The sequence below is a fragment of the Ahaetulla prasina genome, chromosome 8 (assembly GCF_028640845.1).
Source record: "Ahaetulla prasina isolate Xishuangbanna chromosome 8, ASM2864084v1, whole genome shotgun sequence".
Classification (NCBI taxonomy): Eukaryota; Metazoa; Chordata; class Lepidosauria; order Squamata; family Colubridae; genus Ahaetulla; species Ahaetulla prasina.
The window spans coordinates 91,587,476-91,648,375 of NC_080546.1; the positions used below are offsets into that span (position 1 = coordinate 91,587,476).

At 46.2% G+C, this 60,900-nt stretch overlaps 1 protein-coding gene across 1 annotated transcript; it reads left to right on the plus strand.

Moving 5' to 3' along the window:
• The first annotated feature begins 12,323 nt into the window (after nucleotides 1–12,323).
• On the plus strand, nucleotides 12,324–30,949 carry LGI2 (leucine rich repeat LGI family member 2). The gene is made up of 6 exons (XM_058193824.1): nucleotides 12,324–12,526; nucleotides 14,552–14,623; nucleotides 25,457–25,528; nucleotides 26,352–26,521; nucleotides 27,736–27,900; nucleotides 29,670–30,949. The coding sequence occupies exons 1-6, from the start codon at nucleotides 12,324–12,326 to the stop codon at nucleotides 30,485–30,487; spliced, it is 1,500 nt and encodes a 499-aa protein (XP_058049807.1). The 3' UTR covers nucleotides 30,488–30,949.
• Nucleotides 30,950–60,900: the final 29,951 nt, after the last annotated feature.

Genomic DNA, 60,900 nt, shown 5'->3' on the forward strand with positions numbered 1-60,900 from the left:
CATATGCTCTCAGTGTACATAAAAGAAATAGAATAGAATAGAATAGAATAGAATAGAATAGAATAGAATAGAATAGAATAGAATAGAATAGAATAGAATAGAATATTTTATTGGCCAAGTGTGATTGGACACACAAGGAATTTGTCTTGGTGCATATGCTCTCAGTGTACATAAAAGGAATAGAATAGAATAGAATATTTTATTGGCCAAGTGTGCTTGGACACACAAGGAATTTGTCTTGGTGCATATGCTCTCAGTGTACATAAAAGGAATAGAATAGAATAGAATAGAATAGAATAGAATAGAATAGAATAGAATAGAATAGAATAGAATAGAATAGAATTTTTTCTTGGCCAAGTGTGATTGGACACACAAGGAATTTGTCTTGGTGCAGATGCTCTCAGTGTACATAAAAGAAAAGATTCGTTCATCAAGATACAACATTTACAACACAAGTGATGGTCAATATATCAATATAAATCAATCCATATAAAACAATCCAGCTCAGAAAATACCAAGGACCCCACAGTTCTCCTCATCCTCACTATCACCATCACCATCCTCTCCTCTCCTCCTCCCCTCCTTTCTGCAAACCCACCTCCTTCTAGCACTGATGATGTTACCTAGTTTGGGTCATGAAACGTCTGCAAGAAAACCACCCAGCTCAGAGAGCTCCAAGGACTCTGCCTGTCAACCCTCAGCTACCAATAGTCTCCTTTATTGCATGCATCGTTTTCAGTGGAGTGTTTTTTTCTTTCTTTCTTCCTTCCTACATTGCTGCAGCACGAGAACACCGGCAGAATATAAAACGCAGCAGTCCGATTTATATTAATGGAAGCAAAAGCCCGGTAAGTGGAAAACGGTGGCACTGCATCTTAGAGCTGGGCAAATCCAAGCATTCTCTATTGTACTTTTTTTTTTTTTGGAAAAAGAGGCTGGTGCACAGAGCCTCTCACCAAAACGAACTGCGTTGCGTTTTCTTCCTTTTGTTTCCCTCCGTTTTGCTTGGGGTTGCTGTACATTCTCCTTTGCAAACGTCTGCCCTACTTTTCAACAACATTGTCTTACTTCTGAGGAGAGGAAGGTAGCGCTCCCTGCTTCTGCCGATGCAGTCTAAGGAAGCTCTCTTCCTGAAAGTTTCCGGATGCGATTAAAGTTCAAAAATTAGCCGAACTCTCAACGTTTGGTTTCCCGATGACTCATCCTTAGATGATTTATCCCGATCCCGACTGATCAAAATATGCGCCCTTGGTCATTTAAATGCCGTGTTGCTGCAAGATTGCAAGCATCTGCAGTTGCAGCATTTTGCAGGTCTGCCATTGCTTTTCCTGTAGATCGGAGTTATCCAATCTTGGCAACTCTTTAAGACTTGTGGATTTCAATTTCCCAGAATTGAAATCCACAGCGTGGCTGGCTGGGGAATTCTGGGGGTTGAAGTCCACGGGTTTCGAAATTGCTAAGACACCCCTGGCTTAAATATCATCTAATGTCTAGGAATCTTTATGCCATCTGAGCACACTGGCACACCTTAAAAATGAAATTCGGTTGCCTGCTCAAAAAAAGAAAGCATATATCAACCCATACAAATACATAACACACACATACCTATGCTATATACATACCTGTACATAGGTCTTCGGTTATTCGGGTTTTCTCCCGCGTAAAATTGGAAGTGTCCTGGCGACGTTTCGACAAAGTCTCATTCGTCGTCATCAGGCTGGTGTTTACTTTGTTGAAATGCCACCAAGACACTTCCAATTTTACGCGGGAGAAAACCCGAATAACCAAAGACCTACATACAAACACATGCGAAAACCTCAGAAAACATACAGGTACATGTATATATACACACACAAAAAAGGTAGATAGATAGATAGATAGATAGATAGATAGATAGATAGATAGATAGATAGATAGATAGATAGATAGATAGATAGACAGACAGATAAATATAAAGATGGATGGATGAATGATAGATAGATAGATAGATAGATAGATAGATAGATAGATAGATAGATAGATAGATAGATAGATAGATAGATAGATAGATAGATAGACAGAGATAAAAATGGATGGATGGAGAGAAAGATAAATGGATGGATGAATGGATGGATGGATGGATAGATATAAATAAAAATGGATGGATGGATGGATGGATGGATGGATAGATAGATGACAGATAGACAGACAGACAGATACACACACACACAAATCACTGTCCATTTTGAATACATGGCAGAAAAAGAAAACTTGAGTGTTCACAAGGTCGATGAATTAATTAGCTTTATGGAACAATTTAATAAAAAGAGAGGCCTGATAAATTGGATATGGTCGACCACAGCACCCATTTCCCTTAGACAGGATCATTATTTTTCGTCCCGTTCTTAGACGCATTTTTAGCCAGAAAAGTCTCCTATCAAGTGCCTGTAGCTACTTTACTTAGCTATTCCTCACAACGGCCTTCCTCACTTTCCTTGTTGCTTTTCACCTTCTGAACAAAAAAATAAATAAATATGCAAACACCTTCCTATTTCCTCCGGCTTTTTGCTCCCTTTGATTGGCTGTAGGTGTCCATCTTTGTCTGCATATTTTATATCCCTTTCGTCTCGGTTTTCTTGGATATTATTGTTTCCTTGGCGTTTCCCTCGGCTGAACCCTGTCCAATCCTATGATTAATGCTTACGGTGAACAAATACATACTAAATAAGACTTCTACTTTTTCCACTTCTTAGTAAATGGCTTGTCTGGTAGGTTGCCAGTTCACGGGGCTATTCTGAGTTGGATCGAGATGCCCTTTCCTGTTGTGGTCCGTCAGCAGCCTGCGGAGCTGGCAGCGGAGTCGGACAGTGAAGAGGCTGGGGAGGACGATGGGCCAGTCCTGAACTCTGGAGAAGGCCCGGATGAAGGCTCTGCGTGGAGGGCAGAGATGGGGCCAGGACCATCTGGGAGCAATGCACGGATTCCGGACTGCAGACATCAGAAAGGCAAAGGAACAGGAGGAGCCTGTTCCTAGCGCACGCGTGCAAAGAGCTGCCAGAAGGCAAGAGCAGCTGAAGCAGCTGAAGCAAAAAGCTGAAGCAAAAAGCTGAAGCAAAAAGGACGACTCGGGAGTAAGGCCAAGAGATGATTGGCCCCTCCCATAAGGCTCAAAAGAGTCAGGTTCTTTGCAGAAAAGCAACGTTGATTCCATTGCTTCGTGTCAGCGTCTCTTGAACTTTGTGGGGGTTTTGCCAAGAAAAAACAAAGGTTGGTGATAAGGTTGATGATAAGGCCAAAGGACTGTTTATGAAGAATTTGTTTTGGACTCAGCTGAGAATGAATTCATTCTCAGCTGTTTTAATAAAATAAGTTCGTTCAGGACTTTAATTGTGTTTGGTAATCACTACTTGGGCCTCGGTGTTTTCAGAGCTGTTGTGAAACGGCCATTTGGACAGAGTGAGGTGGACCCAAGTATGACCACGTGAGGTAAATCGGGCTGTAGAAACCCCAAGGAGCTGCAAATCTTTCCTCCTCTAGTAGGCCAAATGCCACTATCCAAGATGAGCATGTATTGTACACTCTAACGTACAGAGTAACAGAATTATTCTGTTAGACTATAGAGGTCTTCTGGTACAATGTACCTTTTCAAGCAGGAGAACCTATACCACTTCAGATAAATGGCTGTCCGATCTCTTCTTAAAAGTTTTCGGTGATGGAGCATCCACAACTTCTGGAGGCAACTTCTCTTCCACTGATTAATTGTTCTCATTGTTAGGAAATTCCTCCTTAGTTCCAGGTTGCTTCTCTCCTCGAAGAAGTTTCTATCCGTTGCTTCTTGTCCTGCCTTCAGGTGCGTTGGAAAACAGGTCGACCCTCTCTTCTTTGTGACAGCCCCTCAAATATTGGAAGACTGCTATCATGTCCATCAAAATAGAGCTGCAAGGGACCTTGAGCTCTTCTCATCCAACCCCTTGCTCAAGCAGGAGACTCTGTACAATTTGAGATAAGTGGTTGCCCAGTCTCTACTTAAAAGCCTCCAGTGATGAAGCTCCCACAATTTCTGAAGAATTCATCCGTTCCATGGATAAATTGTTCTGAATGTCAGGAAATTTCTCCTTTGTTCTAGGTTGTTTCTCTCCTTGATGAGTTTCCATCCATTGTTTCTTGTCCTGCCTTCTGGTGCTTTGGAGAACAGGTCGCCCCTCTCTTCTCTGTGACAGCCCCTCAAATATTGGAAGACTGCTATCATGTCCATCAGAATAGAACTGGAAGGGACCTTGAGGTCTTCTTATCCAACCCCTTGCTCAAGCAGGAGACCCTGTACAATTTCTCACAAGGGGTTCTCCAGTCTCTTCTTAAAATCCTCCAGTGATGGAGCACCTACAACTTCTGAAGGCAACTTCTGTTCCACTGGTTAATTGTCCTCACAGTTAGGAAGTGACTCCTTCTCTTCGTTAGACCAGACATACCCAATTCCTGCAACCGTTCTTCATATCATTTAGCACGTTCACCCCTTGGTTTTTCTTTTAATGTCTAAAAATGTGAGGCTTCTTTCTTTCATTATTATTAGTAGTACCCAGAAGTTGTCAGAAGGGCAATCAGTCATCCGTCTTCAATCTGCCGCCCCTGGGAAATCTTCTTCCCCATCTGGATGCTCTCTGGCTGAATCGCGTGGCTGCAAGGAAGGCAAATGAAAAGTGCACCAGCATGGGTTTTTCTCTGAAATTGCTTTGTGTAAATGTCTGGAAAATGCTGATATTTTTGTTTCTATAAATAGCAGCCCTCCTGCATGCCGTATTTCATCTGTGCGGTTCCCTTCGCTGTATTTTTGCTCCTGATCACCAGGACTCGGAGGGTGGAATACAATTATGCTTCTCTTGCAAAGAATTTACCCAGCAACTAAACCTTGGGAGAGAGGAAGAGGGAGAGGGAGGGGCAGGGAGGGAGGGAGGGAGGGATGGAAGGAGAGAGGGAGGGATAGAGAGTGGGAGAGGGAAGAGAGAAAGAGGGGGGAGAGAGAGAGGAAGGAGAGAGGGAGAGAGAGGGATAGGAAGGAGAGGGAGGGAGGGGGAGGGAGGAAGGAGAGAAAGAGAGAGGGAGAGGGAGGGACGCAGAGAGGAAGGATAGGGGGAGGGAGGCAGAGAGAGAGGGAGGGAGAGGGAAGGAAGGAGATTGAGAGGGAAGGAGAGATGGAAGGAGAGGGGAGAGGAAGGAAGAGGGAGGGAGGGGGAGAGATGGAAAGAGGGAGAGGGAGAAGAAGGGATGGGGAGGGGGGAGGGAAGGAGATTGAGAGAGGAAGGAGAGATGGAAGAAGAGAGGGGAGAGAGGGAGGGAGAGGGAGGGAGGGAGAGAGAGAAAGATCTCACTGTGTAAAATGAACTATTGGCTGAATCAAGTTTTGCTATAAAGAGCCAAAATTAGACTCTGGTGCTTCTGTAAGTGCATAGAAAGAAACTGAGGTTAGCTCTCATCTTCATTTGATCCATAGTGTTTTCCAAGGATTTTGGTCCCCACCAATCAATCAATCAATCAATCCGTCAGTATAGAGCTGGAAGGGACCTTGGAGGTCTTCTAGTCCAGCCCCCTGCTCAAACAGGAGAACCTAGACCATCTCAGACAAGTGGCTGTCCAGTCTCTCTTCTTAAAAAAAACCTCCAGTGATGTAGCGCCCACGATTTCTGGTGGCAAGCCGTTCCACTGGTTAATCATCCTCAGAACCACGAGAGCTTCCCCGCCCTTTAATTCTTTCCCAGTTGAGTTTCTGCCTGATGCCGTCCTTTTATTTGAATCTGTATGGGACTGTTTCTCCAGAGATTGTCCTCTGACTTTCTTATTTTGCCTTTCAGCATTTCTTGGGAAAAAAGCTGAACTGGATTTGTGTTCAAAAAAGTCTACGTATGCCAAAAACGCATCTCTCTGGACTTAAAAAAAAAAAAGCGACTGTAATTGAATTATTGATAAAAGTAGACGGCTTTATCTGGATTACGGTAAATGTCGTGCGTTCTCGCATGCGGATTAAAACGACTCATAATCTTCGCAAGGTCACTTTTTAGAGGATGCAGAATATTCTTAAATATCTCCAGTGCGAAAATCCCTTCAGAAGAAAATATTAGATTGTGCAGAAATGAATAGATTGACTTTGAGAATCGAAGAAAAAGAGGAGTCGGAATATTTCAAGATATGGAGACAATTTTACCATTGGTTAGAGAAGAGATACACACACACACACACGGCAAATGTGGTAATGAAACAATGGAAGAAGAAAGGGGAGAGTGACGATAGATAAATGTATTAATAGCAAGCAAGAGGATGTTATAATAAATGAATAATGTGGGGAGAACGTTATAACGAATGACTAGAAAATATCAAGAAATAATGAAGATAGGAGGAGGCGGAGGAGGAGAAGTCATAGGAGAAGCACCTAGACCAGAGATCTTCAAATTTGGCAGCTTTAAGAATTGTGGACTTCAACTCCCAGAATTCTCCAGCCAGCATAGCTATGCTGGCTGGAGAATTCTGGGAGTTGAAGTCCACAAGTCTTAAAGCTGCCAAGTTTGAAGACCTCTGACCTAGGCAATACACTGAATGACTGATTATGTATTGTATGTTTGTTTATAAAATAAAAATTTTAAAAAAATATATATCTCCAGCACAAATGAGATGGAATTCAAAGGCTCCCTTTGATTTGAAATCATTATGTAAGTCATTAAAATCCACATGCAAAAAAAAAAGGGGGGGGCAGATCTTTTGCTTGGAATTGTTACCCCATGAATGTGTCTTTGGGGACATCCCTGTTGTGACCCAGGCGCAAGTAGGTAGTAGGAAACTCAGTCCGTGTAAAAACAAACAAACTTTATTAAAACAGCTGAGAATGACTTTCATTCCCAGCGTTGTTCAACTCAAATTAAAACAAATTCCTCCCAACACAAATTCCTCAGTCCTATCACAAACCTTGGTCCAATTAGGCAAACTGCCAAAGGCCTTTCCTGGCAAAAAGTTCAGAAGTCAGACATAAATGCAAGACATACACGAAGCAGATGACGAAGCTACCAACGTTGTTTTCCGGCAAAGCCCAAAGGCCGTTGCTGGTCTTTTAAGCCCTATGGGAGGGGCCAACCATCTCTTGGCCTTACTCCTGAGTCGTCCTCTCTGCTTGAGCTGCTCTTGCCTTCTGGCAGCTCTTCTCCTGCGTGCATTAGGAACAGGCTCCTCCTGTTCCTCTGCCTCACTATTGTCAGCCTCTGGAGGCTCTGGAGTCCGCACCTCACTCTCCGATGGCCCTGGCCTCACCTCAGCCTCATCGCTGTCCGACTCCATTGCCAGCTCCATAAGCTGCTGATGGACCACAACAATCCCTGGGAGACGAGGGTCAGAAAATTCAAGATGGCAGCTGCGACTACAGCCCCACTTGCCACCGGGTGGATTCCCAGCCACGCTGTTGAGGCCGCCATCCTGATCCTTCGATAGATTCAACTCAGACCAGAACTTTTGTTGTCGTTGGGATTAATGGACAACCAGAAGACGTCATGGAAGGTTTCTTTTCACGCGTGATGAGTGCTGCAAGACTATTCTGTGCTCCAAAATGGAGGCATTTAGAAAGACCCAGAGTAGAGGAATGGCTGGTAAAAAAAACGATGGAATTAACCAGAGATGGCGAATTGAACTGCTGCCGCTTGGGGAAAGTAAAATTCGCTTCTCGAAGAAAGCGAAGTAAAACAAAGCCACTATTCCTGAAAACTGCTTGGTCATCCTCCTGTGAGCCTTTCTCCTCCTTAATCTACATTGCATCATTAGTTATTTATTATTCATATAGCAACAAAAACAATGTAAAGGAATGCCTTTTACACTGCATCTGGGTGGGAGGCGTTGAGGTCCCCATCTTTAAATATGCGGCTTCATGGTAGCCATGTGAAATGGAAGGCCTGCGGCTGAAATCTGGAGGCATTTGAAACTCAGTTAAGGGAGGGAGGGAGGGAGGGGGCAGAGAAGGTAGGAAAGAAGGAAGGGGGAGGGAGGGAGGAGGAAGATGGATGGATGGATGAATGGCTGGATGAGGGAGGGAGGGAGGGATGGAAGGAAGGAGGGAGGAAGGAATGAAGGGAGGGAGGGAAGATGGATGGATGAATGAGGGAGGGAGGGAGGGAGGGAGGAAAGAAGGAAGGAAGGAAGGAAGGAAGGAAGGAAGGAGGGAAGGGGATGGAGGGAGGGAAGATGGATGGATGAATGGATGGATGAGGGAGGGAGGGAGGGAGAGAGGGAAGGAAGGAGGGAGGAAAGAAGGAAGGGACGGGGTGGGGGGGAGGGAGAGAAGATGGATGGATGGATGAGGGAAGGAGGGAGGGAGGAAGGAAGAGGGAGGGGAGGGAAGATGGATGGATGGATGGATGGATGGATGGATGGATGATGGAGGGAGGGAGGGAGGGAAGGGGATGGAGAGAAGGAAGGAGGGAAGAAGGAAGGGAGGAAGCAGGCAGGCAGGCAGGCAAGAAGGAAGGAAGGAAGGAAGGAAGGAAGGAAGGAAGGAAGGAAGGAAGGAAGGAAGGAGTATTTATTGTAAGGAAAAGGAAATTCAAAATCCGCCTGAAAACAAGTCTTTTGTTCATCTATTTCAGAATTGCTAATTCGTGTATTCACTTTTCTGTTTCCAAAACTTTTTAGTGGCGCTTGCTGCTGCTGCTGCTGCTGGTTCCACTTTTTCTAGAAGCATCCCCCTCTTCCCCCACCCCATACGGCCGAACTCTCCTTTTGAGAAGAGAGAGGGGCACCCTGGGCGCCCAGACCAGTGGTGGGATTCAAGTAATTTAACAACCGGTTCTCTGCCCTAATGATTTCTTCCAACAACCAGTTTGCCAAACTGCTCAGAAAGTTAACAACCGGGTCTCCCGAAGTGGTGCGAACTGGCTGAATCCCACCACTGGCCCAGACAGAAAGAGGGAGATGCTTTTTAGAGAGGAACAGAGTCCATCCTTCGGAGTAAACATTAAGCACGGTGTTTAATTTAAGTGACCTGCAAACGATGGAGGAAGGGGGGGGAGAAACGATGCAATCTCCCAACTTCCTTGCTTAGAATGGGATGCAGCTAATCCTCAATTTATAACCCTCCCATTTGGAGGCCAATTGTGGCTGTAGGTCTGGGACTATCTGATTGCATCCCATTCAGAATGTGAAACTTAAAACACGTTGCGGAAACCCGATCCAAATAGCTGACAGGAGAAATGTCTCATTTTCTAAGCCGAATGCCACTGGAGAGAGCGAAGTGGCAACTTCAAATCTCAACCAGCGAAGGCTCTGTCTTGCACGTCGGCAATAAAAATAAAAATCAGAACACAAAATACAAATTAGATGGACATGACCTTGTAGATGACCCTCACTTTGTCAAGGATCTTGGAGTACTCATTTCTAAGGATCTAAGTGCCAGAGCCCACTGTAACAACATTACCAAAAAGTCATTAAGAGTTGTTAACTTAATCTTGCGTAGCTTCTTCTCTGGTAATATTGTACTACTAACCAGAGCATACAAAACCTTTGCTAGACCAATCCTTGAATACAGCTCATCTGTCTGGACCCCGCACTGCATATCAGACATTAATACAATTGAACGTGTCCAGAAATATTTCACAAGAAGAGTCCTCCACTCCTCTGCTCTCAATAAAATACCTTATGCCACCAGACTCCAAATTTTGGGCTTAGACAACTTAGAACTACACAGACTTCAATCTGACCTAAGCATAGTAAACAAAATTATCTACCACAATGTCCTACCTGTCAATGACTACTTCAGCTTCAACCACAACTATACACGAGCAAATAATAGATACAAACAAATAATAGATACAAATAGGTAAACCGCTCCAAACTCGATTGCAGATAATATGACTTCAGTAACCGAGTGGTCAATGCCTGGAATGCACTACCAGACTCTGTGGTCTCATCCCAAAACCCCCAAAACTTTAACCTAAGACTGTCTACTGTTGACCTCACCCCATTCCTAAGAGGCCTGTAAGGGGCCTGCATAAGAGGACCAGCGTGCCTTCCGTCCCTGTCCTAATATTCCTTTTTTACTTACTCCTTTCAGGTATCCAAATTATGTTTATACTTTTATCTGTTATCTTATATATGATTGACAAAATAAAATAAAATAAATAAATAAATAAAGTGGCACAACTCTATTGGCAGACAACCTAGAGAAGGTCCCCTTGACCTATTCACTAACGAAAGATTTTTTTTTTTAAAAAAAAAAGAAAGATATTAATAGCAAAAGGACATCGAGATCATACTTTTCTGGGCAACGGTCTGAGCCAAAAAACCCAAATGCCCTCGGATCCTTTTGCTCCGATGTAGGCTCTGTTTGTCTCATCCGATCTGGTGGCTCTAAATCCAGAGGGATCCTCTTTCATTAATTCCCGTTTTTTATTATTCGCTCCCTTTTTGTGGTTTAATTTTAGCCGTCTCCTCACATCAATAGGCTCAGAGCGTTTTCAACTGTGATCTGATCTCATCTTTTGAGTCTTGTTTTAAGTTTCGTACGTTCGTACGCCAACTGCCAGGAATGGCCTAATCTCCTGCCATATAAAAACAGAATAAATATTTAACATCACTGGTGTTGCCCTATTCCTAATTCCCACCAACTAGGAATGGGCAGCAGAGGTGAGAAGAAGCCAAGCATTAAGGCTGAGCAGGAGAAAAACCATCGGTCTCCAAAATATGGAGAGATGTCCCTTTGAAGGTCTCGATTTCTCTGCTCTCTGGGGCTCAGAGATATGGTTCTGGTAGCATCCCTAAGCTTGCTGTTTCTCCTCCTGGACCAGTCATGGTGAAGTAATTGGAAGCAATAGGCTTCTCCATTATCTGCCAGAACTGCAAGTTTTGAGAACCTGCAAGTCTTAAGAACCAAGGTCAGAGGTTCCGTTAAGCAAGTTAAGATATAGAGATAGATAGATAGATAGATAGATAGATAGATAGATAGATAGATAGATGGATGGATGGATGGATGGATGGATGGATGGATGGATGGATGGATGGATGGATGGATGGATGGATGGATGGATGGATATAGAGACAGATGGATGGATGGATGGATGGATGGATGGATGGATGGATGGATGGATGGATGGATATAGAGATAGATCTATCTATCTGATAGATAGATAGATAGATAGATAGATAGATAGATAGATAGATAGATAGATAGATAGATAGATAGATAGATAGATAGATAGATAGATAGATGGATGGATGGATGGATGGATGGATGGATGGATGGATATAGAGACAGATGGATGGATGGATGGATAGATAGATAGATAGATAGATAGATAGATAGATAGATAGATAGATGGATGGATGGATGGATGGATGGATGGATGGATGGATGGATGGATGGATGGATGGATGGGTGGGTGGGTGGATGGATGCATGGATGCATGGATGCATGGATGCATGGATGCATGGATATAGAGACGGATGGATGGATATAGAGATAGATAGATAGATAGATAGATAGATAGATAGATAGATAGATAGATAGATAGATAGATAGATAGATAGATAGATAATAGGTAGGTAGGTAGGTAGGTAGAAAGGTAGATAGATAGATGATAGGTAGGTAGGTAGGTAGGTAGATAGATAGATAGATAGATAGATAGATGTCAGCCAGAGGTGGTATTTGCCGGTTCTCCGAACTCCTCAAAATTTCCGCTACCGGTTCTCCAGAACCTGTCCGAACCTGCTGGATTTCACCCCTGATGCACGGGTTTTGGGCACTCGGTCCGGGAAAAGGTTAGCCATCACTCCCTTAGGCCATGGCTGAGTCAACCGGGTCTACCTCGCCAGGTTGGCCTCGGGTTAAAAACACCCAGGCAGGCATACAGGTGGGCAGCGTCCCCATCCCTTTGCCAGGAAAGCATCTCTCCCCCACTCCCCCTCCCCCTCCCCCTCCCCCTTTTTGGGGAAAAAAACCAAGAACGGAATAATAATTCAGGGGAAAGAGGCGGAGAGGCAGAGGCGCAGCTGGAGCAGCAGCTGCAAAAAAAACCTTTGCAGGGAGAAAAAAGAGAGAGAGAGAGAAGAGCCGCGCGGCTGCCGGCTGAAAGCTGCCGCCGAGGGAAGCGCGAGCTGGGAGCGGCTCGAAGGAGCCTCCTTTTTTCATTCATTCATTCTTTCTTTCTTTCTTTCTTTCTTTCTTTCTTTCTTTCTTTCTTTTTTTTTTTTGCAGCATGCTGCCTGGCTGGCGCGCCACTCGCAGCAGCTCCCGGCGCAGCACCAGCAGCAGAAACAGCACCAGCAGCTGCTACTGCAAGCCCGAAGCAAAGAGAAGGTAAAAGAGAGGTTGCAGAAAGCGCAGCATGGCCACCGGCTTGTTGTGGCCGCGGCTGCAGCCGCTGCTGCTTCTGCAGCTGCTGCTGCTGCTGGCGGCGTGCATGGTGCAACGCGTCCAGTTGAGGAAGCTGCTCCGGTGCCCGGCTACTTGCAGCTGCACCAAAGAGACCATCATCTGCGTGGGTTCGGCCAACGTGCCGCGGAGCCTCCCTGCAGACATCAGCTCCTTGTAAGTGCCGGGCAAGGCAAGGCAAGGCTGGGGAGGGGAGGGGAAGGGAAGGGAAGGGAGGGGAGAGAGGGGCTGCAAAAGGAGGACCAGCCACTTTGCCCTCCCCTCCCCCCCACCCGCATCCCAGTTCGGGAGTCGGCTGGGAGGAGAGGAAGAGAGGACAGCAGGATTGGGGATCCCCCACCACCACCCCTCACTTTGGTTCTTCTGCTTCCCTGCTTCCGCAGCGGTGCTGAGGCTGGGCAGGTCCAGGAAGCGCACCTTAAATAGCGTTTTTAAAAGTAAAAAACTCCGGCTTGATATAAAAAAAAGTTCTAAGCTTAAAAAAAGCGAATGCCATAAAAAAAAAAAAACGGAGGCACGGAATTAAAATCCAGTAGCGCTTTATAAAGCCTTAGTTAAGGCCACACCTGGAAATGCTGCATCCAGGTTTTTGGGCACCAGGTGAGACCAAACAAGAGGTTGAGACTTTGGGGGAAATGCAGAGCAGGATGATTGGGGGCCTGGAGGCTAAAAGAGTAAAGGTAACAAGAGTTGGGAGGGGCCTTGGAGGTCATCTACTCCAACCCCCTGCTCAGGCAGGAGACACGCACTAGAGATTCGAACCGCCCGAACTGCTGACCTTTCTGATGGAGAAGCTTGGCCTCTTAGCCACTGAGCTACCTAGTCAGGCGAAATAACAGTAACAGAGTTGGAAGGGACCTTGGAGGTCATCTAGCCCAACCCCCTGCTCAGGCAGAAAGACCTATACTAGAGATTCGAACCGTCGAACTGCCAACCTTTCTGGCCGGCAAGCTCAGCATTTTTAGCCACTGAGCCGCCTAGCCAGGCTATGAAAACGTATGAATTTTCATACGAAAACGTCATATTTTTACATGAAATCATGAAGAACGGTTGCAGGAACTGGGCATGGCTAGTCTAGAGAAAAGAAAGACTGGGGGGGGGAACACATGATACCAGTGTTCCGGTATTTGAGGGGCTGCCACAAAGAGGAAGGAGGGGGGGGTCAAGCTATTTTCCAAAGCACCAGAAGGCAAGACAAGAAATAATGGATGGAAACCGAACAAGGAGAGATTCAACCTGGAAATAAGGAGGAACTTTCTGACAGTGAGGACAATGGAACAGCTTGCCACCAGAAGTTGTGGGAGCTTCATCCCTGGAAGTTTTCAAGATGAGATTGGGCTGCCATTTGTCAAAAATGGTGTAGGGTCTCCTGCTTGGGCGGGGTGGGTGGGTGGGTGGACTAGATGACCTTCAAATTAAGACCTACAAATTTTAATTTTACACAAATTAAAATATTATTATTATTTATTATTACAAGGTCCCTTCCAATTCTGTTAATCTGTTAAAGAGACTAGATAGTCATTTGTCTGAAATGGTATAGGCCAGGGTCTCCTGCTTGAGCAGGGGGTTGGACTAGAAGATCTCTAAGGTCCCTTCTAGCTCTATTCTGATTGATTGATTGATTGATTGACTGTATGAAAATAAAGGGACACGAAGGATACAGGAAGAGCTGGCAGGTTAAATAAGGACCCACACGAACCAGGTTGCTTGTGCCTCAACCCTTACCTGTTATTACATCTTTGTAGATTCGTTGTTGCATTGTAGGACATATACATTGGGGAAAGAAGGGAAGGAATAGAATAGAATAACAGAGTTGGAAGGGACCTTGTAGGTCATCTAGTCCATCCCCCTGCCCAAGCAGGACAGGATAAGAAGCAATGGAGGGAAACTAGTCAAGGAGAGAAGCAACCTGGAATTAAGGAGGAATTTCTCGACTTAGCCAGTGGAACAGCTTGCCACCAGAAGCTGTGAATGCTCCAACACTGGAAGTTTTTAAGAAGAGGCTGGACAACCATTTGCCTGAAATGGTATAGGGCTTCCTGCCTGAGCAGGGGGTTGGGCTAGATGACCCCCAGGGTCCCTTCCAGCTCTGTTATCTGAGGGCACCAGATTGGGGAAGTTATAGTAAAACGTATTGAGATGGGCTCCTCCTGATTTTTCTGCCCTGCTGCCTCTTTTTAGGAGCCTGGTCAATGGAACCTTTCCCGAAATAAAAGAGAAAATGTTCTCTCACCTGCCTTCCCTGCAGTTGCTGTAAGTATTACGAAGGTGGATATGTCTGAGTGGTTTATCTATCTGTCTATTCTACCCATCTCTATCTCTCTCTCTCTCTCTCTTTTCTCTTTCACTCACTCACTAACTATTTATGTCACTATTGGTATGTATCATCTTTCTATTTATCTATGTCTGTCTATCTATCTATCTATCTATCTGTCTATCTATCTAAATCTCTCCTTCCCTGTCTGTCTCTCTATCTATCTATCCATTCATCCATCCATCCATCCATCCATTCTCTATCTATCTATCTATCTATCTATCTATCTATCTATCTATCTATCATATCTCCTTCCTGTCTGTCTCTCTGTATCTGTCATCTATCTATTCATCCATCTATCCATCTTTATCTAGCTGCCTATTCTACCCATCTCTCTCTCTCTCTCTCTCTCTTTTTTCTCTTTCACTCACTCACTATCTATTTATGTCACTATTGGTATGTATCATTTTTCTATGTATCTATGTCTGTCTGTCTGTCTGTCTGTCTGTCTATCTATCTATCTAAATCTCTCTTTCCCTGTCTGTCTCTCTATCTATCTATCCATTCATCCATCCATCCATCCATCCATCCATTCTCTATCTATCTATCTATCTATCTATCTATCTATCTATCTATCTATCTATCTATATCTCTCCTTCCCTGTCTGTCTCTCTGTCTATCTATCTATCTATTCATCCATCTATCCATCTTTATCTAGCTCTATTTATCCATCCATCCATCCATCCATTCTCTATCTATCTATCTATCTATCTATCTATCTATCTATCTATCTATCTATCTATCTATCTATCTATCTATCTCTGTCTCTTCTGTCTATCTTCTATCCATTCATCCATCTATCCTTCTTTATCTGTCTCCATCTATCTATCTATCTATCTGTCTCTATCTATCTATCTATCTATCTATCTATCTATCTATCTATCTATCTATCTATCTATCTATCTATCCATCCATCCATCCATCTATTCTACCCCTAGCTAGTCCCCAGCTTGAGATCCCTTTATGGTTTATTTATTTATTTTAGACAATTCATATAGTGAGGGATCCTTGGTGCTCTGTGAGCTTGCTTGTTTTCTTGCAGAGGTTTCATTACCCTAACTAACTAACTAACTAACTAGCACCAGCACTGATGATGTTACCTAGCTGGGTCATGAAATGTCTGCAAGAAAACCACCAAGCTCAGAGAGCACCAAAGGCCCCTCATTTTCAACCCCGATCTACAAATATTCTCTTTTATTGGTAATTTACACAGTCGCCTCTTCACTCACGACACCTCTAGGCGGCTCACAGACAATAAAAACAGAATGCAGGGGAAAAAAATAAAAATTAAATAAAATAGATAAAATAAAAATAATAACCCCTCACCCCCACCCCTGGCTACAGCGCACACTCACACCAACCATTGAAAGGGCTCCATTCCAGAACCAGGTCTTCAGAGCCTTCCAAAAAGAGTGTCGGAGTCTAATTTCCTGAGCGATGATGTTCCAGAAGGAGGGAGCCACCACGGAGAAGGCCCTTCTTGTGGGTCCCGCCAGATGGACCTCCTCAAGGGACGGGATCCCCGACATTCCTTGCCTCCCCCCTCTAGTGGGTTGGGTATAGCGGTGGGCTGCTGGGGGTTCGGGAGAACCTCTAGCTAAGATTCTGTGCAGTTCGGAGAACCTCCCCCAAATCCCACTGTTGGCTGGCCCCGCCCACCCCGCCCCTCCCCTCCCAGGTGTGCCCACGTGACCTGTTTTGGATGCAGGGAAGCACAGGAGCGTGGTGCAGGAGGCCGACGAGGCCACGCCCATCATGGCCACGCCCCACCCAGCAGAGTGGGGCGGAGAACCCCTTGCTAAAATTTTGGAAGGCCACCTCTACCTGGTTGGGTAGATGCGAGTAGGTGGTTCCTGACGGAAAAAGGCATGGCGAATTGAATTTCTCACAATCCGGAATGGGGATGGGATGAACACTGAATTACGGGCTCCGGGAAAGCAGATGGAAGGTTGGAACAGCCTAAATTCACGCCGTGCCATCTCTAATGATTAATGAAGGGGTGAACTATGGTGGTTCCCCTTGGCGACCTGTGGACTTCAGTTCCCAGACTTCCTCAGCCAGCATGACTCAACCAGCAGACTTCGGTGCCCTCGAACGGTTTCTTCCTTTTGGGGAAAAAATAAATAAATAAGATTTTAATTTTTTTTCAAACGTTGAGATATGGAATCTGTCTATTTTTCTTACTCTTGGGGGTGTGGAGAACCAAGAAGAACGTTGCACTGTAGTTTTAATTGGTCGCTTGCTGGATTTCCACAATCAAGGCTGGATCCCAGAGCCGTAAAACTAAAGCCACGACTCTTAATGGATACCTTCCAAAGCTCTCGTAAAATTATTTATTTATTTATTTATTTATTTTGTCACAACAATATATGTAGGTATCATACAAAAAGATTATATAGTAAATAAACATATATATATATATATTAAAAAAAAAAGACAATAGGACAGGAACGGGCTAGTGCTTTTATGCACGCCCCTTATGGTCCTCTTAGGAATGGGGTGAGATCAATAGTAGAAAGTTTTTGGATAAAACTTTTAGGATTATGGGCAGAGACCACAGAGTCAGGTAAAGTATTCCAAGCACTGATGATTCTGTTACAGAAGTCATATTTTCTGCAATCTAGATTAAAGCGGTTGACATTAAGTTTAAATCTATTGGTTGCCCTTGTATTATTGCAATTAAAGCTGAAGTAGTCTTTGACAGGAAGGACATTACAATAGATGATTCTGTGAGTTAAACTTAGGTCTTGTCGAAGGCGACGGAGTTCCAAGTTTTCTAAGCCTAGGATTTCAAGTCTGGTGGGATAAGGTATTTTATTGTTTTCAGAGGAATGGAGAACTCTTCTTGTAAAATATTTCTGGACACGTTCAATTGTATTGATGTCAGAGATGTGGTGAGGGTTCCAAACAGGCGAGCTGTATTCTAGAATTGGTCTAGCAAATGTTTTATATGCTCTGGTTAGTAGTGTGGTGTTTTTGGAAAAGAAGCTACGCAAAATTAGGTTTACAATTCTTAGAGCTTTTTTTGCTATGTAGTTGCAGTGGGCTTTGGCACTTAGATCATTTGACATGAAAACTCCAAGGTTAATTATAGGAATCTTTCTCTTAATGTCTGCGTGAAATACAGGTAGTCCTGAAATTACGACCGACAATTGGGCCCAAGATTTCTGTTACTAAGTGAAACGTGACGTGGATTTTGCTTCATTTAAAAACCTTTCTTGCCACAGTCGCTAAGTGAATCACTGGGGTTCTTAAATTAGTGACACGGTTGTTCAGTGAATCTGGCTTCCCTCCGCCCCGATCGACTTTGCTTATCAGGAGATCGCAAAAGGGAACTGGCCCCGTCATAAATACGAGTCAGTTTTCAAGCATCGGGATTAAAATCACGTGACACCCTCCCACCCCCCTCCCGGGGATGCTACAACGGTCGTAAGTGTGGTCAACGGTCGTAAGTCCCTTTTTTCCCACTGCCGTTGTAACGTCGAGTGGTCAGTAAATGAATGGTCCTAAATCAAGGACTATGAATAGTTTATGCTGCATTTGGTACTTCTGAAAAGTTAAAACAAAAGAGGCGATGAATTTTTTTTAATTTATTTATTTACATTTATACCCCGCCCTTCTCCGAAGACTCAGGGCGGCTTACAGTGTATAAGGCAATAGTCTCATTCTATTTGTATATTTTTACAAAGTCAACTTATTGCCCCCCCAACAATCTGGGTCCTCATTTTACCTACATTATAAAGGGTGGAAGGCTGAGTCAACCTTGGGCCTGGTGGGACTTGAACCTGCCGTAATTGCAGGCAGCTGTGTTCTAATAACAGGCTTCTTACCAGCCTGAGCTACCACAGCCTATTAAGATAGTAAGGATGAGTCACCGTGTCCTTCGTATCCCAAAGACTTTCCCTATCTTGCTAATCCTTTTATCACATTCCACATCCCGGCCTTTGCCAACTGATGCCAACTTCAGGTCCCCAAATTCTTGGGAAGCCCAGCCGTGGGCCAAGTAGAAAGAGATTTTGGCAGTTGGCCTTGACGTCCGCAAATGTCCAAGTTGAGGAAGCTTCTCTAATCAAAGAACAAGATAACATCCAAAAAACGGAGCAAAATTGGTTAGAGACAGATACAGATTAATAGAGCTGGAAGGGACCTTGTAGGTCATCCAGTCCAACCCACCCACCCACCCCGCCCAAGCAGGAGACCCTACACCATTTCTGACCAATGGCAGTCCGGTCTCTTCTTGAAAGTCTCAAGTGAGGAAGCCTCCACAATTTCAGAAGGCAACTTCTGTTCCTTACTAACAGACAACGCTAATTGTAGTGGTTGTCCTCTACTTACAATGGTATGTTTAGTGAGCAAAGTTCAAAAAGTGAGCTTATGACCATTTTGTTAAAGTTACGACCTTGGCAGCGTTCCCCTTGATCATCCTCTTTTAACAACCCCATAATCTCTTGCGGGGGTGGAGTCTGGCCAAATGAATGGAGCTGAGTGTTTACTGGCCGGATGCCCTTCCCTGTCGCTGATGCGGAGTTTTGTTCGGCAGATATACTCTCAGTGTGGCCAGAGAGAGCGAAATATAAGCATATATATAGGAAGAAGAAAAGAAAAACAATAGGACAGGAACGGTAGGCACGTTTGTGCACTTATGCACGCCCCTTATGGTCCTCTTAGGAATGGGGTGAGGTCAATAGTAGAAAGTTTTTGGATAAAACTTTTAGGATTATGGGAAGAGACCACAGAGTCAGGTAAAGTATTCCAAGCACTGATGATTCTGTTACAGAAGTCATATTTTCTGCAATCTAGATTAAAGCGGTTGACATTAAGTTTAAATCTATTAGTTGCTCTAGTATTATTGCAATTGAAGCTGAAGTAGTCTTTGACAGGAAGGACATTACAATAGATGATTCTGTGAGTTAAACTTAGGTCTTGTCGAAGGCGACGGAGTTCCAAGTTTTCTAAGCCTAGGATTTCAAGTCTGGTGGGATAAGGAATTTTTGTTGTGACCCAGGTTCCTGGACCCAGACTCCTGGACTCGGATGATTCAGAAAATGAGGGAGAAGACCTGGCAAGCCCTGCTTCTCTTGAGCCCTCTCCCTCCCTGGCACCCACTCAGAGGGAGGGGCCGGCGGGGCCTGATTCTCCCGGGCTTTCTTCTGATTTGGCAACGCCCCAAGAACAGTTTTGGAGGGAAGGTTCTGAAGGCTTGATCGGCGTGCGCAGCAGCGGAAGAGTTGGGACAAAGCCAAGTCATAATTGTCATGCAGTGACATCTGCAGAGACTATAAATAGGAGGCGGGACTTCCTGGTTTTTTGTCTCGGACAAAACAATGAATTTGGCGCAAGCTAATTCATGGAGGGAAGAATATATTCGTGAGTAATTCTGGCCTTATCTATAATTTCCTCGTTATCTCCAGAAACTTGGCAGGCCCGTGGGTAGACGTGGCCAGGACATGTATCTATGAAAATAAAAGGAAAAAGGAAGGCCTCTGACGGACTCTTTGCTGGGAGTATTGGGGAAGGAAACAGAACATTTTGTCCGAGACCTGACTAAAACATCTTCCACCAAAGATGGATCAGCAGCAGGTACAGCAGCAGTTAGAGCAGCTACACGGCTAATCAACAGCTCCAGCAGCAAGTGGCTCACTTGGCAGGCCAACTTGCTGCCAGGAATGTGCCTGCAGCCCCCCATCCTCCCACCTCCTCCTCGCCGCAGTGCCCGATAACCGTGCCGGATAAGTTTTCTGGGCAGCCTGAGATGTTCCCGACCTTCTTGGGACAGTGCCAGCTCTACATGGCTATGAGGCCAGAGGATTTCCCAGACGACCGGGCTAAGGTGGCCTTCGTGATTAACCTTCTTTCCGGCTCGGCTGCTCGATGGGCCACGCCCCTCTTGCTCCAGGACAGCCCCCTGCTGGCGGACCAACAGCGTTTTTGGCAGCACCTACGCACCATGTATGAGGACCCGGTCCGAATGCTGACGGCAACCAGGCGCCTTAAGGAACTCCGTCAAGGGAAACGCCCCCTGCAGGAGTACATCGCCGAATTTCGTCTTTTGTGCCAGGACTCTGACTGGAATGATGCAGCGCTGGTGGACGCGTTCCAGGAGGGACTCTCAGAGGAATTGCAAGACGAGCTGGCCCGCGTGGAGGCGCCGCGGACCTCGACAACTTGGTGCCCTTTGTCTCCGCCTCGATGCCCGTCTGCAACGGCGACCGCCCCGTCGCACCCCGAGACCCTCCGTCGACATCTGCACCCCACTTCCTGCACCACCAGCACCCAGGGTCGCCCACGTTTTGTAACCGCTGCGGAAGAGCCCATGGAGTTGGGAGCGCCAGACCTCGCCTAACAGCCCAGGAGCGGAACCGAGGCGCCAAGGGGATTGTGCCTGTACTGTGGGAGCCCGCCACTTCGCTTGCTTGCCCCAGAAAGCGGGGCACGACGCCGTCCCCGAATCACAGCGTGACCAATCGAAGCGGAGCAGGCCCGACCGGGAAACCCTAGGTCGGGCACGTACTAAGCCCCCACTGGACGTTGGAAGTAGACTCTGGGCCCCTCGGCATCTGATTCTGGACACACGGATATGGTTGGGGAACCAGTCGGACGGGCTCCAGGCGCATGCGCTGGTGGACTCAGGGCCACAACAAACTTTATGGACCAGGCCTTTGTGACCCAGTTTGCGGTCCCGTGGTTCCGTGGACCCTCCGATGCGGGTAGAGACAATTGATGGACGAGAACTGGTGTCCGCCCCATTAAATTCGCCACCCAGCCTTTGCGCCTGGCTATTGGGGACCATGAGGAGGCGATCCAGTTTTATGTCACGGCGGACCTTCATTTTCCTTGGTCCTTGGTTGGCCTGGCCGGACCCACGATCCTCAGGTGGCCTGGTCGCGAACGCCATCTCTTTCCCGAGTCTGCAGTGCGTCGATCACATCCGCCACACCTGTGCCGCCAGAACGCCCCACCGCTGCCATCACCTTGCCTCCTGAGCTGACGGACTTCGCCGACGTGCTCAGCGAGAAGGAGGCGGACCGACTCCCGCATCGGCCCTACGATTGCCCCGTGGACCTTCTGCCCAACGCACCACTGCCTGTGGGACGCCTGTATTCCATGTCGGAGCCCGAGATGGCCGCCCTCAGGGACTTCCTGGACAAAAACCTGGCCCGAGGGTTCATCCGCCTTCAAAGTCCCTCTGGGCCCCGGCCCTCTTTGTGAAGAAGAAGACAGGGGACTTGCGCCTATGCTGTGATTACCGCCGGCTAAACGCCATTACGGTGCGGAATCGCTACCCCCTGCCGCTCATCCCGGAGCTACTGGAAAGGTTGCGGAGGCCACGATCTTCACCAAGCTCGATCTCCGGGGCCTACAACCTGGTGCGGATACGAGAAGGAGGCGAATGGAAGACGGCATTCGGCACCCGATACGGACACTACGAATACACTGTCATGCCATTTGGGTTGACCAATGCTCCCGCCGTTTTCAGCACTTCATGAACGACGTGTTCCGAGACATGTTGGATCGGTTCGTGGTTATCTACCTCGACATCCTGATTTACTCCCGGTCCAGGGAAAGCCACCTTCGACACGCCAGTCTGGTTCTGCAACGCTATGGAGCAACAACTCAATGCGAAACTGGAGAAATGCGTCTTCTTCCGGACTTCCATAGAATTCCTCGGCATATCATCTCGCCCGAGGGCATAGCCATGGACCCATGTAAAGTAGAAGCTTTGTGTAGCTGGGAAGCCCTCGTCGGGTGAAGGATGTTCAGCGCCTACTGGGCTTCGCCAACTACTACCGGACCTTCATCCCGGCTTCGCCACACTGACAGCTCCACTTACCCAGCTCCTCAGGAAGAAGGTTGCATTCCGTGGGGTCCCCGCAGCAAGAAGCATTCACAGCCCTCAAGAAAGCCTTCGCCACGGAACCCGTCCTGAGGCATCCCGACCCGCTCCGGCCTTTTGTGGTGGAAACGGACGCGTCAATGTGGCTCTGGGAGCGGTGCTGCTACAGGCTCCGACGAATGGCGGCACACTTTTTCCCTGCGCTTACTACTCCCGGAAACTCAACCCTTCCGAGCGCAACTACACTATCTGGGAAAAAGAGTTGCTGGCTATCAAGGCTGCATTCGAGGCTTGGCGACACCATCTGGAGGGGGCCCGACATCAGGTGGAGGTCCGAACGGACCATCGGAATCTCGAGCACCTCACCACAGCTCGGAAGTTGAACCAGCGGCAGATCCAGTGGTCGTTGTTTTTGCCCGGTTCAACTTCCGCGTGACCTACATTCCCAGCGGCCACACCCGGAGGGCGGATCCCCTGTCCCGCAAGCCAGAGTACCTCTGCGCCAAGGACCCCCTTCCTCCACGGACAGTGCTGCCGGCAGAAGCCTTGGCCGCAGCACGGGAGCCAGTGGACTTGCGGGCCCAGGTGCGAGAGGCGCAGCGCCAGGACGCCTGGTCGCAGCAAAGGAGAGCGGAGGTGGGCCCCACGTCTCCTTGGACCTTGGAGGAGGACTTACTCAAGTTTCGGGGGCGATTATATGTGCCCACAGGACCACTCCGAGCCCTCGTCATGACCCAGTGCCACGACAACCCTGCAGCAGGACATTTTGGGTTCTTCAAGACCTCCACCTGGTGACACGGACCTTTGGTGGCCCAGTGCGGCATGATATACATGCCTACGTGACATCCTGCGTACCGTGCCGGCAAGCCAAGACCGCCACGGGGCCCCTCCCGGCTCCTCCAGCCCTTGCCGACACCCGACAGACCCTGGGGCGATCTCTATGGATTTCCTGACAGACCTGCCGCCGTCCTCTGGGTTCACCACGGTGCTGGTGGTGGTGGACATGCTCACCAAGATGGCACACTTCATCCCATGCCGCTGGACTGCCCACAGCCGCAAAACGCCCGCCTCTTTCTGCAGCACATCTTCCGCCTCCATGGTCTACCGGACAGGGTGGTTTCGGACCGCTGGAGTTCAGTTCACAGCCCGCTTCTGGAAGAGCCTGATGGCCGCGTTGGAGGTGCAGGTATGTCTGTCGTCATCGCACCATCCGGAGACCGACGGGGGTACAGAGAAGGTCATCGGTATACTGGAACAGTATCTCCGTTGCTTCATCAACCAGCAACAGGACAACTGGGCCGACTACCTGTCCCTGGCGGAGTTTGCTTTAACAACTCTCAGCACACCTCTACTCAGATGACCCGTTCTTTGCCAATGTGGGGTACCATCCGCGCTCTTCCTCTGGCACCACCGGACTCTCCTGTTCCCGAACGCAGACCTTCCTGACGGAATTGCATGCGGTCCAACAGTTGGTACGCCAGCAGCTGAATCGGGCAAAGGAGGACTACAAACGGTCCGCCGACCGCTCCCGACGGGCAACGCCCCGCTGGCAGTTGGAGACCGGTGTGGCTCTCCACCAAACACCTCCCGTCCGACCGCCGGTAAAGAAGTTGGACCACCGATTCATCGGCCCGTTCCTGTCGAGGCAGTCATCAACCCGGTAGCCTACCGACTGACCCTGCCACGATCCATGCGGATCCACCCTGCTTTTCACCGGTCCCTTCTGGTTCCTGAGGCCACACCGAGTCCCCTTCGGTGCCCAACAGCACCCGGCCACTGTCGCTGAGGACGGATCGGAGGAATACGAAGTCCACAGCGACGAGACTCGCTGGCTAAAGGGTCGCTTCCAATATTTGATCGCGTGGAAGGGATACGGGACTGATTTCTCCTGGGTAGATGCCTCCGGCGTTCATGCCCCTGACCTGGTGCAGGCCTTCCATGAGCAGAACCCAGCCCGACCGCATCCCGATCGTCAGCCCGGGGAAGGGCCCTGCGGTGAGGATAGTGTTGTGACCCAGGTTCCTGGACCCAGACTCCTGGACTCGGATGATTCAGAAAATGAGGGAGAAGACCTGGCAAGCCCTGCTTCTCTTGAGCCCTCTCCTCCCTGGCACCCACTCAAAGGGAGGAGGAGGCCGCAGCCTGATTCTCCCGGGCCTTCTTCTGATTTGGCAACGCCCAAGAACAGTTTTGGAGGGACGCAAGATTACGAAGGCTTGATCGCGCGCAGCAGCGGAAGAGTTGGGACAAAGCCAAGTCATAATTGTCATGCAGTGACATCTGCAGAGACTATAAATAGGAGGCGGACTTCCTGGTTTTTGTCTTGGACAAAGCAATGAATTTGGCGAGCAAGCTATTCATGGAGGGAAGAATATATTCGTGAGTAATTCTGGCCTTATCTATAATTTCCTCGTTATCTCCAGAAACTTGGCAGGCCCGTGGGTAGACGTGGCCAGGACATGTATCTATGTAAATAAAAGGAAAAAAAAAGGAAGGCCTCTGACGGACTCTTTGCTGGGAGTATTGGGGGAAGGGAAACAGAACAATTTTATTGTTTTCAGAGGAATGGAGAACTCTTCTTGTAAAATATTTCTGGACACGTTCAATTGTATTGATGTCAGAGATGTGGTGAGGGTTCCAACAGGTGAGCTGTATTCTAGAATTGGTCTAGCAAATGTTTTATATGCTCTGGTTAGTAGTGTGGTGTTTTTGGAAAAGAAGCTACGCAAGATTAGGTTTACAACTCTTAGAGCTCTTTTTGCTATGTAGTTGCAGTGGGCTTTGGCACTTAGATCATTTGACATGAAAACTCCGAGGTCTTTAACGGGATGGGGGTCGTCTGTAAGGTAATGTCCATCTAGTATGTACTTAGTGTTTGGGTTTTCAAAATTATTTTCAGTTTTCAAAATTATTGTGACATCTAACTTTACTTTCCCAGCTCTCTCGCCAATAACCAGATTAAAGCTTTGCCAAGGGACATCTTCGGTGATTTAGACTCTTTGATCGAACTGTAAGTTTTATTTTTATTTTTATTATCAATTAAACATCAGCTCAGTCAACTGAACATATAAAAATGTATCACAAATATCCTTGACAGGCGCTGAGGGTTGATATGGGTTGCTGCCAGCATCCTAGGTATCAACCAAGTATCTTCTCAAAATAAAATTATTGTTGCTATCATCTCTTTTATTCATTAAATATGAAGCTCAGTCAACTGAACATTTAAAAATGTATCACAAATATCCTTGACTGGTGCTGATGGTTGATACATTTATCATCATTATCATCATCATTATTTATTTATTTATTATTTATTTATTTGCATTTATATCCCGTCTTTCTCCGAAGACTCAGGGCGGCTTACACAGTGTTAGCAAGTCTTCATCCATTTGTAAATTATATACAAAGTCAACTTATGGCCCCCAACAATCTGGGTCCTCATTTTATCTACCTTATAAAGGATGGAAGGCTGAGTCAACCTTGGGCCTGGTGGGACTTGAACCTACAGTAATTGCAAGCAGCTGTGTTAATAACAGACTGTCTTAGCAGTCTGAGCCACACAGAGCCCTTTATTATTGTTGTTGATAATGATTTTTATTATTGTTGTTATTTGCCTTGTGAGAAATAAATAACATCCACAACAGAAAGCGCTTTTATTAATTAAACTTCATCAGCAAACAACGCTTTGCCTTTAAAAATCCCATTCTGGTTACTTCTTATTTCTCGCCTGCGGTCCGACTGCTGTTTTTCCAAACGAAAACCTTGCAAAGGATCTGTTGATTTAGGATTCCAACCTCTTCGCAAACAAGCTTTTCTTTCCCCCGTATTTCTAGAGACTTGAGGGGAAACAAGTTTGAATGCGACTGCAAAGCCAAGTGGTTGTTTTTGTGGCTAAAGATGACCAACTCCTCCGTTTCGGAAGTGCTGTGTGTCGGTCCAGCAGAATTTCAGGACAAGAAATTAAACGAAGCCTCGAGCTTTGACGATGAATGCACCACTACAGGTATTTGGGGAAAGCAGACTGTCTTTGCAAGATAAGTCAGGATAAACTTGGCTTTTGGTATTTTTGGCCCATTAGCAATAGCAATAGCCCTTAGGCTTATATACCCGCTTTTACAGCCCTCTCTAAGCGGTTTTACAGAGTCAGCCACTGGCCCCCAACAATTTGGGTCCTCATTTTACCGACCTCGGAAGGATGGAAGGCTGAGTCAACCTTTTTTTTATTATTATTTGAATTTATATCCCGCCCTTCTCCGAAGACTCAGGGCGGCTTACATTGTGTTAAGCAATAGTCTTCATCCATTTGTATATTATATACAAAGTCAACTTTTTATTGCCCCCAACAATCTGGGTCCTCATTTTACCTACCTTATAAAGGATGGAAGGCTGAGTCAACCTTGAGCCGGTCAGGATCGAACTGCTGGCAGTGGGCAGAGTTTAGCCTGCAATGTTGCATTCTAATTACTGGGAGGGAGGGAGGGAAGGAAGGAAGGGAGGGAGGGAGGGAGGGAGGGAGGGAGGGAGGGAGGGAGGAAGGAGGCATGGAGGCTGAATCTTCCGCAAGTCAAATACTGACAACCGTCATAAATAGGAACCGAGCGTCTGAATTTTGATCCGCTGTCAGGTGGGAGATGCTGCAAATGTTGTTAAGGATGAAAAACGGTCATAAGTCATTTTTTTCCCTAGTGCCATCGTAACTTGGAAATTTCACTAAGTAAATCAAGGGCTACCGGTAATGCTGAACGGAAAGCGGTTTTTTTTTTAAATTTCTTCTCCATTTTGCAAGCAGAGATGGGATAAGGGGAAGGCATTTGGACTTTTTCCAGCCGAACAGTTGCCCACCTGGTCTGAGCATTAACGGAGAAACTGTGCTTAGAAAGGGATAAAATAAGCAAATTGATGCTCGGCTTTTGCCAACAGCAGCAGGAGAAGGGGAAGGAAAAAAACAACGCTGAGTTTCGATCGTGTGAACCCAGGGAGGCGGCAAAGATTTTAAGTGTGAGAAATGGTCCTTAGTCACTTTTTTCAGCGCCGTCGTAACTTGGAACGGTCACTAAATGAGCTGTCGTAAGTCGGGGACTGCCTGCGTGTTTTATTTTTAGTTCAGGGTTAGCTTCCCCCAAGCCGAGTTATTTCCAAATCAGCGATGAAGAAGCTTCCTTACATCCTGCCGAATTCCATTGTAACACGCTTGTTTTCGATTAAATATGATTACAGATTTTGTTGTCCATCAGATTTTGCCCTATCAGTCAGTTTCGATTGATACCTTCAACTCCAAAAACGACGTCTACGTAGCCATTGCGCAAACCAGCATGGAAAACTGCATGGTGCTGGAATGGGATCACATCGAGAAGAACTTCCGGAGTTACGACAACATCACTGGTAAATAGCAATAGCACTTAGACTTATATGCCGCTTTACAGTTCTTTATGGCTCCCCTCTAAGTGCTTTTACAGAGTCAGCCTCTTGCCCACAACAATCTGGGTCCTCGTTTTACCGACCTCGGAATGATGGAAGGTTGAGTCGACCTTGAGCAGGTCAGGATCAAACTGCTGGCAATGGTCAGAGTTAGGCCTGCAATACTGCATTATAATTACTGCGAAGGAAGGAAGGAAGGAAGGACAAGCAATAGCACTTAGACTTATATACCACTTTACAGTGCTTTACAGCCCTCTCTAAGCGGTTTTACAGAGTCAGCCTCTTTCCCCCAAAAACCTGAGTCCTCATTTGACTCACTCCGGAAGGATGGAAGACTGAGTCAACCTTGAGCCAGTCAGCATCAAACTTCTGACAGCCTGCAATCTTGCATTCTAACCACTGTGAAGGGAGGGAGGGAGGGAAGGAAGGAAGGAGGGGAGGGGAAGGGAAGGGAAGGGCAATAGCAGTACCACAACCTATTGCCTATTGCCCCCAAGAATCTGGGTCCTCGTTTTACCGACCTCGGAAGGATGGAAGGTTGAGTCGACCTTGAGCTGGTCAGGATCGAACTGCTGGCAATGGTCAGAGTTAGGCCTGCAATACTGCATTATAATTACTGGGAAGGAAGGAAGGAAGGAAGGAAGGAAGGAAGGAAGGAAGGAAGGAAGGAAGGAAGGAAGGAAGGAAGGAAAGAGGCAGGGAGGCTGAGTCTTCCACAAGGCAAATATTGACCGTGTCTACCCAGCAGTTGGAGAAGAGGTTAAAATTTACGTGGGACAAAAAAATTGAGGAGGAAGTACCATAGTCTCTATAAGCTTTATCCTGTTCGGTTTTGGGTTTCCCTAGTAGAAAACAGCAGGTTCGAGAGGAAAATAGTACAAACCAAAAAAACATTCCCCTCAAAGGTTTTCTAAACCTGTAAGATGGTGAGAGTGCTCCTGAGGATATTAAGATTCCCAAGAAGTTTCAAGAAGACAAAAAAAGTAACTCTGAAGAGAGACCTCGGAGTCCTAGTGGACGGTCACTTAAACACGAGCCAGCCGTGTGCCGCAAAAACTAACACAACCTTTGGTTGTATAAACAGAGGCACTGAATCAAAATCGCGTGAAGTCCTAGTTACCGCTTCACAAAGGCTTAGTTTTGTAGAACTTCTACAAAACCTTAGCAAGGAGTGAAGAAGCTTCTTTGGTTCTGCCTGAATGGTGGAAGACGGAAGGATTTATACTCCTTGCAGTCCTCTGGTCGTTAGTACTCTCTCTGAGAGCCGTTGAGGTCACTCGGAGGTCTATCTGGTGCCCACAGAGTCACCTGAATAGTGAAAATGGGCGTGGAGCCTTTTTGGAACTACCGAAAGGACTTTAAAGCAGGGGTCCCCAATCTGTGGGCTACAGTCCGCTACTCGGCTGTGGGATAATTGATACCAGGCCCCACGAGTGGCTGGTCGGTGCGTGGGCCTCCATGTTCGCGCACAGCCAATTCACGCGAACCTTGTCCCAGGTGTCCGCGGCCCAACTCACTCAAGCATCACTATGAAATTCACAGGTGTGCGCGTGCCCACGCCCACTCAGATGCCCTTGGCCCTCCCACAAAATCACCCCCTCTTTCCTCCCTCCCCTTGCTCTGGGCCCCCAACTGCAGAAAGGCTGGGGACCCTTGCTTTAAAGGCAGGATTTACGTAAACAGTAGGTACAGTTCGTGCTCTGCTAACCTCATCCCTTTGTTTGAGTCAACAGGCCAGTCCATAGTGGGTTGCAAAGCTATCTTGATCGACGACCAAGTCTTTGTGGTGGTAGCGCAGCTCTTTGGCGGATCCCACATTTATAAGTACGAGGAAAGCTGGACCAAATTTGTCAAGTTCCAGGATATCGAAGTCTCCCGCATCTCCAAGCCGAACGACATCGAGCTCTTCCAGATAGAGAGCGAAACCTTCTTTGTCATTGCGGATAGCTCGAAAGCTGGTTTGACCACGGTTTACAAGTGGAACACCAAGGGTTTCTACTCCTACCAGTCCCTGCACGAGTGGTTCCGGGACACGGATGCCGAATTCGTTGATATAGACGGGAAATCTCACTTGATCCTGTCGAGTCGCTCCCAGATTCCTATTATCCTTCAGTGGAACAAGAGTTCCAGGAAGTTCCTCCCACACAGCGAGATACCCAACATGGAAGATGTGCTAGCGGTGAAGAGCTTCCGGATAGAAGACAGCCTCTACATCTCTCTCACCCGATTCATCGGCGACTCAAGAGTCATGAAATGGAACAGCAAGCAGTTTGTGGAGATCCAAGCTCTTCCTTCCCGGGGTGCCATGACCCTGCAGCCTTTCTCCTTCAAGGATCATCATTACCTCGCGCTGGGAAGTGACTACACCTTCTCCCAAATTTTCCAGTGGGATGAGGAGAAAAGCCTCTTTCAGATATTTAAGGAGATCTACGTGCAGGCGCCCCGCTCCTTCACCGCAGTGTCGACGGATAGACGGGATTTCTTCTTCGCTTCCAGTTTTAAAGGCCACACGCAGATCTTCGAACACATCGTTGTTGACTTGAGTTTATGAAGCGGCCCTGAGCGTGGGAACTCACGTAGGATGATACTTTTCACGTGAAAACAAGGGGGGGGGGAAAGGAATAAAAGACAGAACAGATTGTTCGCTTTTGATAGCTAGAGAGAACCCTTGGCATTACTCAGCAAGGTTGGGTTTGTTTATTTGTTTTTTGGAACTTTTTAGAAGTTTGCCTATTTAATCAGGGAATGCATTAACTCGGTTAAGCGCATGCCATGCCAGTTTTACCCTTGACAAGAGGTATTTTTCAAAGCCTATTGTTGCTCATAATAGACGGTGTGCAAGGCGTCAGTTCTAAAACAGATGCCAAATGGAAAGGAGGAAGTGGAACGGCTGAGAAAGTGGGATGAAACGAAGAGAGAGAGAGGAAGAACGGCGGCAATGACTCTGCGAGGAAAAACGATGTGGGTTTTTTTTTCTCTTCTTCAGGACTTTGAGGTTGAAAGCAATTCCTTCTAGTGATTTGCAACCGTTAGCATCCTGATGAGAAAGCCTGCTCACAGGATGCGTCTCTTGTGAGGACAAAGTAGTTCTGGGAAATTAAGTGGGGTTTACCAAATTGAGTTACCAATCAAAAGAGATTGATGAAAAGAAGAGGAGGAGGAGGAGGGGGAGGAGGAGGGAGAGGAAGAGAAGGAGGAGGGAGGACCGTAGAGTCCTTGGTGCTCTCTGAGCTTGGTGGTTTTCTTGCAGACGTTTCATGACCCAACTAGGTAACTTCATCAGTGCTAGAAGGAGTTGGGATTTGAAGAAAGCAGGAGGAGGAGGAGGAAGAGGTGGAAGAGAGTGGGGTCCTTTGATACACTCTGAGCTTGGTTGTTTTCTTGCAAACGTTTCCTAACCCAACTAGGTAATATCATCAGTATTAGAAGGGGGTGGGGTTTGCAGAGAGGAGGGGGAGGAGGAGGAGGAGGAGACGACTATCCCATTAATTAATATTCTTCCCTAGTTGGCTAGTGGGTAGACTTGAATTCAATAGTCCATCGGAATGGATACGGTAAGATTGATTGCTAAATTGGATTTTTATCAGAAGTTTGCAGCTGCTGAAGAGGAAATCTTTTCAATACTGACAGCAAAAAAACCAGGCATTTTTCTTTGCAGCTCTGCGCTCAGCCTTTATCTCCCCCTCCCTCTGTTATTTTGTACCCTGCACTCTTACCTGAGCCATAGGCACAAGTCAAGCTTAAATTCTTATTTTAAACTTTTGATCACAGTGATAAAAAGATGTATACATTCCTTTGAAAAGATCTGGGAAATAATACTCCCTTGGATGAAACTCATCCCCCTCTCTCTCTCTCCAAAACTCTGCGTTGAAAGGATAAATAAATAAATATGTGAGACAGAGAATGGATTTGGAGCTGATTTGATCGAGTTGAATTTCCGGATCAAACGGATTGATCCAAACAAACAAAAAAAAGTTGATTTGAATTATTGGAGCGACTTGGTTACATCCTCATCTATTTCAAACCATTTTTCAGTACTTGAATTGGATGCAGAAATCCAGCTTCGCCCAGCTAAGCAATTGAATTGAATTCATTTTCCAAATCTCTTTTAATATTTTAAACTGATTCATGCATAATGTACAAAGTTTGTAATTTGTTAATTGGGGTTTTTTGCCCCTAGGTTGCTTACCTGTTTTATTCACTGCAACCTTGAAAAACTGACTCGCACAAATCTGGCAGACCTGATTGGATAATTGGGCAAAAACGTGTCAATTTTGTACGCAGGTATCAGTTCAGCTTCCAATGATTAAAAATCCCAATACTGTGTTGCAAAAAAACCATCTTTGGGGTTGCTTTTATTGCACTAGATTTAGAACAATAAAATTCAGAGCTTTGTGGCATTTGAGGATTTGGGAGAAGAGGAGAGTTGGGTCCCAAGGGTCTATTATAATTTTTGAAATGTCCTGATGGATTATTATTTTTCCCCCCAACTAATGTATTCCCAAACAAAAAATGAATTGTTATGATCATTATCAATGATAATGACAGCATATTAACTTGTCCAGACCGATCTCTAAAAAGGCTTTACAGTAATAAATATATAATCTAAAATGCATTACCAAAATAAATATAATATCTATGTGCTTTGTTCTGTCCGAGGTTAAAACAATTCTTGGTTACATACATCTGAATACATTCTTTTTTTAAAAAAAAAAAATAGTCTCTGTTTTTAAGGCCTAAAAACTAGTGATGCTTATCCAGACAAAATTCAGTTTTTTGTGGTCTTGGCGACACAATCTTGTCTATTTTCCCGAAAAAAAACTCTCTTGATTTAGCTCTTCTGAATTAATTGCATTCACACACCGAAAAGTCCAGACAAGAGTCCTTCAAAGAATTAACTGCAGTAACAGACCTTATCAGTTCTTTGCGATAATTGCAAGGCTGAAAGGCTGCAAATTAAGTTCTGGCAAACAGTCTTTGTGGCACAAAGCACGATGAGCCAAATCTTCAGAAATACGAACGGTTGTCTTCTACAACCACCACTCCCTTCTCCTTCTATTTATTCCGTAGCCAGGGAGGGGCTATTCAGTGTCCATGTGTGCTTTGCTTCCCGAATCGACTCCTTGTCCTCTGTTGTTCACCTCTCCTAATTGCTCTGCGCATAAGTGCATCTGGGACAGGCCCCAGCCGTTCTTCCTCCTCACTCATCTCAGCCTCCAAAGGCAGCTGCCTCTCTGGTGGCTAGGAAACTTCAGACAGCTGTGGCTCTATCTCTGCATCCGATGCAGAACATCCATCAGAGCCTTCCCCAGATTCCAGAACTGGCCCAAGTTCCTTCCCAACCTCCTCATCGTCCAAGTCTGCCGCCAGCAGCTGGCAGACCACAACAAAATCTTAGCAGCGATTCTGTTTTCTCCTTGCTAACGGGTGATTCAAGCAATGCTACATTCCTGCCCACAACGCCAGCAAAATAATCTTGTGCTTCTGAGCCGCAAAACATTTTTCATCCTTAGCACTGAAAAGCCTTTTCAGAGGTCTTTTGCTTCTTTATTCCCAAGAATAGAATCATCATCATCTTCATTTAACGACCTCATAATCCCTTGCGGGGGTGGAGTCTGGGTAACTGAATGGAGCCAGCAGAGTGTTTACTGGCCGGATGCCCTTCCCTGTTGCCAGTGCGGAGTTTTGTTCTGCTGATATATTCTCATTGTGCCCAGAGAGAGAAATACCTGCCTCTACTTAAGATTGAACTCGCAGCCTCCTGATTGTGAGGCGAGAGCTCCACCTCTAGGCCACCACACCACTCAATTCCCAAGGACAGAATAACGGTAAGCATAAAAGAAGCATCTCTCACCATGGTCTCCTGTCCTTCTCAACACTCTGTTATATAATATGCCTGCTGCTTGGGAGCCCACTTCTTGCTTACATCTGTCCATCCGAGACCTACTGTTGAAAAGATTGCAACTTACACAGGAGTTTAAATGAAGCACTAAAATGTTAACAGCAGGTCACCGTTGGGTTAGTGCCAAAAATGGCGCCGTTCCATGATTCAGGAGGCAGATGTTGCCGACAGCAGAATGCAGGCGGTAACTGTCATTGGGCCGGCTTTGCAGTACAAGAAGACTTTGTTGTGGCTTCTTGGACAAGAAGCGAAATGTCTTCAAAGAAAAATCAGAAAGTCCAGCTGCTCTCTTGAAAAATCACCTTTTGGACAACCGTGACCGGGATGGCTGAGAATCCCCATGGACATTAAATCTGGAGAGTGAACTCTTTAATGCCTGAATTCCTGCAATAGAAGAAAATATCCAAGTATCTAAACTGGGATTATTTTGAGTCGTAATTTCCACCGTACATTTTGTGGCAACTTCAGCATTGCTCCACAGGATAACTGTAGAATAGAATAGAATAGAATAGAATAGAATAGAATAGAATAGAATAGAATAGAATAGAATAGAATAGAATAGAATAGAATAGAATAGAATTCAATTCTTTATTGGCCAAGTGTGATTGGACACACAAGAAATTTGTCTGTGGTGCATAAGCTCTCAGTGTACATAAAAGAAAAGATACGTTCCTCAAGAATCATAAGGTACAACACTTAATGATAGTCATAGGGTACAAATAAGCAATCAGGAAACAATATCAATATAAATCGTAAGGATATCAACAACTAGGTTACAGTCATACCGTCATAAGTGGAAGGAGATGGGTGATGGGGACGATGAGAAGATTAATAGTAGTGCAGATTTAGTGAATAGTTTGACATTGTTGAGGGAATTATTTGTTTAGCAGAGTGATGGCATTCGGGAAGAAACTGTCCTTGTGTCTAGTTGTTCTGGTGTGCAGTGCTCTATAGCGTCGTTTTGATGGTAGGAGTTGAAACAGTTTATGTCCAGGATGCGAGGAGTCTGTAAATATTTTTACAGCCCTCTTTTTGGCTCGTGCAGTATACAGCTATATAGCTTGAACAGAAGCCAGTGTTGTTGTCAAGATGAAAGTGTTGACGTGACAATACTTTCAGCCACACCATTGGTCTGAAATGGTCTAGGGGTCTCCTGCTGGAGCAGGGGGGCTGGACTAGAAGACCTCCAAGGTCCCTTCCAGCTCCGTTCTGGTTAAATTAAACCTCCCGCTGCATGAGCGCCATTTTGTGAACAGCTAAGGACTTCACGGTAGCCATTTTCTGAGAATATTTCCAGCACAGTTTATCTGGCTGGTTTAAAACCGGCTGGGATTCCTGTCCTAGAAAAGTATAAAAGATTCTGGAGACCTCAAAACAAGATTTTATTTTTTTTTACCAGTAATACTCTTAGTTCACAGAGATGGACCAAAACTTAACGTTTTACAACTTCTTTGTCAAACATCTCTTCGCTTACTATAGGTGGCCTTTGACAATTCATTTAGTGACTGTTCAGGCATCGAAAAAAGTGACTTGGGGCAGTTTTTCACAGTTATGACTATTGTAGCATCCCCAGGGTGATGCGATCCAAATTCAGACAATTGACTGCTGTCTCGTATTTATGACGGTTGCAGGCCTTCCGACAATGGGGAAGCCGGATTCACGGAGCCAACTCTTGTCACTAACTTAACGATGGCAGTGATCCACTTAACAACAACATGGCAAAAAAGGACGTTAACAAGGGGCGAAACTCACTTAAGAAATGTTTCACTTAGCAACACGAATGTTGGGCTCCATTGTGGCCGTAAGTCGAGGACTACCTGTATTCAAATTTGGCGAAATTAAAGGTACGGAAAGAGGCGTGAGTTTCGCACCATGAATGGCTTGGCTTTTGAAGTCAGGAATTGGTCTCGTGAGTTGTGTATTGTTCCAAACCTCTTGAAAAAAAATCCTTCTTTTGTGACACAAGGTCCATCCATTTCAGTCAAGTTGGCTTCAAGTAGGCAGACAAGCTTCCAGAAAATAAAAATCAATTCTCCTGATCTTGCTGCAGGGATACGCAGTTAAAAAGTTTCAGATATATACTCGGCTCTAAAGCATCGATTCTAAATCACCTTCGCTAGCAAACAAATATTTCAGTTTGCTCAGCTGCTCGGTTGCGAACAGTTATAGAGTGTGCGCAAATCGTTTTGTACTCTCAGAAGCGTTGCCCAACTGCAAATTATCCATATCAAGATCCCTATCATTTTGGGCACGAGATCTTGCTGGAAAGGGATGGATCCAACAAATACCCACCACATTGGAATAAGACTTAGCTATGTGCAGAGGTGGGCTGCCAGGGGTTCGGGAGAACCTCTAGCTAAGATTCTGTGCAGTTCAGAGAACCTCCAAATCCCACTCCTGGCTGGCCCTGCCCACCCCATCCCTCACCTCCCAGGAATCCCCACACGGCCCGTTTTGAATGCAGGTAAATGCAGGGTGCGTGCAGAGGCTCTGGGAGGGCAAAAATTGAGTGTTGCGCCTTGTCCTCCCTCCTCTCCTCAGCCGGGCCCCTCCCATCTCCTGCTATCCGATTCAGAGTCTGATAATGAAGAGGAATGGCCTGGCTTGCCTCCAACCCCCAGCCCTGGCACCATGCCTGGACAGAATGTCAGGAATGAACAAACAAACCTTACTCCTACAGCGTGTGAGCACGAAGCCAGCCACGTGCTAGAATTGCCAGCAGCAGATCAGGAGGAAGGGAATTCACAGTGGACGGATCCCCGCTTCCGGAGAATTGAGAGGCGACGTCAGCAAAATGAAGGGAGGGGCAGGCCTGGATAAGTGCTGAGTCATGGAGCCACACCCCATGGCCTATATAAAGGATCTGCTTTTTGGCATTCCTTGAGTCAAGCAAAGTCTCATCTGGTTTGCTGAAGTCACACCTTGGATTCCTGCCTGCCCTGAGAAATCTGAAAGGAATTTGGCAAAGCTGCAGAGGCTTCGTGGCCACGCTTGATACAGACTTCCCAGACCCGTCCGTCGGAGGGGGAGGGGGACACGGCAACGGGCCTACCGGAAGTTTGGGAAGGCTGGAACGTTTCCAGCCTCCGGGGCCTGGGGAGGCCGTTTTTGCCCTCCCGGAGGCTCAAGGAAAGCCTCCAGAGCCCGGGGAGGACAAAAAACATCTCCCCCGCCATGTTGCAGGAGGCTGACTAGGTCACGCCCACCATGACCACGCCCACCATGGCCATGCCCACCCAGCAACCGGGCAGTTGCTACATTTTTTGAAGCTCACCCCTGGCTATGTTACTAACAAGCATATCCTGGCTTGTCATAAAAGTCTTCTCTGTGAATAAGGGTTCCCCCCTTTCTTTCATCATTGTGAGAAGAAATTCTTTTGGGGTGGTCTGAAAAAATACCCCCTCCCCATCAAACCATAATGAGGAAAAGGAAGAAAAGAACCAGCAAATTCCGTGTCTCCTATAGTCTATCGCAATGATGGCGAACCTTTTCGGCAGCGAGTGCCGAAAAGGGAGCGTGCGCGTCTGGGCCGCCAACCAGGAAGTGGAGCTGCCCAGGGTACATGAGAGCGCCCAAAAAAACAAACTTCCGGTTTCAGCTACCGAACTTCCGGTTTCAGCCAGGTACTCTTCCGGGTTTCTGGCACGCATGCGCGCACGACGATCGGCTGGCCGGCGCGCATGCTCACGCAGGAAAAAGGAAGGCCAGTTTCCGGTAGCGGCACATGCAGAAAGGCTAGCGGATCATCGCGTGCGCATGCGCGCCAGAAACCCGGAAGAGGAACGGGCGATGCCAGGCGACATGTCTCCGCGTGCCATAGGTTCACGGGTTTATCGTCTCTTTTAAAAATCAGATCCCCCCCGCATCAGAATATGTGTGTGTGTGTGTGAGGGGGACGACGACAACACTTCAGTTGAAATAGTTGAATACTTTTTTACCCAACTTTTGGATCAAAGCCTTGGAGCTCTTTCAACTCAAGAGATAAAGCCAGCCAGCCTTCCTTCCAAGAAATCCGATCTTGGGACGGTTACAAAACCAGGGAGAAAAGTCATTGGCCGTTAAAACACCCCAAATCAGGTCATTTCCATGCCAATTTCAACTCCACTTGGCCAGTTCCGGGCCAGTTCCGTTCCCACCTTGTAAATCTGACCTACTATTATCTTCACAGTTGTAAAGTTGTAAACACAGTTGAGCGTGTCCAAAGGTATTTTACGAGAAGAGTTCTCCACTCCTCCGAAACCAATAAAATACCTTATTCCACCAGACTTGATATCCTGGGTCTAGAAAACTTGGAACTTCGTCGCCTTCGACAGGATCTGGGTTTAGCATATAAGATTATCCGTTGTAATGTCCTTCCTGTCAATGACTTTTTTAGTTTCAATAACAATATCACAAGAGCTACCAACAGATTTAAACTCAATGTCAACCGCTCCAGTTTAGATTGCAGAAAACACGATTTCTGTAACAGAATTGTATATGCTTGGAATGCATTACCTGACTCTGTGGTTTCTTCTCATAACCCCAAAGGCTTTATTCAAAAACTGTCCACGGTTGACCTCACCACTTTCCTAAGAGGACTCTAAGGGGCGTGCATAAGAGCACAAATGTGCCTACCGTTCCTGTCCTATTGTTTCTTCCCCTATGTATGTTTATAGTACCTCGTTTCTCCACATATATACGTTCATATATTATATAACCCTTTATGCAATGCTTGTATGTATTGTTACGACAAATAAATAAATAAATAAAAAATAAATAAAGGAAAGCCTTCCCTTCTGACTTGAAGACGTCAAGCTGTGTTATCCTCACCGGTATTAAACAGAATTAACCACGTGGGTGATTAATCATTTCTCAATACATTTTATCAAGCTGTCTGGCTTCCCTTTAAAAAAAAAATCTATAAGAGGCATAAAAGAGAATTGGTTTGGTGTAGTGGATGAGAAGTCAGGCTGGAAACTGGGCGACTGTGAGTTCTAGTCCCACCTTAGGCGTGAAGCAGAAGGATGATCCTTGGGCCAGTCGTTGTCTCTCAACCCTAGGAAAGAGGCAATGGCAAACCACTTCCGGGAAAAAAAAACTTGCTAAGGAAACTTCAGGAACTTATCCAGGCAATCATCAGGAGTCAAGTTTGACCCAAAGGTAGGTAAATGTAAGTAGACAGACAGATACATACAGAAAGAAAAAAGGAGGGAGGGAGACGGAGTAGATAGATAGATAGATAGATAGATAGATAGATAGATAGATAGATAGATAGATAGATAGAGAGGCAGGCAGGCAGGCAGGCAGGCAGATAGAGACAGGGAAAGAGAAAAAGATATAGATAAATAGATAGATAGATAGATAGATAGATAGATAGATAGATAGATAGATAGATAGATAGATAGGCAGGCAGGCAGGCAGGCAGAGACAGGGAAGGAGAGAAAGATATAGATAGATAAATAGATAGACAGAAGATAGATAGATAGATAGATAGAAGATAGATAGATAGATAGATAGATAGATAGATAGATAGATAGATAGATAGATAGATAGATAGATAGGCAGGCAGGCAGGCAGGCAGATAGAGACAGGGAAAGAGAGAAAGATATAGATAGATAAATAGATAGATAGATAGATAGATAGATAGATAGATAGATAGATAGATAGATAGATAGATAGATAGGCAGGCAGGCAGGCAGGCAGGCAGGCAGAGACAGGGAAGGAGATAAAGATATAGATAGATAAATAGATAGATAGATAGATAGATAGATAGATAGATAGATAGATAGATAGATAGATAGATAGATAGGCAGGCAGGCAGGCAGAGACAGGGAAGGAGAGAAAGATATAGATAGATAAATAGATAGATAGATAGATAGATAGATAGATAGATAGATAGATAGATAGATAGATAGATAGATAGATAGATAGATAGATAGATAGATAGATAGATAGATAGGCAGGCAGGCAGGCAGGCAGGCAGGCAGATAGAGACAGGGAAAGAGAGAAAGATATAGATAGCTAAATAGATAGATAGATAGATAGGCAGGCAGGCAGGCAGAGACAGGGAAGGAGAGAAAGATATAGATAGATAAATAGATAGATAGATAGATAGATAGATAGATAGATAGATGATAGATAGATAGATAGATAGATAGATAGATAGATAGATAGATAGATAGATAGATAGATAGGCAGGCAGGCAGGCAGGCAGGCAGGCAGGCAGATAGAGACAGGTAAAGAGAGAAAGATATAGATAGATAGATAGATAGATAGATAGATAGATAGATAGATAGATAGATAGATAGATAGATAGATAGATAGATAGATACATACATACATACATACCAGTGGTGGGTTTCAAATTTTTTTACTACTGATTCTGTGGGTGTGGCTTGGTGGGCGTGGCAGACTGCTACCCTGTTTTCCTGAAAATAAGACCTCCCCTGATAACAAATCCAATCGGGCTTTTGAGCACATGTGCGCTAAAATAAACCTGCCCCCCAAAATAAGCATAGAGCTGGAAATCAGGTAAGACGGCAGGAGGAGCCCCGTCTTGCTTCACGCGCCCCAAAATAATAAGACCTCCCCGAAAATAAGGCCAAGCGCTTATTTCGGGGTTCTAAAAAATAATATAAGACAAGGTCTTATTTTCGGGGAAACACGGTGACACAGCGTGTTTCAAACGCTGCACACTCCAGCGGGCCTGGGCAAGGAAAAGAGGGAGAGCCATTTTGTAAACAAGTACAACTTTTTGTCTAAGTTGGCATTCTTTCTTCCCCGCACCCCCTCACTCCCCCACTCGAGCCGAAGATAATTTGATTTATTGACCTTATATAAGCTCGTGTTTTCTGTTTAGATGTCGGACTTTTTTGGGGGGGGTGTTTGCTTTCCACAATGTCCTATGTGCGAACAACAGCTTCGCTAATTTATTTGGGAACATTTGAAAATCTAAATTCTGGGCGAAGATTCTGGAGAAGTCTATAAAGCAGACGACAATCGTTTTCAGGAGGAGTCGGGTGGGAGGGGAAGAACTTCCAGGGGGCTTTGGCAATGATCTCTCCATGCTTTGGCAGATCTCCATGTACCTGCTCACAATAATTTAGAGTCTAGGAGAGAGGGGAGAAAACTCAGAAAAACAATGGAAAGAGGTCAGCGGAGATCTACGGCTTTCAAACTTTGGAGTGCCTTCGGGTTTCAGACAACTGCATTTTTAAGACTTCCTTCCTTTCCGTAGCAGTCAGTTCTCATTAGTATAGAATGGAATAGAGCTGGAAGGGACCTTGGGGGCTGTTATGTCTGTGCCCCCAAAGCCGGCCCCCCTGCCAGAAAGTGACTTGGAAAATGAGAGGGAAGGGCCATATCTCGGGAGCACCGGCTTCCCTGGCTCAGCTCCAGGAGCCAGAAGCAGGCCAGGTGGAAGAGATAACGAGGCCTCCATTCCCTGACTCTTCCCCCGCCCCCCCAGCCACGCCTCCAGACCTGGCTGATGGCAATCAGGCCTGGCTGGACCCTAGGTTTCGTAGGCAGGAGAGGCGGGAACAACAGAAGCAGGGGTGGGGCACACCTAGGAAGTGCTGAGTCATGGAGCCACACCCCATAGGATATAAAAGCAGCAAGGGCTGCTATACCTTTTCGTAGCAAGCAAATCAACTGCTTAACTAGAGCTGAAGTACTCTTTGTTCCTGGTTGACTCATCGGCATCAAGAGAGATAACAGAGTCACTTGGCAGACGCTCACTAGTTTGCTGCCAGAGCTGATAGTGCCGGCTAATTAAGCCATCACTCGGACTGAGGCGAGGGGGACAGAACAGAAGCATTCTAGTCCAGCCCCCTGCTCAAGCAGGAGAACCTACACCAGTGATGGCTAACCTTTTTGCCGTCGCATGCCAAAAGAGGGGGGGAGCGTGGGCGGTTGCGCACGTGTGTGCCAACACCTGTAATTCAGTGTGCCCTGCCCCCCATGCATGCCTGTAACCCCCCTGTTTTTCACCCTCCCCAGCCTCCAGAGGCTTTCTAGGAGCCTGGGGAGGGCGAAAATGGCCTTCCCCGCAAACCGTTTCTGTACTGTTGTTAAGAAAGCTACATTGAAATATCCATGAAATTTCCAGGAGCCGAGTCTAACTTGATCACAAATCATTTTCTAGATTTTAAGCTCCTCGTCAAGTGCCATTGGATTGGAGTGGGGCAGTAGCCTAGAGGTGGAGCCCCTGCCTCACAATCAGGAGGCTGCAAGTTCGATCCTAGGTAGAGGCAGATATTTCTCTCTCTGGGCACAGTGAGAATATATCTGCTGGATATAACTCCGCACTGGCGACAGGGAAAGGCAGCCGGCCATTCAGTTGCCCAGATTCCACCTTGCAAGGGATTATGGGGTCGTTAAAAGGATATGATCAGGTACCATTTGATTTCAGGTAGGTGCTCCAGAAAATACAATCCGAAGCGTTGTTTTTTTGTTTTTTTTCCCGCACCGTTCCAGTTCAGTCTGTACTTTTCTGCAAATTCCCTTTTTTCCTTCTATTACCGTCAGCATGAATCTTTGAAGGTCACTCTGGAAAGGCTTTGATGATAGCTGGCATTATTTGTTGATTTGCGTCCGTCAACAGATTCCTATTTACTGTTTGGAGATTATTACCGGATTGTGTGAAAAACCAGCATCTTTATTTCTTTTCCCCGGCTGTTTCAGTTTTGTTTTGTTTTTTGTGGATGCAGCTCTGCTGACTGAATCATTTTTGGCGGCAGGTTCCCTATTGCAATTTCTGGACTTTGTTGCGGAGAATGCGAGGTCAGTGATTAATTTAAAAAAAAAAAACTCGCCATCTGCTATTATCAATACACTCCTGATTTTAAATGTCCACGGGAAAAACGAGCTAGCGGATATGACGGGGTATAAAGTCCTCCATATGCTAATTGCGATAATAGCCCATTTCATAATCTCAAGTGTTCAAATTAAGCCCTGGCAAACTCACACAAACCCAAAGAATTTGCTGGCTACAGAAATTTTGATTTTTAGCAAGCATATGCTTTCTAAACCATAGAATCACAGAACACCAGGGCTGGAAGGCACATTGGAGATCTTCTAGTCCAACCCTCTGCTCAAGCATATTCAACCCTCCTTCTTTGTGACAGGCAGTGGGACCAGTTCATCTTATAACCTGTATGAATTTCAACTAAGAATAGAGGAATAAGTAGAATAGAATAGAATAGAATAGAATAGAATAGAATAGAATAGAATAGAATAGAACGGAATGGAATGGAACGGAACAGAAATAAAAATAGAATAGAAGAATAAGAATAGAATAGAATTAGAACAGAAGAATAAGAATAAGAATAAAATAGAGAATAAAATAGAACAGAACAGAACAGAACAGAACAGAATAGAATAGAAATGGAACGGAACAGAAATAGAAATAGAATAAAAGAATAAGAACAGAATAGAATTAGAATAGAAGAATAAAATAGAGAATAGAATAGAATTAGAATAGAAGAATAAAATAGAGAATAGAATAGAGTAGAATAGAATAGAATTGAATTGAAATGGAACAGAACAGAACAGAACAGAATAGAATTAGAATAGAAGAATAAAATAGAGAATAGAATAGAATAGAATTGAAATGAAATGGAACGGAAGAGAACAGAACAGAACAGAATAGAATCAGAACAGAAGAATAAAATAGAGAATAGAATAGAATTAGAATAGAAGAATAAAATAGAGAATAGAATAGAATAGAGTAGAATAGAATAGAATAGAATAGAATAGAATAGAATAGAATAGAATAGAATTGAAATGGAACAGAACAGAACAGAACAGAATAGAATTAGAATAGAAGAATAAAATAGAGAATAGAATAGAATAGAATAGAATAGAATAGAATAGAATAGAATAGAATAGAAACCAATAGGAATAGCAGAGTTGCAAGGGACCTTGGAGGTCTTCTAGTCCAACCCCCTGCTCAAGCAGGAAACTTGTCCCTTAAAGCGACCAATATGGCCACGCAGATGGGACCAGATATCCAAAGAAAGGAACCAGAGGAGGAGATATGGAGAAAGGAAGCCCTGCATGGAAGAGAGCCAGCAAGGGAGCCATGCTGCATCATCACAGCTGATCTCCAGGCAGCTGTAGAAATTATTTTGCTTCCCTAATTACAGACTATGCAGGATGTTCATTAAGCCAAAGTCCCCCCCCCGCCCCCCAGTTCCTTAGTCACAGGAACACAGGCAAATGGCTTAACATGCTTTAAAAAGTAGCACGCATTTCTACGCAGAAATACTTCAGGGACACTGGCTTAAACAAATCTGACAGACGCTGCAGGTCGGTCGAAGAGACCAGTTTTTAAATAGGTAATAAAATTAGCATTTCCACGGTTTTATTTTATTTTTTTTATTTTTTAAGAGATACAGATAATCCTAAAGTTAACCATTTGCAGAAGATGGTCTTATAATTAAGTTTTGGTGGAAATGACAGACTGGTTAATTGAGACATAACTTTTAAAAAAAAAAAGATTTTGCTTAATGTGAAGAAGTAGAGACTAAGGCAGGGGTGAAATCCAGCAGGTTCCGACAGGTTCTGGCGAACTGGTAGCAGAAATTTTGAGTAGTTCAGAGAACCGGCAAATACCACCTCTGGCTGGCTCCAGAGTTGGGAGGGAATGGAGATTTTGCAATATCCTTCCCCCAGGGGTGGGGAGGGAATGGAGATTTTGCAGTATCCTTCCCCTGCCACCGCACCAAGCCATGCCCACTAAGCTACACCACGCCCAAGCTATGTCCACCACTGGATTAAAGCAACATAATTTCTAATAAATCTGTAAAACCTGGCTCCTAAGAGGTAGACATCTTCAGCGGGGGGTTTTGGGTGAAGTGTCTTGCCCATTTATTTCGGTCCTGGGTGGTTGGTTGTTTCTTGAGGCTGGTTGGATCCAGTGGTGGGATTCAAGTAATTTTAACAACCGGTTCTCTGCCCTAATGATTTCTTCCAACAACCAGTTTGGCAAACTGCTCAGAAAGTTAACAACCGGTTCTCCCGAAGTAGTGCGAACTGGCTGAATCCCACCACTGGTTGGATCACAAGACTGATTTTGGTCTGACTAGTTGGTGCGAGGTGTGAAGTTTCCTCTGGTGACGGCTCTCTGGTCGGTTGATGGTTTAGATCAGTGATGGCAAACCTTCTTTGGGGCCGAGTGCACAAAGTGTGGGCGCATGCCCGCGAATACATGCATGCACTTGCGAAACCCTAAAATGCAATGCGAGCACCTCCGCACATAAGCCCCACCCAACACACATGTGCCCTGTCCCCCCCTCCGCACATGTACACACATCCCCCCGTACATGCGCCCCATCCTCCCTTGGCCATTTTTGGCTTCCAGGTTGGTGCAGGCGGCTTTCCAGGCCCAAAATAGGGAACGGGGGGGCTCGCATGGTGCCCCCGTACCCCGTTTTGGCTTCCAGGTTGGCTCAGGAGGCCTTCCAGGCCCAAAATGGGGTGCAGGGGGGGTCGCATACGTGCACTAACCTCCAAAATACAATGCAAGCACCCGCTTATGCATGCATCCCGCACCTTGCACATGTGCATGCGCATCCTCCGCATGTGCCCCACCCTCCACGCATGAGCGGCAGAGACCTGAAGATTAGTTGGCCGGCAGGAGGCACATGCATATGTGCGGTGGAGCTGGGCTGGGGCTGGGCTGGAGCAACGGCTGGCATGCTCACAGAGAGGACTCATGCCATAGGTGTTCTGTCCCCCCACCTCAGTCCGGGAGGCACGTGAACTGACTCAATTAGCCAGCAATTTAGTCCACGGCAGCTATCAGCTCTGACAGCAGACCAGCGAACGTCTGCCAAGGTTTTCCCTGATGTTACCGGAGCAACCAGGAAGTCAGGAACAAACAGCAATCCAGGCCAAATGCTCAGTCAAATAGTTCAGCTCAAGTTTTCTCCAGTCAGTTGATTTTTTCATCACAAAGTAGTATAATAGCCCCTCCTGCTTTTATACCCTGTGAGGTGTGGCTCCATGACTCAGCATTTTCTAGGCGTGCTCCACCCATTCTTCTGTTGTTCCCGCCTCTCTTGTCTACAAAACCGGGGATCTAACCAGGACTGATTGTCCACAGCTGGGTCTGGAAGCATTGCCTGGGTGGGGGAGATACAGGAGACAGAGGCCTCGTCACCTCCTCCACCTGGCCTGCCTCTGGCTCCTGGAGCTGAGCCAGAGAGGCCGGCCCTGCAGAAGGGAGCCCTGACGGCCCTTCCACCTCACTCTCTGAGTCACTTTCTGGCGGGGAGCCAGGCTCGGGGGGTGGGGCTAAAGCCACAACAATAGGTTTGCCATCAGGGGTTTAGATGGTCTGCTTCCTTATTGGTTCGTGCGCTGGTTCTAAGTCAATGTGTTTGTTGATGGGCCCGTTGGCGATTGTGGGTACTCTCGATATCAAAATTAATGAAAGGCCAGGATCAGAAAGCTGACCTAGCCAGTCCTGTTCTGGGGTCTCTCACAACTTGTTTTGTAGTGAAATCAGGAGTAGATTGACTCCGCTCTCACTCTGTGGTCAGACGAGACGATTTTGAACTGCCACAACTGCCTCGTACAGACATGATCCAGGCGGAAAAGTCCTTCCAAATATGGCTTTGTTTATCCCAGCAGTAGCTCTGTGAAATAACACAGTATCTGACATTCCTTCCTTCGGGCGTTTCACCTTTTCTCCTGAATGGGGAGATGGAAGCAGCGGTTGGACTCAGCCGGTTCGGGTGAACCGGTAGTTAAATTGCTGGCTGGCCCCGCCCCTTCCAGGAGTCCTCACGTGCCCTATTTTGGCTCCCAGGTAAGTGCAGGGAGGCCTACTAGGGCCAAAACAGGGCGTGGGGAGGGTGGTGCACCCTCCCTGTGGTCCGCTATCAGGAGGCTGCAGGAAGGCCTTCTATGCCTCAAATGGGACACGGGGGAGGCGGTGCATCCTCCCGGCCCGTTTTTGCTCCCAGGGGGGTGCAGGAGGCCTGTTACACCCCCTGGCCACACCCGCCATGGTCACGGCCATCCAGCCGGTCATTAGGGCAGAGAACCAGTTGTTAAATTATTTGAATCCCACCACTGGATGAAGCCACCTTCCTCTTTGGATCTTGTTCTAAAGAAGATCAACCAAGGTCTCCAAGCTCAGCATCTAGGCAAAGCTTGATTGATCTGGAACTTTGCTAGTTCTCGGAGAGGAGACCTGGGCTGCCGGCTAGATTGGGAGGTCACCCACAACTGTTATGGCGAGCCATTTCTGTAGAGGAACCGCCTGTGCGCGTCCACGGAGGCCACCTGGGTTGGAAGGCACCTTCCATTTCTTTCAAAGACGGACGGAGGAATTTCACGTAAAAGATAGAAAATAACAGTGTCGTGTTGGAGCCTGAGTCGGGAGGCAAGCACCCTGCCCCTCTTTACAAGGCACCCCTGGGGACTGAGACATAAGGAGAAGCTGTGGGGAGGGCCGTTTGTTGGGAACAAGCGCTGAATTCGTGGAGTTTTGTGTGCCGTCGCCAACGTCTGGAGTTTGTTGGGCTTCTTGCATTATTCTTGCCTTGTTCCTTTGCTTCGTTGGACTCATTGTTTTGGTCCTGTTGCTTCATTGAGCTCATTGCCTTGTTCCATTGCCTCGCTGGACTTCTGACGTTGAAGCCGTCATGCTAACGGCGTTTTGCTGGACTACTCGCAGCCAGAGGTTGCTCTGTGTGTGTGTGAGTGAGTAAGTGAGTGCTGTTGTGCCTCGTCCTCCCTCCTCTCTTCAGCCGGGCCCCTCCCGCCTCCTCCCGGGCCTGCTATCAGATTCAGAGTCTGATAATGAAGAGGAACGGCCTGGCATGCCTCCAGCCCCCAGCCCTGGCACCATGCCCGGACAGAATGTCAGGAATGAACAAACAAATCTCACTCCTACAGCGTGTGAGCAGGGAGCCAGCTATGTGCTGAAATTACCAGCAGCAGATCCAGAGGAAGAGAACCCACAGTGGGAGGATCCCCGCTTCTGGAGATCTGAGAGGCGACGTCAGCAGAAGGAAGGGAGGGGCAGGCCTGGATAAGTACTGAGTCATGGAGCCACACCCCACAGCCTATATAAAGGATCAGCTTGAGTCAAGCAACTTTGAGTCAAGCAAAGTCTCATCCGGTTTGCTGAAGTCACAACTTGGATTCCTGCCTGCCCTGAGAAATCTGAAAGGAATTTGGCAAAGCTGCAGAGGCTTCGTGGCCACGCTTGATATGGACTTCCTAGACCCAGTCGTCAGAGGGGGAGGGGGACATGACAAGTGCTTTGCTCCAGCGCTTGCCATAAACATGGGACCATTTGGGGGAAAGTTGGAGCAATAAAGGGGAGTTTGAATTATCAGCTATGTTGCCTCTGTGCAGGGGTGGTATTTACATAGCTTCCCTCCCAGTTCGCAAATGTAAGTGCACATGTCCACGCAGGTGCCAGCCTTCTGTGCATGCGCTTTGCTTTCACGCGCAGTTTGCACGCATACACGCGGCTAAAAATGTGCTTAAATAGGATAGGCATAGAAATGGGGCGTGTGAGCGAGCCCACCAGCGATTTCCGCTACCGGTTCGGACAAACTGGTCCAAACCGGCTGAATACCACTTCTGCCTCCGTGCCTTGTCCCAGGACATCACAATCTGAGAGAAGCCACAAAGATCGGACAGAGAAAAAAGGGGACAACAATCTCAATCCATTTTCCTCTCACCTTTCTCAGAAGAAGAAATTAGCTTTTCTTACAAACTGGGCATGAAGCAACTCAGCTGCTTTTGCAAGCATTTAAATATCCCCACGTCTGTTTTTCCTCCTCATTTGCGAAACAGCCACAAGTCACGCCAGCAGTTGTGGATTGCGGCAGGAAATATAATTCTCTGGGACTTATAAGGTTTTTTTTTAAGCTTCCAAAGGGCTTGCTTAAGGTCTAAAACAAGCGGTGTGGATTAATTCCCAACAAGATAAGATTCCTTCCAAATCCGGGGAAGTAATTTGTTGGAAGCTTAAGGTTTAGCCTCGGTTCCCGTGCTAGCTTTATCATTACTGGCCAAAGTCCCATTAAATAAGCTGAGTAAAGCAAAACGAAACTCATAGTTGCGCTATTACCTTCGGAGGTACCGTATTTGAACTGAATTTAATAGGTTCAGAATAGAGGTAATCTTAAAGATATGGTAGATTTGATACCAGCCAATTCTACAGAACACCAGCTGAGTCGGTCCTATAATTTCAGCACGAATGAAGGCGAATATATATGTTTAGTCTTCCAGGCTTTCGGATGTGTGCTGGAGCCCATCTTGATGTAAATCAGCACTCCTATTGACTGACGAAAGGGCCCGTTTACCAGACTTCTATCACTTCCCTGGCTGGTTTTGTACCTGCTGGGCCAACAATCTTAGTAGCTGTGAAATTGAACGTACGTTCTTGCTTGTTGCAATGTGAGGCTGCCAACGAGTTTAGGTCTCCTTGTCTGACTACTCAGGTTCTGACCTAGACTTCCTTAGAAAGTATGAAGCACAATCTTAGTCCTGGAAAACCTCTTTTATTTATACGACTGTAAATTACTTTCATTTACAGTCCGCAAGGCTTGATAAGCAGTCTTTCAGAGGAAGGTTATCAACACCCACCTATTTCATGTGGAACGTTGCCAGAAAGCTGATGTCCAGACACAGGGCAAGGCCAAACTTGGCACAGAGTCACAAACAGAACTTTTCAAAGCTTGAACTGGCCAGATGAACTAATTGCTTCCTGCAAAAGCTCACGTCCTGTTCGCTCTTCTTTTATGTCTTATGGGAGGGGCCAATCATCTCCAAGCCTTACTCCCAAGTCGACCCTGTTTCCTTAATTGTTCTTGTCATCAGGCAGCTCTGCGCATGTGCACATTGGGAACAGGCTCCCGCTGTTCTTCTGCCTTGCTGATGTCAGACTCCGGAGGCTGCACATAATTACCAGAGGCCCTCTCTCTGCCTCAGATGCAGAGCCCTTGTCTGAGTTTTTCCCAGCCCCCAGGACTGGCCCAAGCTCCTCCCCAATCTCCTCACTGTCCGACTCTGCTGCCAGCTCTGCTGGTGGGCCACAACAGCTCACTTGTGTTCTTGCAATCTGGTGGTTAGCTTCCATGCCCCGTCTGTCCTACATGGTCACAGAGGCGATCCATGCAGGGGATCTGGTAGATTACATTGGAAATATCTCCCACTTCCAAGAGATCTTTACAAGGCATAATTTGTCCTCGTATGGTAGCTTCTGGTCCTGGTGGCCGACCCAGATTGGATTCTATAACTTCAGTCTCACACAAGCTCGCTTTTATTTATTAATATCATAAAGACACATTATGGGTGAGATCCGGGCAAAAATTATTTCAAACCTACCTCCTTTTGTTGTTGACAATAATAAAGGGCCTTTTTCAGCCATTTGAATGTCATGTTTACTTTCTTCTTCCATTGAAATCAATACCATGATTCAAATAATTCACATTATCGTGATTGCTCTGAATAGAATAGAATTCTTTATTAGCCAAGTGTGATTGGACATACAAGGAATTTGTCTTGGTGCATACGCTCTCAGTGTACATAAAAGAAAAATGTGTATATTTCTCTTCTGGGACAACTAGACACAAGAACAGTTTTTTCCCGAAGGCCATCACTCTGCTAAACAAATAATTCCCTCAACACTGTCAAACTATTTACTAAATCTGTACTACTATTAATCGTCTCATAGTTCCCATCACCAATCTCTTTCCACTTATGACTGTATGACTATAACTTTGTTGCTGGCAATCCTTATGATTTATATTGATATATTGATCATCAATTGTGTTGTAAATGTTGTACCTTGATGAAGGTATCTTTTCTTTTATGTACACTGAGAGCATATGCACCAAGACAAATTCCTTGTGTGTCCAATCACACTTGGCCAATAAAAAATTCTATTCTATTCTATTCTATTCTATTCTATTCTATTCTATTCTATTCTATTCTATTCTATTCTATTCTGTGTGTCTTGTTTTGCTTCTACAATAACTGCATTGATGGGGAAACATATATTTAATCTTAGTTTGGTAACGCTAACTTTTCTTACTTTTAAGGAAAAGCCTCTAGGCCACTGGCGGCAAACCTTTTACTCACCGAGTGCCAAACAGTTACGTGCTTCTCTTACGCGCAGCTCCCCTCTGTGCACTGTGCACACAACCACACCATCTGCGCATGCATGCAACTTTCACGTGGCTCCCCCGTGTGCTGCATGCGCAATTGCACCATCTTCACACGCACATGGCTTTTGCACGGACAATGCATGCATGTGAATGCCATCTGCACATGTGCACACGGCACACAAATACTCACACACATATGCACACATGCACATGAGAGCTCCGAAGACCACCTGGGTCTCCGGAATTGTGCGCATGCGCACCGGAGGACCGAACACCAGCTGGGGCACACATGCGTGTGCAGCTATAGGGTGCCACAGAGTCGCCATCAAGGCTCTAAACCTTTTCACTGAAAAAAAAAATTCAGATCGGATTAGGATGCTGCAAATAAAGTAACAAGAAAAGAAGCCGAAAGGTTATTATGGTACAAATGACTAAAAAAGAATATTTTGTTAATTTAATGCAATTTTTTTTGTTAATCTATTCACATAACGGTAGCTGGATTTAATGCATAATGGGTCCTTTTTTTTTTAATAGATCACAAGACTGCCATCTGGTGGATTTAATAGCAATTTCATGATAGTTAAATCAGGAAATTGTTATAAAAGAAACAGAATTTACTCCCCAATTCTGGTACATTCCATCAGATCGATAAACTATACTTGGTACCTTAATGAATGGAGGTTATGCAATATATTAAAGCCACAATTCGTGGCTCATTCACTGACATATTGTTTGGGTGGTGTTTCCAGCACTGCATTGGTATCACCTCTACAGCTAGTCCTCTTTGTCTTTTCTATAAATGGAGAGTTTCTTTTTACACTTCATTTATTCACATACTTTATCAAGTAAAGGCCTTTTAACGAGAAGCATTCAGCATTAACTGAAATGACTATCATTAGAAGCCTCGAGGGGAATTCTAGCGGTGACTCACTTAGAATCTTTAAGTTATCCTCAGGTCAACCTCAGATTATTCTAATTTTATTTATTTTTTTCTTCTTGGCAGTATTATGAGTTGAATTTGCTGTACCCTTCATCTAGGGCAGGGGTGTCAAACTTGATTTCATTGAGAGCCGCATCAGGGTTGCGTATGACTTCGGGGGGGGGGGTCGGGGGTGTGTGGCTGGGGTGGGTGTGGCCAACTCGACATCACTCGTGTTGGGGTGGCCCGAGTGTCAGGTGGCCCAAGCATTCTGCCAGCAAAAATGGGGTCCATTTTCGCTGGCAGAGGCCCTAAGGGCCGGTCCTTTGCTGATTCCAGGGCAGCCCCGTGGGCCAGATCTAAGCGCCCTGTGACCCAGATCCGGCCCCCGGGATTTGTGTTTGACACCCCTGGTCTAGAGTATTCCTTTCCATCCTAGCCAACTCTGCAAATTAGGGCTACTGTATCTGATTTGGGCTGGCAAATTCCAAATGGTGGTGGATGGTGGCAGCAAAGAGCTAGAGATTTCTATTCCTCTTTGCTGCCATCTAGTGGTTTTTTTAGAGTTTTGCAATCCAGACCTGCTTGCGTTTCTAGATCTAAACTTCTGAGAATAACCTTGGTCAGCTAAATCCTTCGGCCTGCTAAGGTTTGATCATCCCTAGGTATTTTTAATAGTTCATCCTCAGGTTAACTTGGTGAAGCTGGTTAAATGTTAGCTTGGTGAAGCTGGTTAAATGTTAGTGGGATTAGCTGAGAATAGATAGATAAAGCAGAATGGAATGGACTGGGATGGGATGCGATGGGATCCGTGGTGGGTTTCAATTTTTTTTACTACTGGTTCTGTGGGTGTGGCTTGGTGACTATGGCTTGGTGGGCATGGCAGGGGAAGGATACTGTAAAATCTCCATTCCCACCCCACTCCAGGGGAGGTAAGGTAAAGGTAAAGGTTCCCCTCGCACATATGTGCTAGTCGTTCCCGACTCTAGGGGGCGGTGCTCATCTCCGTTTCAAAGCCGAAGAACCAGCGCTGTCCGAAGACGTCTCCGTGGTCATGTGGCCGGCATGACTCAACGCCAAAGGCACATGGAACGCTGTTATCTTCCCACCAAAAGTGGCCCCTATTTTTTCTACTTGCATTTTTACGTGCTTTCGAAACTGCTAGGTTGGCAGAAGCTGGGACGAGTAACAGGAGCTCACCCTGTTACACGGCAGCACTAGGGATTCGAACCACTGAGCTGCCGACCTTTTGATCGACAAGCTCAACGTCCTAGCCCCTGAACCACCGCGTCCCTATAATCCAGGGGAAGGTTACTGCAAAATCCCCATTCCCACCCCACTCCAGGGGAAGGATACTATAAAATCCCCATTTCCTCCCGATCAGCTGGGATTTGGGAGGCAGAGAATAGATGAGGGAGGGGCCAGTCAAAATTTTTACTACCGGTTCTCTGAACTACTCAAAATTTCCACTACTGGTTCTCCGGAACTGGTCAAAACCTGCTGAAACCCACCTCGGGATGGGATGGGACGGGACGGGACGGGATGGGATAGAATAGAATAGAATAGAATAGAAATACAGAATGGAATAGCATTCTTTATTGGCCAAGGAATTTATCTCTGGTTGTTGTTACTATCTATCTATCTATCTATCTATCTATCTATCTATCTATCTATCTATCTATCTATCTATCTATCTATCATCTATCTTTCTTCTTCTTCTTCTTCTTCTTCTTCTTCTTCTTCTTCTTCTTCTTCTTCTTCTTCTTCTTCTTCTTCTTCCTCTTCCTCTTCCTCTTCCTCCTCCTCCATTTCAAATTGTTCTCATTTTATTATTGGGCCTGATGAAGAGAGCATTACTAATTTGTGCTCGATTTACTAGGGGTAGCATCTTAATATAGATGTCCCTTTTTTTCCCCTCATGGACAATATGAATCCTTTTCTTTTCCCATCATAATATTGCAGGACAGGAGTGATCAAAACATACTGATTGCCCCAGAAGGAGATTTCTGCTTAGAAAGCTTTCCTATCCAAGAAGATAATAACTTCTCTTCCTGCAACGTTCGGCATTTTCCAGGGCTGCAAGAATGTGAAAGATCCCGATCTTGAAGAATTAATACTCCAATTAAACTGTTCATAAAAAGTTAAAAGTCATTTTGTTCAGCAACGATGGGCAGAAATCCATCTCTGGTTGTCTTGGCAGTTGCTTTACCCTCAGTCTAGAATCCTTCTCTCCTTCCTCCTTCTCTGCCATTAACTTTTCAGAGTTACATCGATCACCTCTTTATAGTTGTCAAGAGCTCCCTTTTAACATTTTTATCGTTCTTTATAATGATCGGATTATGATTCGTGCTAGCAGCTCCTCACGTATTTCTTTCCGAGGATGGCTCTTAAGTGGCACTTCCTCTCGGCATTCAAATGTGTTGGGTTTACAGACCTAAAGAAAGCGACGCTTCTTTCCGGGGCGTGAAGTTTGCTTTCACCAATTAAAGTGATTTGATTCCTCGAGGCGTCCTATCTTTTAAATTTTCATCTAATCTGCGATGACCTGGGACAGAGGCGAGTTTCCAGCAAAGAGCCCAAAAGCCATTGCTGGTCTTTTAAGCCTTATGGGAGGGGCCAGTCATCTCTTGGCCCTACTCCCAAGTCGTCCTCTTTGCTTGAGCTTATCTTGCCTTCTGGCAGTTCTTCTCATGCGTGCATTAGGAACAGGCTCCTCCTGTTTCTCTGCCTCACTACTGTCAGGCTCTGGAGGCTACACATCACTCCCTGATGGCCCTGACCCCACCTCTGCCTCCGACGCAGAGCCCTCATCCGGGACTTCCCCAGCCTCCAGGACTGGCCCATGTTCTTCCTCAGCCTCATCACTGTTTGACTCCGTTGCCAGCTCCGCAGGCATCTGGAGGACCACAACAGAAGTCCACAAAGTTAGGAACAAGGTACCGAGTCCACGCAGTCAGGAAGAATGTACTAAGTCCACAAGTAAGGAAGAATCAAGCAGTCCTGCAAACTCCAAAGGTCTCTACCGGCACACCAAACTCTACAAATTCAGCATTTGTTCCTGACAAACGCCCCTCCCCAAAGCGTCTCCTTCAATCTCAGTCCCCAGGTGTGCCTTGTGAAGAGGAGCAGGGTGCTCTCCTCCTGAGTTCTTGGGTTGGCCTGCGCTGTTCCTGTCTTCTCTCCACTCTCCATGCTCAGGGATCAGGAGGGGGCGGTTCTTGCTCATCGCCTGAGCAATGTCACTCCTCATGTCCACTGCTAAGCCTCTCTCAGTCCTCTTGCTCCTGTTCCTAACAAGCCATCCCAATCCTGAGGGGCCCTGGGCTGCCTCAGTTTGCTCCTCCCCACATTCCTCCAAAGTCAACAAAGCCGCCTCCTCGATCTCCGTCAACTCCAGCTCCGGCTCGTCTTCCTCCACAGATTCAGGCTCTGATGGGGACTGTTCTGTCCCCTGCTTGCCTCCGTCCGAGCGATGGCTTAATTAGCCGGCACTATCAGCTCTGGCAGAAAAATAGTGAGCGTATGCCAAGTGTTTCTGTTATCTCCCTTGATGCTGATGAGTCACCCAGGAACAAACTTCAGCTCTTAGTTAATCAGTTGATTTGCCTGCTACGAAGAGGCACAGCAGCTCTTGCTGCTTTTATATCCTGTGGGGTGTGGCTCCATGACTCAGCACTTCCTAGGCCTGCCCCACCCCTGCTTCTGTTGTTCCCGCCTCTCCAGCCTACGAAACCTAGGGTCCAACCAGGCCTGATTGCCATCAGCTGGGTCTGGAGGCATGGCTGGGGGGGAAAGAGTCAGGGGACGGAGGCCTTGTTATCTCTTCCACCTGGCCTGCTTCTAGCTCCTGGAGCTGAGCCAGGGAAGCTGGTGCTCCCGAGGTAAGTCCTGACGGCCCTTCCCCCTTACTTTCCAAGTCACTTTCTGGCAGGAGGCCCGGCTCGGGGGGCACAGACACAACAGGGACATGTCATAATCAGCTTGCTAGATTTTAGCAGCAGCCCAATAAAACCATCAAGGCCTCTTGCCACCATCCATCACTGTCACAGTTCGCCAGCAGAAAAAGGACCCACCTCTTTTATCACTTTACGGTTCATACACAATTATTACATTTTGCAGGATTTCAATCTCTTTTTCTTTAAAAAGTTTGTTTGCTTACACACACACACACACATGCAAACTCTCCCCAGTTTGTACCAGTGGTGAAATCTGAACTGGTTTACTATCGGTTCGCTGGCTGCGCATGCACGCGCATGTGCAGTGCCCACCACGCACCAAATGCATTGGTTCCAGAAAACTGGCAGTAAAAAAATGCCTAAAAAGTAAAAAAAAAAAAAAAGTTCCGACAATCGCGCGTCGCTCACCTGATCGTCTGAACTTTTTTTTTTTTTTTTACATTTTTTACTACTGGTTCAGGAGAACCGAACCGAACCTGGAGCATTTCAGCCCTGATTTGTATATATAACCCAGTTCATTTTAATGTGATTCTTAGGGTTGCCGGAAAAAAAAAAGTATAAAAAAATCCAGCAGAATCCATACTTATGCAGTTTGATGTTAATGGCGGGAAAAGGTTTATGATTGCCCTGAGTTAGGTTATATTTTGAGGATGATCAAAACAGATCCGTTAACCGAAGGTCGTGGGTAACAAAAACATCCATGTGATTTCAGCCCATTATTGAATGGATAAAGATAAAATCTATGGATATCATTGAACAGATAAGGATATATATCTGAGAGCAGTATGGTGGTCTAGCGGTATCGGTTGCCCCTCACTATGAAGGTTGAGAGTTCAATCCTAGGCAGCAGCAGATATTTCTCTCCCAGGGCACAGAGAAGCAACATCTGCTATGAACTCAGTGCAGGCATCAGGAAGGGCATCCGGCCTACAAATGCTCAACTCCATTCGGTTGCCTCGTTTCCACCCTAAATTGAAGGATTATAGGGTCATAAAAAGAAGAGGGTTTTTTTTTTAATTGAATGGCTAAAGATGGAAGTACTCATAGAACACAGCCAGATTTCAAAAGGCGCATTTTGTTAAAATAATTAAGCCAGGAGATGGGTTTTCAAGGTTAGAGGCTAACCTCCGAAAGAGAGCACAAATTGGTTTCCGCATAAGCAGCAGATGGCGTCGGGAAGAGATAACAATTGATGGTGCAGAAAGTTAGAAATAAAAAAAACGAATTAAAAAAAAATACGGATAGTTGCACGATTCACCTGTTACGTAGGGAAAGGAGAAAAAGGCACATTACTTGAACTGAGCATTTTGTCACTGTTGTGCAGGATAACTGATCCAAAACTATGCAAATCCGTCATACTGGAATCTCAGGTTCTCCCCATAACTTCCTCAAGAGGCAGGGAGAAAATTGCCTAAGCTTCGCAGGTTGTTAACTTTTTTCTGCTTGATCTTTAGCTCCATCTGCGTATCTGATTAAATACCAAATGGAAATATTTGTGTATTGTAAAATACGGATCAGAATGAGAATATAGAATCATATTGTAGGTTGAAAGAATACATTTTGGGCAGGGGTGAAATGCTCCCGGTTCAGACCGGATCGCCCGATCCAGTAGTGATGACAGCGGGTGGTTCGGAGAACCAGTAGCAAAAATCCCTGCCTCCCCGCCCCGCATGCCCAGCCTAGCTGCGTGATCATCAGAGGTGTTTTTTTTTTACTTTTAAAAGCATTTTTTCCCTCTGATAATTGCGTGGCTCCGCTGGGATCATCAGAGCCTTTTAAGAGCCTTTCGGCCGAAGACGTAGTAGAAAAAAATGCTTTTAAAAGTCTCTGACAATCCCAGCTGAGTTGCCTGATCATCAGAAGCTTTTAAAAACATTTTTTTACAACCTCTTCGGCCAAAGAGGTTGTAGAAAGAAATGCTTTTAAAAGTTAAAAAAAAAAAAGTTGGCCACGCCCACCCAGTCACATTAACCCCCTCCCACCAAACCACGCCCACAGAACTGGTAGTAACAAATTTTACATTTCACCGCTGATTTTGGGCGTACTTCCTTGGCTACAGCTATGAACAGTTGGGCTTTAGAGATAAAATAGGTACCGGTAAGAGATTGGATCGGACCATGGCGGCTCTTCATATTTAACATTGTGCAGTAAATTCTCACAATAGCTCTGGAAGGAAAAGCAAAAATAATAATAATAATTCACACACACACCGCGATTCAGAGCAAAAGCTCTCAGTTACGTATTTAAAAACTAAGTAATCTACAGAGTTCTTTTTCAATCCCACTTCGTTGGCCGAGAGTGTTTAGAGAAAGCTAACTGGACGGTTTGAAGAGATTGTACGCTGCAGCGCGACTGTATTGAAATTCAAAATCACTGTAGCAGTAGCAATAGTACTTATATACCGTTTTAGAGTGCTTTTACAGCCCTCTCTAAGTGGTTTACAGAGTCAGCCTCCTGCCCCCAACAATCTGGGTCTTCATTTTGCCAACCTTGGAAGGAAGGAAGGCTGAGTCAACCTTGAGCCTGGTGAGATTTGAACTACTGGCAGTTGGCAGAATTAGCCTGCAATACTGTATTCTAACCACTGGGAAGGAAGGAAGGAAGGAAGGAAGGAAGGAAGGAAGGAAGGAAGGAAGGAAGGAAGGAAGGAAGGACGGACTAGCAATAGCCGTTAGACTTATATACCGCTTCATAGTGCTTCTACAGCCCCTCTCTAAGCAGTTTACAAGTCAGCCTCTTGCCCCCAAAAATCTGGGTCCTCATTTTACCGACCTTGGAAGGAGGGAGGCTGAGTCAATCTTGAGCCTGGAGAAATTCGAACTGCCAAATTGCAGGCAGCCGGCAGGCAGCAGCAGTAGCCTGCAGTACTGCACTCTAACCAGTGCGCCATTGCAGCTAAAAAAACAAAACAAAAAGGGAGATTTTAATTAACTCAGAGCAACAAGGGCTTAAATCCCAGGGCTTGGAAAAGCTAATGAGAAAAGGAACTCTTAATTCCTAAAGAAAATACTAAAAGCATAGAAATGCCCAGAACTTTAGTAACACTGACAAGAAAGCTCCGAATTAGCTGAGATTAGCGAAAGAGACTAAAAATAACAGTCCGAAGTGTTCAAAAGAAAAGAACCCATACATCAGCTGCTAAATGAGAAGGTTAAATGAATGTTCACCTGCCATAGAGAAGGTCTGAGTTACTCAACAGGTGAAGCAGCAGAATTGAAACTGAAGGGCGATAGGATGATGGTCACGCAACGGATTTTTGCTTTGAAACAGTTTAAATTTCTAGGGTTGGATGAATTGTGGAGCTAGCTAATCATCATCATCTTTTAACGGCCTTGCGGGGTGGAGTCTGGGCAAGTGAATGGAGCTAGCAGTGTGTTTTAATGGCCAGATGCCCTTCCTGTTGCAAGTGTGGAGTTTTGTTCAGCCGATATATTCTCAGTGTGCCCAGAGAGAGAAATATCTGCCTCTACCTAGGATCGAACTCACAGCTTCCTCATTGTGAGTTGAGAACTCCACCTCTAAGCCACCGCACCAGTTGTCTGGCTAATGGTCTGGCCAAATCCTTATGGGTTACCCTGGATAAATTTTGGGGAGCAGGTGAGCTGCCAAGGAGAGCAACCGCGGCCCCATCTTTAGAAAAGGAGAAAAAAGAAAATTCCAGCAAACCGATCACTCAAGCATTGATAACTGGCAAATTCTAGAAGAAACCACAAAGAAATTTGTCTAGAAGCCGCTTGAAAACATTAGCGTAACCACCAGAAGCCAGCAGCCAAACCAGAATTAAGTGTTAACTATGTAACTGGATCACAGGGAGTTTTTGAGAGTCCATCGTAACTCTGAACGGCCGCTAAGCAACCAGTCGTAAGTTGAGGACTCCCCTTACACACACAGTATAACTTCTGAGGGGCTCATGACATGACTTTGTAATTGGTTAGCTGACATAGTTACTTCATATTTTACTTAGCATTTTAAACATAGCTAGTTCAAAGAGGCCGTTTCAGAGTTGCCACACATGCGTAAGGGTAGGGCCAGAGATGGGTGCCGGGTGATGGGAGAGGAGCCAGCAAGGCAGGCTAGCTGTGCCCGGTTCAGAAGCCATGCCAGGTTAAAGACTATTGTCTGGAGTCACCCAGAGAGCAACCAGGTTTGAAGAGTGCTTGCTGGAGCCGGGCCAAAAAAGTACTTGCCGGAGCCGGCCAGCGAGCAACCGGGCTGCAGCAAAGTACTTGCAGAAGCCAGCCCGGAGCAACCAGGGTGGAGCATGCTGAGTCCATATAGCCAGCTGGCTAGCAGAAGCCAGTAATGCTGGCTAGAAACCCATTTACTCCATTGTTCACCACGTTCCAAGCTGAGACTCCGGTAAAGAGACCCGTTCTACTCACAGTGCGGCCTCTTCTTTTGCTGGCTTGGTTTGGAACCGTGACAGGTAGCCAGCATTCCTCTGCCTCTTTCTTCTGGCTTTTGAGCTGCTTAGCTGCTTCCGGCTTGCTTGTAGGGAGCAGATAATCGTCGGCCACTCCGTGCTGATTCTACTTGGTTTTGCGGAGTCAGCTGTTTGTCAGTTTGATGAGAATCAGCTGTTTATCGGGGCGGCTTGCTGCTTCCGGAGGCAGCTGCATGTCGGTGCCAACCAGTGAGATGGCCGAAGAACCAGCGAAGGAGACTGACGTGGGACAGGCAGAGGGGCCTGTACTGGAAGGTCTGGCCGCGCAGGCTGCTGGAGAGGAGGGGGGAAATTCCACCGCTGCTGCTGGGACTGGGGCCCAACTACCAGGAGGCGGCCCCGAGTATCGACTGTCTGGTGTAGCCTCCTCAGGACAAGGGGCTTCTCTAGGCTATCGGCAGCCGCAGCCAGGGGCCAGGAGCCCACCAAACCTGAGGGTCACGTATGACGGGGACCCCGCCAGATTGGCTCAATTCCTACACCAGGTCATTATGCACATGAACTGCTACGCAAACCTGTATCCCAGCCAGCGGGCCATGGTGGATGCCGTAACAGCGGCCCTGGATGGGGAAGCGGCAGACTGGGTAGCGGCTCTGTATAGTGACAATGCTCGGGAGTTGGGA

Excerpts from the sequence above, each read along its gene's own strand:
- LGI2 (XM_058193824.1), top strand. The coding sequence starts at position 12,324 with ATGGCCACCGGCTTGTTGTGGCCGCGGCTGCAGCCGCTGCTGCTTCTG. Across the intron at positions 12,527-14,551 it reads CCTGCAGACATCAGCTCCTT|GAGCCTGGTCAATGGAACCT; the intron begins GTAAGTGCCGGG and ends GCCTCTTTTTAG. Across the intron at positions 25,529-26,351 it reads TTAGACTCTTTGATCGAACT|AGACTTGAGGGGAAACAAGT; the intron begins GTAAGTTTTATT and ends CCGTATTTCTAG.